Source organism: Phoenix dactylifera, chromosome 12 (assembly GCF_051530095.1).
Source record: "Phoenix dactylifera cultivar Ajwa chromosome 12, Ajwa_hap1_PhDact_Kaust_v1.1, whole genome shotgun sequence".
In the NCBI taxonomy this organism is placed as follows: Eukaryota; Viridiplantae; Streptophyta; class Magnoliopsida; order Arecales; family Arecaceae; genus Phoenix; species Phoenix dactylifera.
In genome coordinates, this window is record NC_143201.1 from 24,228,733 (window position 1) to 24,288,972 (window position 60,240).

Here is a 60,240-nt window from a genome sequence, read left to right on the forward strand (position 1 = left end):
GAAGTCTACTAGCATTAATTCTTACATATGTGGAACAATCACAAAAGTTCAGATACTTCTACTCTAGCTTGTCTTCTAAATAAAGATCAAAGTTCTATGATAGATGGCCTCTTATTATGTTTGACTCTAAATAATGCTGTTCAAATTTTCTTGTGGGCCATATATTTTGCCATACATACTTGCCATATCAACCAAATGTTCACCATCGGCGCACTTCCTTCCTTCTAAAATGTGGGAAGCAAAATATCCAAATACGAGACCAGCAAGCATTCATCCAAATACAAAACTAGCAACGTATATTTTGAACATCGTGGATGATAAATTCGTGCATTGCATGGAACTACTTTTAATGGCCGATGCCCTGTCTCTTTCTCTACGTATGCTTCTCACGGAAACTCTCTTCTTCTTCTTCTATTTGGTCATAAATGCTTATGTTCTTAGCATGACTCTTCTTTCTGGCCAGTCACATACTAATTGCTTTTAGTGCCATTTTGACGCCTTGTTACATCAACTTATGTCAAAATCCCCGTATCCAATCAACAGAATAATTATGCACGCTTTAACTACTTAATCATTAAATTAAAAGCAAATTGTGAATTGGTACGAATAAATTGCCTCGACACAATTTATCCTACATAGAAAGCGGAACAGAGCAATATCTATAAAAGGGCATAGAAACTCTTCTTCGTGGCGCGAAAGGAAATCTCCGTAAATCAAAAACAAATAAATTGATAGAAGAGATTTGTTCTGTCCTCAGGAAGATAGTCCATTTGGAAGAAGCATCTTATTGGCTGCGAAATCCTAACTAGTTATGGACTGCACACATCTTCATTACTAATGCATTAGTTAAAGTTTCTTCTCTCAAAGTGCCCTTTCCCTTTCCCACGTTACCATGAAACTAGCTAGAGAATGGAGGCAGAATGATAGCCTCACCATCATAGTGACTTGGTAGATAATTAATTAAGCAAAGGCTTCCTTCTTCCTCCTTTCCCATCATTCCCTTCACTCCCTTTCTCCCATCACTAGAGCAACCAACGCTCAAAAGTAGGGGGGCTGATGGGTGGATTGTGGCTGTGTGGCCGTGCACTCAAAGCAACGCAAAATAAAATAACATCTCAGAGGATGAGGTGTACACCCTCATCTTCACTCTCATGCCTCCCCTCCATTCCCCTTCAAAATTCAAACATCCCCACCACACCAAAATCCCCACCATAACCTCCGTTTCACTTTTCTCCTGCCTTTCCCTTTCTAACTAGTATTTTTAGAAGCATCTATACTGCCAGTACCAGGAGAAGGAAAGGAAGGGAGAGCTAGGGAGGGAGTCCGAAGATGACCACGGCGAGGTTCGTCAAGTGCGTGACAGTCGGCGATGGAGCTGTGGGGAAGACGTGCATGCTCATCTGCTATACCAGCAACACCTTCCCGACGGTAACGCTGATCGAAAATTTCTTCCTTTTTTTTTTTTTTGTTGAAGGCCAAAGATTTCGGTAGCTTTCACAATTAGTTTGGCAAAGCCCATGGCAGCTAAGCTTCTCCTTGGGATCGCTAGGATTACGTCCCGACCGTGTTCGACAACTTCAGCGCCAACGTGGTGGCGGATGGAAGCACGGTGAACCTCGGGCTCTGGGACACCGCAGGTCAGCCTACTAAAACTTGTTTCTTTCCTCGTGGTGGAGCTCAGCTGCAGCATCCTGGTTTGCAGTGAGAGAGCAGTTTCATGACAAATTTGTGTGTTGGAAACGAAATCTATGTTCGAATCAGCAACATTTGCCTAGATTCAGATCTCCTATTAGATTTGACATCCATTTTGACAAAACCGCACCGGCTAACCATTTGATAGCTTGTACCAACTAGAATACGGTGGTTGGTATGGGCTCACTTGTTCATTTAATTGAAACGCTTGAGTAGATGATGAAGATGGTGACCAAAGGATTCATCTGTATTGATGGGTGAGGTGGAGTGGATGTGTTGTTTTGAAAACTTTATCCTGTTCACCAATAAGTTGAGAAAAAGTACTCGGTGGACACATTGATAGCTAATCTCATTCACAAAGGTGACCTTTCCAGTTTGCTAAATTAATACTCCTGTTGCAGGGCAGGAGGACTACAACAGGCTAAGACCTCTCAGTTACAGAGGGGCCGATGTGTTCCTGTTAGCTTTCTCTCTCATTAGTAGGGCCAGCTATGAGAATATTTACAGAAAGGTTATGCTCTTGCAAAATCCGCATATCTTCTTTTCTCTTTCAGCAATGTTGGATCTCCAGGGATGCGAACTTACATTCATTTCTTGTTTGTTTGTTTGTTTGTTTTTCAGTGGATCCCTGAATTAAGGCATTATGCTCCTAATGTGCCAATTGTGCTTGTGGGAACTAAACTTGGTAAGTAGATTGATGGAGTTGCCCTATATATGCTTCTCTTCAAACTTAAACAGATCAAATTACATATCATTAGGTAAAATATATCTTGTCCATAAAAAAGTCGCATAACAATTCGAATACATTTGCATATGGGAGTGAAGGAAAAAAAAGTATTTGTTGTGGTTTACCCTATCCACAGCATATCATGAAGTAAAAGCTAGCATGTCCTCATTAGAACCTTAATGGTTTGACTATCAAACAGATACATGGCTAAAACACTGATTTTATGGATATTTTTTTTTAAGAACCTCATTTTGGATTATGCAAAGTTATTCTTCTCTTTTCTGAATTCTGTAATCATTTTTCTCCTAAATAGATGTTTATCCACAATATGACTATATTCCAGAAACTAATATTAGTTGTTTATATTATGGTGTAGATTTACGTGATGACAAGCAGTTTCTCATTGATCACCCTGGTGCCGCACCAATTACAACTGCACAGGAAAGTATATCAAATGAGAAGAACAGATATTATCAAGTTCTTTTCTCAAGCTGCATAAATATTTTACAATACATATTTTGTTTTTTGGAACAGGGAGAAGAGCTAAAAAAGATGATAGGCGCAGCTGTTTATATAGAATGTAGTTCCAAGACTCAACAGGTACAATTCAGGTTATAGTTTAAAATAATGTTGCAAACTTCAAAAAACCTAATTTGTAAAGTTGATCTTGAATATTTCTAGTATCTCTACAAGTTTTTCTGAATACATTCATAAGTTTCTTATGGATATAGTTGAGTTTAGACATTATGACATTGCTATAACAAAAGGAAACTAAGACATCGCTATCTCTCCTACATAAATTGTTTGCGCTTTTTTGTATTTAGAATTCTTTATCTTCTTTAGAAGCATACCAAGATTTTCATTTTATATTATGATAAATATATTAGATTGTTAAATATAACACCTAAATGTATTTTGTTCTCTAACTTTATGGTGAATACATTGTAAATTCCTGCATCTTGTTATTGTAGAATGTGAAGGCCGTGTTTGATGCTGCAATTAAGGTGGTTCTATCTCCCCCAAAGCCCAAGAGAAAGAGAAGAAAGCAACGGACTTGCTTTATTTTATAAGTTTGATGAGTTTCTTCAATTGAGCAATGTTGTTCATTTCAAGAGAAGTTGTAACCATATATCAAAGTGTTAGCCTTCTTCTTTTCATTTATTATTACTTCTAATGGATGCACTTTGTTTTGAGATCTTAATGATAACAAAAAAAAATGTTTTGAGATCTTAAAGCATGTTTTTTATAATATATTTTGAAACCCATTTTTTAGTGAATTAACTATTTAACCTTATTTAATCTTTCTCATGAATGATTCACCTATAATCATCCATGAGCAATCAAATCTTTTATTAATATTTATATTTGCTGCGTACAATATAGTAAATGGGGGCTTGTCTCAACAGTCACATCTCTTTGCTTATGAATCAGAAATTTTAGATTTGAATCTTAGGTGGTACATCTCCAGGTATCCAAAGAGAAGGATACAGCTTAGGACTTGTGTTTTAAATGATCACATCTGAATTCCTAGTTAGCCAGAGTTGAACTCCATCCCAATCTAAGAGTTTCAATACCCTAGTGAATTAAGCTCACCCTTTACTTACGTTGTACCTCCAGCAAAAGAAAATGAGTTGGCATGTAGAAGTTCGACTTACATCATGAGTCTTGTCACACGTTTCTAACTATATTCCCTCTCTCCAAGCATGATTCGTGATATTTCTGATCAGGAGCAGTCCAATATATTTAGGGGTCTAAGACGAATTCACTAAAAAATTTTTTTTTTTTCTTTCAATTTCATCTTTAAGATATTTTCTGTAGTGGGCCGGTCTAAGGCAAACTTACTAAGGAAGGTTTTTTTTCCTTTCTGTTTTATCTTTCAGGTTTCCTATTGGCTAACGATTGGGCCGGTCCGGAAGAGGCCGCGTTAAATATATAAATATACCTAAAAAGTGACACGGGCATCGCGTCCATGGCTATCTCGTCACGTAAGCTGGCACGTGTCTCCTGACTAATTCAAACACGAGACAAAAAAAATAAAAAAAATCTTTTATCAGACCAATTCCATGGCCGACTGACGTGGCGACTGATCACAAGTACATCGCGGGCAGAATCTTGGGCCCACTCGGATGCTGGGGAAACCCCCTTCTCCTTTCCATTTTCCATTTATCCAAAATGTTTTAAAACCAAGTCATCCAAAATAATTCTATGGTTTAAACCTCCTTTCGAATACCTTGCGCGCATGTAGGATGGGGGAGACCCCTTCTACCGCCAACTCGGAATTTGCACGCCCCCCAACCCCCCTCGCTCTCTCTCTCTTTTTCCCCTGCTTCTCCGCTTCCTCGAGCTTTGGAATCGTCCACCCTTTCTCTCTTAAAAAATTAAAATTAAAGAGGAGGAGTATTTATAATGCCCGGTGTTCCTACCTTTCCACCATTCTCGATCTCTTCTCATCATTGTCGAGAGCCATCCAAGTAGGGAAGCCTTCTACGCTCTAAGACGCAACGGAGACCAATACGGTCTTCTCTGAGATCTCTGAACAGAGAGAGAGAGCTTGGATCTGGTCGCCGAGAGGAGGAAGGCAGGAGAAGAGGAGGAGAAGGAGAGATGTCGTACAGAGCGGAGGACGACTACGATTATCTGTTCAAGGTGGTGCTGATCGGGGACTCAGGGGTGGGCAAGTCGAATTTGCTCTCGCGGTTCACCAGAAATGAGTTCAGCCTCGAGTCCAAATCCACCATCGGCGTCGAGTTCGCCACCCGCAGCATCCACGTCGACGACAAGGTCGTCAAGGCCCAGATTTGGGACACCGCCGGCCAAGAAAGGTCCGGCTCCATTCCCTTCCTCCCTCTCTCTCTCTCTCTCTCCCTATCTCTCGATGTTTATCTCATAATGTTTCGTTTAGATTTCTTTCGTGCTTAATTATTTCTTGATGCTAAAGATTCAGATCGGATGGGCCTTGCTTCTCGGATCGAATGCTTAAGCATTTGATTTTTTTTTCTTTTCTTTTTTCGTTTTTGTGAAATCTTTCTTAGGGGTTCGGTTGCTGAGATCTTGTCGGCTTATTCCTGTTTCTTTCTGCGCTATTTTAGTTATGCCGTTGATTGTGATAAGTTTGCTTTAATTTTTTCCTCTTTTTGAGACATTAAATTTGAGAACGTTGGCGGCGTTTGTTGTCTTCCCCTGTTTCGGCATCACTTGGTTGGTTAATCTGGGGGGAAAAAAACAAGCAAACAAAATAGAAAAGAAAGAAAGTATTCGATGTGTTTCTCTATGAATGAGATCAAGATATCTTGGAGCGATTATTTGATGGATTTCATGATGCCCGATCCCTTTGTAATGCAATGCCACAATGGTAGCTTGAGTACCCATAAAGTAGTCTAGATTTCTTATTTTTGTCTCTTGCAATATTAGGATTTCAGTTCAGGGTCTTACTAGATATTGCCAAAGCCACCTTCTTCTTTCAATATAGGCTCTATTTAAACCAAATTAAAGTCTCTGTTGAACTAAATTATAACGGAGCTCCTAACCCATTTGACCCCCTAGTTAAATCTTACTTCTACAATCCTTAGCTTGAAACTGACTCCAGCATCAATTTTATCTGAAGTTCTGATTTATATATGGTAGAATCAGTTTTGCATTGTGCAGATGTGAGAATCCAATACAAATGCTTGTGGGTTGAGCTGATTTGACAGGAGGAGTAATATAGGACACAAACAAGTAGGGGGAAAAACTATGGTTGGTATCATTATAAAATCAATTTTATATACATTGATATTGGTAATTGTTAAAACAGTTAGTTCATTTATGTTGTGTGGGAATGTATATAAAAGCATGCTTCATTAATTATCTCCTCTATTTTCATCGTTAGGTGAATGCACTTGGGAACCTCTTAGCATCACTCTTCTGCAGTTTCATCTCAGATTTAGGGTGCTTAATGGTGCCCTTAATATTAATGATCTTATGTATTTGGATCTGTTGCACTAGCCTCGTGACCGTTACCCCTGCAAGATTTTGGCGAAACAGCTTCTAAAATGAATCCAGAATAGATGGATAAAGGATAAGCTTGTTTTTTATGTATGTTTCATATATAGGAGAAATGTAAAGAAAAGTTCCTTTTCTGGATGGAATGAAGCATATGAAAAATCGGCGTCAAAGCCTACTCTATGGAAGCTAGCAAAAAGGTTAGCTGATGGAAACCTAAACTTAAAAAAAGAAATGCTTCAGTAAGGTGCTTCTTACTATTCAAACGAGAGAGAGAGAGAGAGAGAGAGAGAGAGAGAGAGAGAGAAAGAATTTTTACTCAGTCTGGAGCAATAGTTTTGGTATAAATCTAATTGTGTTACCAGATAATAGACATCTTTTTAATCTGAAAGTTCATGACCTTAAATTATGTTCCAAGCAGTGGGGACCGGAACAAGTTTCTGTCATATTTGAGGTTTATTGAAACTACTTGCGTCCATACTCATCAATTTTTGAACTTTGCAACTTTGATTGAAGGTGGAGTCATTCCCTTTATATATAAATTCAGTTAACACTCAAAGCAAGTAGAGCCCGTCTGTGGGAGATAGCTTTATAGTCTATAGTTAGATCTGCATGCATCATATTCGCCAAGATCATATATTGTATCATAGATCCACCTTTTGATTCTAAAGTTGCATGATACTGAAAAATTTTCAGATACTCAGTACATGTAAAAAAAAAAAAAAACATAATTTAGCAACCTGTTTATAGTAAATTACATTGTGTTTACAGGCAATGTCTCAGCTATAAACAAGGAGCCTTGTGCTTCCACTTTCCAGTTATTCTATACATCTTTAAGATTATGACAGAAACGTGTGGGTGCATGTATCTGACTGCCATCTGGTTGTTCTCATGTGTGTGTCAGATATGCACTAAAACTAGTTCCTATTATATGTGAACTGTTAATGCCTTGTGTATTATTGATTTGTAAATCCTCAAGTTAACCTTTTCCTCTTTATGGAAGGCAACCACTATATGGACAAGGGAATGATGTGGAAAATTATTATGAAAAATTGGCCACAATGAGAAAAAAGAGTTTGCTCTCTGATTTTCTTCATTGAACTTATGCTTGCTTTAAGTCTTATATGTTAACTACTAGGAAGAAGCCCACTCCACCTTTCATTGATTGGTATGGACATTATTTGATTAGATATAGAATAGTTCATAATCTAATAATCATTACAGCGGTTCGCTATTATTCTGAATGTAGCTATCATATTGCAAGCCTGGATGATCAAGACATGTAATGGAGGAGGTAGTTCAGGCTTCTTTGCCACCAAGAGGCACTAGTTGATTCTTTTCTATGACCGAACATAAATGTCGTCCAGATGTTGTCCTCAAAGTATCAGCAGCTTTATCAGATCTTGGTTAATCACACCATTTATTTTTATTTTTTTACACCTCATATGAATTCTCTGTAGTATTTGATTTTTCAGTGATGTGCCTCTTACAAAATGTGCTCCAGCTTATTCAATTTGTCTGGATTATAAAAGTTGACAAGTTGTTTTGATTGTTATCCTCTTTTAACTTAGTTGGATGCTAGTTGGGCTTTTTCTAGCTAGCTATATTGTTTGAAATGCTAAGAAGATATTAAATTAGCTTTCAACATGTATGTGAATTGACTTGCTCTGCTTCTCCTGTTTGTTCATGAAGATATCGCGCAATCACGAGTGCATACTATAGGGGAGCTGTTGGTGCACTTCTTGTCTATGATGTCTCTCGTCATGTCACGTTTGAGAATGTGGAAAGGTGGCTGAAGGAGCTCAGAGATCACACAGATACCAACATTGTGATCATGCTCGTAGGAAACAAGGCTGACTTGCGCCACCTAAGAGCTGTCTCCATAGAGGATGCTAAGGCCTTTGCTGAGAGGGAGAATACCTTCTTCATGGAGACATCTGCTCTTGAATCGATGAATGTAGAAAATGCCTTCACTGAAGTTCTCACTCAGATCTATCGTGTGGTCAGCAGGAAGGCTCTTGATATTGGTGAAGATCCTGCAGCTTTGCCGAAGGGTCAGACCATCAACGTAGGCACCAAGGATGATGTGTCAGCTGTGAAGAAAGTTGGTTGTTGCTCAACTTAGCTCCCTGAAGTATGGCAATTGTTCTTTATGACTTCAGCTACTTTGGGATTATGACAAGCTACCTTGGAATGTCCATATGAAGAAGTTTTTGGCATGGTGCTTTTCAAAGTGCTTTCCTCTGGAGAAAGTTGACATTTTCTAGGACATCCTCGAGGAGTTTGAACATCACTTAGGTTTTATAGCTATTTAGTTTAGAAGTTTAAATTTGGGAAAAAGGGCAGTTGTGATCTTCTTCCAATTGACAGAAACCTTTCTTTTCTTTTTTTTTTTCTTTTTTGAGTTTTAATCTATTGCTTTAATTCAGTTACTACAGTGCTCTGCTATATTTTCTTTCTTTTAATGAAATACAATGTACCAAACAAAAATATCATTTTTTTGATAGGTTGGTTCTTTTGTTTTTTTATCTCTAGGATGATTGTTCCAGATTAATTCCTGAAATTATCAAACAATATATATAATCCATGGTACCATTTATGATTTATCATAAAAATTATGGAGAGAGGAATTGAAGTTCAATGAGATTGTGACCGACTTTCTAACATATGGATGTGAATTGATGAGGTCGTGTGTGAAATGTCGACTTTCTAAAAGAAACTTTCAAAGGGAGAGGGGCTATCAACATTATCGAAATCAGGTTCCTTTTCATCATTTTTTTTTAATTTGATCTAGAATTTTGAGACTTGGAGTAAAATCATTGCAGCGCCAGATCTTTGGTGCTGTTTACCTGAGACTTCAAAAAAGAACCCTATCCTCATACAGTGTGGATACGAATACATCTAAAAAAGTCGAAAAATATTAAGTTCTCGAGCACACCGGGTGTTGCTGGAAATTGGACCCGGGGGCCGCCGTGAAGCCGGGGAAGGAGGAGCTCCGCTGCTGCAGGGGGCGGACGGCGGTGCGCCGGCTGGCTACGTCCTCCGCTGCGGGGGGGTGTGCAAGTCCTGCAAAGAAAACCGGTGGCCGGGCTCCCCGGCGCCGGCCCTCCGATGCCTAAGTCAGAGGGGGCAAGTATGTGGAGAAGAGCAGGGGAGAGAGTATGTGGAGAAGACAAAGAGAATCTCGTGTTCAATTGTGTCTGTGCTGTTTTCTTCCTTTTTCCCCCGGTCTAGGAGGGTTCTCTCCAGCTCCGGGTTTTTTCTCTGGTTTTTGGTCCTCTCTCCCTTTTCCCTCCAGGTTTCCTTTTATAGGAGGATTTTTGTTACCTGAGAGGTGACAGGAGGTTTGTCCTGTTTTGTAATAATTGGGCACGATTTGGCCCATTAATGGCGTAATGGGGAACGGGACCGGATCAGACCGGAATCAGGGAGTTGTCACGGTCGATCGGACCTGTTGGAGTGGTTGAACCGCCGGCTGTGGTGGGCCTGGGGTCCGTGGATGGTAAGTGCATTTATTACCGAATGAACCGGCGGTCAGGGAGAGCCATACGTTCTGATGGTTCAGTGATCCGGAGATCGTCTTGGGCCGTGTTCATTAAATGCCTGAGTGCATCGGAGACTTGAGGGAGTCTCATGCATTAATGGCAGGTCGTGCCGAACGCCTGAGGAGATCTGATGCCTTGATGGCTTGGAGATAGTGGCAGGTCGCAAGCCGTAGGAGTTGTCAAGTCCCTTGGACTTTAGGCGGAGGTTGAACATTTGGTTAAGGCATCGGCTCGGCAAGGGTGCCGAGCCGAGCTGACCGCCCAATAGGGCGCCCTGTGGCGGGGCTGCTTTGAGTACTCCTGGTCGGCGCCCTTTAGGCGAGCACCTTCTAGCAGAGCGCCTCGGCGCTGTCTTTGGTCGGCACTTTCTAACCGAGCAGCTTATTTTGGTTGGGCACCTCTTGGCGCGCACTCTGGTCGGCGCCTTCTAGTCAAGCGCCTTCCTGGTCGGCGCTCTCTGGTCTCGGCCTTCTGGCCTCGGCTCTCTGTGCTCGGCCTTCTGTGCTCGGCCTGCTGTGCTCGGCCCGCTGTGCTCGGCCTGCTGTGCTCGGCCTGCTGTGCTCGGCCTATGAGCTCGATCACTTGGACGAGCTCGAGAGCGGAAGAGCTCCATCACTTGGATGAGCTCGAGAGCGGAAGAGCCCGATCACTTAGGATGAGCTCGGGAGCGGAAGAGCTCCATCACTTGGGATGAGCTCGAGCTTGCTGATGGATTTGGGTGCTATAATTACATTTGTGGGGTGGTCCATTTTTCCACCAACACTACCCCCCGACTTCCGAGTCCGAGCTGCTTTTTGGCTCGGGCGAAGGAAGTAGTCCGAGCTGTGAGCGTTCTTACACCAAGGCGACTGAAGACGCTTTTTCTGCTCGGAGTCCGTTCTTTGGGGACGTCGGCAGAGAAGAGTCCAAGAATAAAATAATGTAAAGACATTAAATGAATGGGTACCTTGTACCGTGTGCGTCCTTGCGCCGAGGCGACTGAAGACGCTTTTTCTGCTCGGAGTCCGTTCTTTGGGGACATCGGCAGAGAAATCCAAAAATGGGTAATGTAAAAACATTAAATAAATGGGTACCTTGTACCGTATGCGTCCTTGCGCCGAGGCGACTGAAGACGCTTCTCTGCTCGGACTCCGTTCTTCGAGGACGTCGGCAGAGAAATCCAATAATAGGTAATGTGAAGACATTAAATAAATAGGTACCTTGTACCGTGTGCGTCCTGGCGCCGAGGCGACTGAAGACGCTTCTCTGCTCGGACACCGTTCTTCGAGGACGTCGGCAGAGAAATCCAATAATAGGTAATGTAAAAACATTAAATAAATGGGTACCTTGTACCGTATGCGTCCTCGCGCCGAGGCGACTGAAGACGCTTCTCTGCTCGGACTCCGTTTTTGGAGGGCGTCGACAGAGAAATCCAATAATGGGTAATGTAAAAACATTAAATAAATGGGTACCTTGTACCGTATGCGTCCTTGCGCCGAGGCGACTGAAGACGCTTCTCTGCTCGGACTCCGTTTTTGGAGGGCGTCGACAGAGAAATCCATCGATGAAGGAACGAGCCGAGCTCGTTGGTTGAAGCTGGTAAAGAACGAGCCGAGCTCGTTTGGCCAATAAAGACAACATCCCAACGTATCGGGGCATCCCGATGAACCGGGGCGTCTCGACGTCTCGAGGCATCCCGGCCGAGGTCGGGGTAGGAGCACGAGCCGAGCTCGTCCGGTCAGAGGACCGCTATTCAACAATCGATGGAGCACGAGCCTAGCTCGTCCGGTCAGAGAGGACCGCTACTCAATAATGGAGCACGAGCCAAGCTCGTCCGGTCAGAGAGGACCGCTACTCAATAAATGGAGCACGAGCCGAGCTCGTCCGGTCAGAGAGGACCGCTACTCAATAATCGATGGAGCACGAGCCGAGCTCGTCCGGTCAGAGAGGACCGCTACTCAATAATCGATGGAGCACGAGCCGAGCTCGTTCGGTCAGAGAGGACCGCTACTCAATAATCGATGGAGCACGAGCCGAGCTCGTCCGGTCAGAGAGGACCGCTACTCAATAAATGGAGCACGAGCCGAGCTCGTCCGGTCAGAGAGGACCGCTACTCAATAATCGATGGAGCACGAGCCGAGCTCATCCGGTCAGAGGACCGCTACTCAATAATCGATGGAGCACGAGCCGAGCTCGTCCGGTCAGAGAGGACCGCTACTCAATAAATGGAGCACGAGCCGAGCTCGTCCGGTCAGAGAGGACCGCTACTCAATAATCGATGGAGCACGAGCCGAGCTCGTCCGGTCAGAGAGGACCGCTACTCAATAATCGATGGAGCACGAGCCGAGCTCGTCCGGTCAGAGAGGACCGCTACTCAATAAATGGAGCACGAGCCGAGCTCGTCCGGTCAGAGAGGACCGCTACTCAATAATTGATGGAGCACGAGCCGAGCTCGTCCGGTCAGAGAGGACCGCTACTCAATAATCGATGGAGCACGAGCCGAGCTCGTCCGGTCAGAGAGGACCGCTACTCATGTCTCGACGCCTCGAGCTTCCCGGTAACCGGGGCGTCCCGACGTCTCGGGGCATCCTGACCGTGGCCAGGGTAGGAGAACGAGCCGAGCTCGCTGATGGAGAGCGCACCATAAACTCATGGACATCTTCAGGGAGTCCACGCAGGTACTATCATCCCGAGGTATCAGGGCATCCCAACCGTGGTTAGGGAAGAAGAATAAACCTGATACCATGGGATAATCAAGAAAATTGGTGAGCTCGGAATAAGTCCGCAAACCATCAGTTTATCGTGAAATGAAATTCATAGAGTGAAATTCATAGAATGGAATTTAATGGTTGAATAATGAGGGACCCCTTAGGGTTCTACTGGTGGTACACGCGGAGATTTTCAGAGCTCCAGCTCCGCGGAATGGGAGTCCCATTTAGAGACTCCAATTGATAAGCTCCGGGTCGGCGAATGCGCGTGACTCGGTATGGTCCCTCCCAATTCGGGGCCAGCTTCCCTCGCTCAGTTGGTCGGGAGGTTTCAGCTCTTCTTAGGACAAGGTCCCCTGGTCTGAAAGATTTGACTTTGACCCTGGCGTTGTAGTACTGAGCTGTCTTTTGGCTCGGACGAAGGAAGTAGTCCAGTCGTCGATCATCCTGCAATATAGCCAAATATATATGGAGATGTGCGTGCCAAGCAGGATGTACCTTTCATGCAGTTAGAGTTATAGTGCTTTAGGTCGACTCAGCGGCCTTCTTTGGCTTGTGGTCAACTCAGCAGGGTGCCCCCACTCAGATCAGGGCGTGTTGTCGTAGGAGGCGTCGAATGGCGTGGAAAGGCGTCGAATGGCGTTGAATGTCGTCGAATGTCGTCGAAGTGTCGTCGAATGGCGTCGAATGGCGTCGAATGGCGTCGAGTGGCGTCGAGTGGCGTCGAGTGGCGTCGAATCGGCGTCCCGAGCTTAGCTAGAGCATCATTGGAGACGCATACAGGAGACGGACTTCGTCCGTTGGCGATCGTGCGCCCTATTCGGGGCGACATTGGTCGTTTTTTGGATTCTCCGACCTGAAAATAGATAAAATATTGAAATTATTTGAAGCCAAAGTGGCGTCCTGTACCTTTTGGAGATATTTTGATGGCTTCCGAGCTTCGAAGTCCCTTAGGACTTAGCTTGGCACTAGCTTTCTTTGGCTCGATTTTCTGGGGGAGGTGTTCTGCATTCGGGCTTCTGAGCTCGGGCTTCGGAGCTTGGCAGTCTTCTGAGCTCGGCGGCCTTTGGAGCTCGGCCTTCTGAGCTCGGCGGCCTTCGGAGCTCGGCCTTATGAGCTCGGCGGCCTTCTGAGCTCGGCAGCCTTCTGGACCATGAAAGGATTTAGCTTCATAGTACTTTCTTGGGGTAGAATCTCCTATGAATCTAGCCAGAGGAGCGCTCATCCTTTGGAAGGCATACAAAATAAGGTATCAGCCGAGCTTTCATGATGTAATAAAATCCTTTTTTAAAACCTTGCAATGATGAGGGAAATAGCTACAGCGTCGTCATAAAGAGGGCTCAACACCCTTTTGGTCTTCATCAGAAAAGGAGATGCGACTTTTACAGAGCACGGATGCTTTGAGGAAGCTCTTTTTTCCGAGCTCGGAGCTTCTGGTGCCTCTAGTTGCCCGCCCTCTGATGGTATTGATGATGCCCGTGAGAGGTCAGTTGTCATTCTGCTCCTTATGCGGCACTGGATTTTGTTCCTCGGGCTCTCTCCTGTAGGCATGATCACGGACAAAATAACTCAACCGACCTCGGCGGACAAGTGCCTCGATCTCATCACGAAGCTCGTAGCAATCCTCCGTATCATGGCCGCGATCTCGGTGGAAGCGGCAGTACTTTTTCAAGTGCTTCCGCGACTCTGTCGGACGCATTCTCAATGGAGGTCGGAGGTAGCCCCGACCCTCAATCTCCATGAGGATTTCTGCTCGGGTGGATGTGAGAGGAGTGTACGTCTGAAATTTTTGGAGGGGAGACCCCGGGCGAGCTAGGCTCTTGGGCCAAGGAGGCTCTTTCTCATGCCAGGGGAATCTGCTACTTGGTTGGGAGTGCTCCTGGTGCTTCTTCTGCATCTTGGCAGGTCGTTCGGCTTCCTCCCGCCGAGAGGCCATGGCTTCCTCAGCCTTGGCGTACTTGCGAGCTCGGGCCAACATTTCGGTGAGGTCCGCAGGGGAGTACTTCTCGATAGAGAAGAGGAACCTGTAAGACCGGGCTCCAGTCTTTAGTGCCGACATGGCGATTGACTGGTCCAGCTCCCGGACTTCCCATGTTGCGGCAGTAAACCGATCCAAGTACTCCTTGAAGGACTCTCCCTCCTCTTGTTTGATATCAAGGAGGGAGTCGGATGTCCGCCGCTGGGGCTGGCTGGCGGCAAAGTTGCCAGCAAATTGTCTGCCGAGCTGCTCAAAGGAAGAGACAGTACTCGGCTTCAGCCCGGTGAACCAAAGCCGGGCCGGTCCTCGGAGCGTTGCTGGAAAGGCTTTGCACATCATGGCCTCCGAGGCTCCTTGTAGGGCCATTAAGACCCGGTAACTCTCCAGGTGGTCAAGGGGATCAGCCTTGCCGTTGTAGGGCTCCACTTGGGGCATCTTGAACCGTAGCGGAACCGGTTCATCTTCAATCTCCGGGGAGAAGGGCGACTTCGTAGTAAACTCAAAGTCGTCATCACGCCCCGATTTCCTGCCATGGAGTGCCTGGATTTGGCGCTCCAGCTTCTCGACCTTCTTGTCGAGTTCATCATTCTGGAGGATCGCTGCAGCGGTTCGTTCGAGCGCAGGTTGCCCTGGAACCGACTCAGCTTCTGAAGGCTGTGGCCAGCCTCCATAGCCTCTGGCTGGGTGCTCTCTCCAGAGGGAGGCCTGGACTTGGGAGTCCTGACCTCGAAGGAGAAGTCCGCTTGTAGGAGGCTCCGGTTGAGCTAGAGTTGGAGGAGGCGGTGCCGTTGGGATGCCCCTGGGTTGCAAGCTTTGGACAGCGGTAGCCAAGGCTTGCACTTGTTGCACCAGGGCATCAAACTGCTCCGGCCGAACCTGAGGGGTTGACTCGGCCAGAGGTGGTGAGTTCCGGACGGAATGCTCAGGACTGGGTGGAAGACGTCGAGAGGCGTTGGAAGCCCCTTTGCTTCTTAGCTTCATGGCAGCGAACTCGGGCCCTTCCTCTAGCGCCAACTGTTGCTGGAAATTGGACCCGGGGGCCGCCGTGAAGCCGGGGAAGGAGGAGCTCCGCTGCTGCAGGGGGCGGACGGCGGTGCGCCGGTTGGCTGCGTCCTCCGCTGCGGGGGGTGTGCAAGTCCTGCAAAGAAAACCGGTGGCCGGGCTCCCCGGCGCCGGCCCTCCGATGCCTAAGTCAGAGGGGGCAAGTATGTGGAGAAGAGCAGGGGAGAGAGTATGTGGAGAAGACAAAGAGAATCTCGTGTTCAATTGTGTCTGTGCTGTTTTCTTCTTTTTTCCCCCGGTCTAGGAGGGTTCTCTCCAGCTCCGGATTTTTTTTCTGGTTTTTGGTCCTCTCTCCCTTTTTCCTTCAGGTTTCCTTTTATAGGAGGATTTTTGTTACCTGGGAGGTGACAGGAGGTTTGTCCTGTTTTGTAATAATTGGGCACGATTTGGCCCATTAATGGCGTAATGGGGAACGGGACCGGATCAGACCGGAATCAGGGAGTTGTCACGGTCGATCGGACCTGTTGGAGTGGTTGAACCGCCGGCTGTGGTGGGCCTGGGGTCCGTGGATGGTAAGTGCATTTATTACCGAATGAACCGGCGGTCAGGGAGAGCCATACGTTCTGATGGTTCAGTGATCCGGAGATCGTCTTGGGCCGTGTTCATTAAATGCCTGAGTGCATCGGAGACTTGAGGGAGTCTCATGCATTAATGGCAGGTCGTGCCGAACGCCTGAGGAGATCTGATGCCTTGATGGCTTGGAGATAGTGGCAGGTCGCAAGCCGTAGGAGTTGTCAAGTCCCTTGGACTTTAGGCGGAGGTTGAACATTTGGTTAAGGCATCGGCTCGGCAAGGGTGCCGAGCCGAGCTGACCGCCCAATAGGGCGCCCTGTGGCGGGGCTGCTTTGAGTACTCCTGGTCGGCGCCCTTTAGGCGAGCACCTTCTAGCAGAGCGCCTCGGCGCTGTCTTTGGTCGGCACTTTCTAACCGAGCAGCTTATTTTGGTTGGGCACCTCTTGGCGCGCACTCTGGTCGGCGCCTTCTAGTCGAGCGCCTTCCTGGTCGGCGCTCTCTGGTCTCGGCCTTCTGGCCTCGGCTCTCTGTGCTCGGCCTTCTGTGCTCGGCCTGCTGTGCTCGGCCCGCTGTGCTCGGCCTGCTGTGCTCGGCCTATGAGCTCGATCACTTGGACGAGCTCGAGAGCGGAAGAGCTCCATCACTTGGATGAGCTCGAGAGCGGAAGAGCCCGATCACTTAGGATGAGCTCGGGAGCGGAAGAGCTCCATCACTTGGGATGAGCTCGAGCTTGCTGATGGATTTGGGTGCTATAATTACATTTGTGGGGTGGTCCATTTTTCCACCAACACCGGGAATGCGAGATTTTTGTTTGCAATCATGTACTTGTCATTGAATATTTTTTTCTTTTTCACTGGTAAAGCAGCACGTACATGACCTAGTTATAAGTTATAAGCCCACCTCAAAAGGCCATCGATGCGCATATAGCACCGGACCCGGGCTTCGGCCCCGCAAGCCTAGGAAATCCACTGCAGTACTTTCTGAAGAAATCCCATTGTTGGCTAGTAAGGATAGAGATGAATGAATTAATCTAAGACAATAATTGTAACTGACTTAAGAATTGAGCTGTGTCGGAAGGTGGAAATAACCATGCCACATGAAGCTCCCTGTTTATACTGTCTACAAACACGTCAACATTGTAAGGCTTCGAGTCTGACCGTTGGTCTCCATGCCCTAAAGCGTCCCACCCTTGCATGCCGTGACCGTTGTGTTTTCCATGCGCGCACCATGCAAGGGAAAAGTTCACGTTCATGCCTCACGAGATGCGGAATATTTTCGACTGAATGAGAGAAAGAGGCATCACTAGCTCGAAATAGGCTTCTCACTTTTCGTTTGAGATCGTGCGCCCTTTCTCGCCGCAAGTGTTAAAAGACAAATCTTAAAAACAAACAGAACCAGACAAGAACAAAAGAATCCATCCACCTCGGCACAGATTGTATCGTTTTAAGCAAGATTGATTCATGGTCTGATCATCAGTCCAAACAGAGAAAAGTCCATGCAGCATTCGGACTGGGATCAAAATGGGGGGGGGGGGGGGGGGGGGGGGGGGGAGGAGGAAAAAAAAAACAGAGAATGGAAAGATACCTACAAAATACATGAATCGTCCTAAAGATCAAACGCCAAATCCAACCAACAAACGGAAACCATGAACAAGTACATATACTGCAACCATAAAACAACGAAAGACATTAGGCATCTCAGAAAATACTCATTCGAATTAAACATTGAAAGCATCAATGAGTACCATTTATCCTTACAAAATATATAAAAGGAACCACCACCATCAAGGATATAATGAGGTACTGCAATCATGTTGCTTAGAACTTCCATAACTGAAGAAATCTGGGTGAGAGTTTGGAAAGAAGAGGAGGGGGAGGAATAGAAGGCTTGAATGCTTGACCACCAGAACCCTTGTCAAGGACCAGAGGGTCCAGAACAGTACACTGTGGAGATCCTGGCTATCGTCCAGCCCCAGGAGAACCGCTTGCAAACCAGCACCCGGGTGGTCACCCACAATTGGCCGTGTGGGGGCTGCTGGTCCCATGCATGCCAATAAAACTGAATACCTATCAGAAAGATGTGAAGCAAACATTTTTTATCATCCTCTTTTAAGATAGATTCTAGAATTAGATCACGAGGATGAACAGTACAATGAAACATAAGGCTCAAAAGAAATATTGTTAACCATAAAAAAACTGATTTTATGGTGTGCAATTAGAATCAAACACGCATGCCACTTTGTTTACATACGGTTGCAAAGAGCATGTTCGCCCGAACATTTATGAAGGGTCATTGAGTGCAAGGGGCAGATCAATCCAACATCTCTATTCACAGAGATACATTGAATTTTCTTAAAAAATGTAACCTCAAAAATGAGGGGGAAAAATCATTCTTGGACAAATAGTTCCAATGGTTCCTCCACGAGCTCATACATTCTTTTTAACGGCCACCAAAGCCGGTGCTTTGCAGATTGGGCAAATGTTTTTAACAAACAGCCATTGTTTTATGCAGTCTGCATGATAACTGTGACCGCAATCCAGAGTTCCTATCCTCTCATTCTCCTCGTACTCTACCTGAAAACCAAAAGGTCCTTTTTAATGAGAAAAATGGACATTTACATCACCTAACTGGAGGTCATTAGGAAACAATACCTGGCAAACAATGCAAGTTCCATTCTCAGATGCTGATTGGGACAATGAACCCAGTGACGAGGATGTTGATTGCTGGACATACATACTTGTCCTTAAATTCATCAAGATGAACTCTTCTGACAAACCAGTTTTGACATCTCCAATCTTTTCTTCCAAGTCCAGAAGTTCCTGAGGTGGTCAAAGTAGATGACCTTAGATTACAGATTTTTAGGACTACTAATAGCTAAAATTTTCGGATGTCTTAAAAATGCTAGAATCCCAAAAATCCAGAGGCCAGAAGGGTTAATTTTAATATTTTCCCTCCAGGAACTGTCAATTATGTGGATAATTGTAAGGAATCTGTTATAGATCTTAACAGAACAAGAGCATGCACCCTGAAAGTACATGGGTTTTGAATAATATAACATGAAAGATCAATAGACAACAAAAAGCCCCATCCGATCTTGGATGGTTTTACCCAAAAATACTAAATGATTAAATAAAAGAGCCGTAAAGTCCCTATATTGCCTGATATAACCTTACCTCATATGACATGTCATCTATATCCATTCGCATATCACTATATTGGTCAACGGAATCCTCGAAACTATAGAATTGTGCAATCTCCATGAGCTTAGAAGCATCCTGCATGCAGAGAAGTTATCAACTTCCATATTATGCAGATTAAAAAGGCTAAAGATATTACGGGAAAAAAACATAAATTATGCTACCATGCATGAAAAAGAAAAGCAAATGCTGACAGATAAGTCCTCAACTTACAAAAATGAAATTCATTGTTCAAAGCTTCAATGTCAGCTATTCAATACCAAATAAATTGAATGTACATGCACACACAGAAGAGCAAAAGATAGTAGGTCCCAGAAATATAGACACCACACAAATTATATAACAAAAAGACATCTATTGCATCTACTTATTAACATTTGCTCAGACACTAATTCATCTGTGATTCAAGTATGGACATATAATCTAGGAATTTGATGTTGGAGTCAATTCGAACCTGCACCTGAAACCTCACAACTGATAATTTAGAAAAATACAACTCATGCGCTACTTTAAGTTTATGCTTCTTTCTAGGTATAAATGTCTGACTTTATCACTGGCAACTACCCCCCTCCCCCCTCTCTCTCCCCCAGGGTCCCTCAAAACAATGCTGGAGCCAAGTAACTCGTTCTCTTTGACAATTACAAAAATATTGATAGGGAAAGGAACAAACGACATGGTTCACTGTCTAACTTGCTTGATCGTAATACTGTCCTTTGTGAATTGAAGTAGGCCTGATACAAAAATCGTCAATTTTCCCTTATCCATACTTGATGGGCATCTATTTCCATTTTTTCCAGAAACAGGACTATTTGCTAATGTGTAATATCTTCTAGCGACTTACGCCAAACATCTGGCAAAACACTCCTTCCCATCCCATTTCAACAGGAACAGAACAAGGTAGCGACTATTTATTTTAGCTACTATGGCAGAAGAAGGGAAGTTATACACAAGCAGTCCCCACGAGGTGTGACATAGAATAATGAGAAAATTGCAAATTTTTAAGTAAACAAAATTATAAGTAGATAACATTGTCATGTAAGTTAGGAAGATCCTATATTTTCAGCAAAACTTGGTAAAACTCCAATATAATATGTTTTGAAAAGAACGCAGGGCACAAATCGCCCAGAAAAAGGACCATTCAGATTGATAAAATTAAAATCCAATGTTTTTATCAAAATTTTGAGCATGCTTAAAATCACTAATTTATTTAGAGAACAACATCCACTATATAGGCAACATTTGCAAAATAATTACAGGATCATTTTTTAGCCCCTCGCTTTTCTAAGTTTTATGTCTACTAAGGAAAGGTCCCAAAATATGTAGGTCAGAAATTCATTCATGCTATTTTTAACATGACACACACACACACATGCACAAAGAGAGAGAGAGAGAGAAAGAGAGAGAGAGAGAGATGAAAAGGAAATAATTTACCTCGAACAGTGGATTTCTAAGATCATAGCTAATTTCAGGAACTGTCCCAAAGATTGGAGGAACATATATCAGTTCGGATATGCATGGCATGGGCCCTATAAATCTTGAACATGATACTTGATCATCCCTCAGAGCATACACATTGTCTGCATGCAAGTTGTCGAATGGATACCAGTAAGATGGTGCTGGCAATTGAGTGTGATGACTATAACTTTGGACTTGCATGATTTGCATAGGTGAATAATTTTGATAAGCATTAGGAAAGGATGGATTATGCATATTAAATGCAGCATATCTGTTGGATGAATTGCCCTGGTATTCACGTCCACTTGAATCTGCAACTTCTAGATGCCCTGCATTTAGGCAAGTTGCCGAAAAAAAGCAAAAGATCTTTCAATCAAAAGTCCATCTTTTACAATAATAAAAGCATAGATGAAACTGTAGATAGGAAAACTAGTAAATTGAGAGGATCTCTTTTTCTTCTTTTCCTTCTTTGTATGGGCTCTATGAAGTTGCAGCTGTAACTAGAGAAACTATTTGATGAGGAACCAACAAAGCTCAATTTTATAAAATAATCTTTGACACAAACTGGATCATAGCATTTCCTCTTTTTCAGATAAAAAGATTAGCAACTTCCTATCTGGAAGCTCATCATTAGCTTCCTTAATTTAGTTGAGCAGAAAAAGCTTTCACTAAATCTAGCATGTAAAAATCTTTCCTTAAATATCTATTCTTAATTTCTTACCATCCATATAAGTTGTGGAAGCTCTCCGATCACCAGCATAATTTCCATACTGCTCCACCAAAGCATTACTTGAAGGTTGAAAGGACTGATCCATTTGATTCCCTTGAAGAAAATAGTTATAATGACATGAAAATGGAGGCACAGGCTGAAGGCTGATGACACTAGATCTGTCCTTTACAAGTCCATGAGAATCTTCTGTGGTTGTTAAAATTCCATTAGCTTGGTATCCAGGTGCAGTAAAAGCTGTGACACTTGATCCACCATAATTATATGGGTCCTGCCATTGTGGCAGTTCAGAATTCAGGGAGAGATAAGCAGAGGAAAAATTTGAGTTCTCTACTGGATTATAATAGTCAAAGTTTTCTGCAACAACTTCTGCATTCTTTCTTTTGCCAGGCTCGTTAAGACTATCAATGTAGTTATCTCTACCATCATTCATGACAGTTCCAAAAGCCCCTTGATTAGTGAAGGATAGCACATGATCAACAGACCTCTTATTTATAGGTATAGACAGAAGTCTACTTGAAGATGAAGGCATGCAAGGATTATAGAAGTTTGCTGGAGCAACCTCGCCTACATAATTGCTTGAGACAGGTTGGCAATATTGCATTCCATTATAGTGATTTCCATGGATGCAGTTTCTTCTATAAGGATCTGTGATGCAGTTTATTCTATAAGGATCTGTAAATTGAAGATGAAGATCTGCAGAATTCCCTGAAGCTGGAAGGACTGGAGGTATGCCCTGATTTGTGGAGTTCACAGAGCTACCTAAAAATATGCAGTCATTAGGATGAAGGTGATTAAGGCCTTGTTCTGATCTCATGTCATGCATTTGATGTTTCTGTAGCAGGTGCCACATGCTTGTTATCAAAGTTTTATTACCTCCAGACCACTATAATGATTTAGTTTAACTACTGAGCCTTGTCATCAAAAAGATGTCTGCTCTCAAAAGAAACATTATAAACAGGAGTTAGAAAAAAGAAATATGAAATCATAAAAGAGACATGTAATGCTAGAATTTTGAAGAAAAAACAATATATAAAGAATGGCAACTTTAAATTAACTATTACAAAAAACAAAGACCAAAAACTAACAAAATACCATCATAAAATGAGACCCAACAAATATCATGAATGAAATGGCAAGTACTCTATAAGAGAGATACATAACCTCTTTCAATGCCAATTATGAGTTATAATAACTATCAGTAATGATTAACTCTGCCAGATTGTTAGATCAGTTTTATTTTTTGATTTCTAACTTTTTCACCAAAGAGGGAAAAAAGAAATCACTTTAGCAATTTGACAAGCGGATGAAATTACAGCATGGCGGACAGCACCAATATGAATATGTACTCTCGCACAAGGCCGTCTTAGGGACAGATAGTGAAGCTAAGAAAATTAACCCTGTCATGCGTTTTATCAGAATGGTAGCTAGGAGTTTCATTTTTTCAACAAATTCTTGCCTTTGTTCTTCTTTTTTTTGTTTATTTTGAAATTTGTTGCTTGTTTCATTTAGATATATTCATATTTTGTTCTTTCCTAATATTAGTTGTATTCCTCTTTCACAATTTAAGTCTTGCTATCTCCTTTTTCCCCTTCTAATTCGTCATCTTTTCAACAAGACTAAAGTTGGACAATCAACACTAAAATATCTTTCCTCTTATATACAGTGGCGTCGATCCTCCTCATCTAGCTGGTTCATTACAACATTAATTAATTTTCTTGTGCAACATTACGACATTAAAAAAACCCTCGCGGCTTCAAAATTCACCAAAAAATATAAAAAATTATGAGTTTTATTTCATCAAAATAGAACTTAGAGAGAAAAAAGGGAAAAAGAAAAGAAACAAGACCTTATGTCACGGCCACCGCTACCGCCACCGCAAGAAAGTACGGAATCCCCCTTCCCCCTACTTCTGCGGCCGGAGAACATGACGAGACTATTAATAGACCACCAAAGAAGAGATCACGACCCGGAAAAAGGGGAAACAAAGGAAGGAAAAACATGATATCCAGAGAGGATTGGAGGCGAAAGAGAAAGCGTAAAGGGATGGAGCAGAGAAAACTTACAAACTTGGGATATCGCTGTCGATGGCGTTCGAAGTAGGAGGAATGGATACGATTACGATACCTTCCGTGCAGAGTCCGAGAGGACGAGAGGAAGGGATACGATTACGATACCTTCCGTGCCGACTCCGAGAGGGCGAGGCCGCGGGTGCTATTAGCCGAGGAGGTGGAGACGGAGAACAAGAGAAGAGAGACGGCAGTGATTTGCGATTTGTTTGGTAGGGTAATAAAAATGGAGTTATAAAGACGGCAACGTTGTAATTGCATTCAGAACGCGCGGAGGGGTACATGAGAGTTTTAATAAAAAACGGATCGAGGGTTAGATCGGTTCCACCCGACCGTCCAAGTTTGGCGATGGTTATCGGTTTTGTTTGGTTGCCCCCTTTGAGAAGATTTAGCGGCATTTGGCGTGCGGGGATCGCGGATGGTATGGATAGAGATGATAAGATAATCATATTTAATTACATCACGGCAATCCCATCTTCATCTCTTAAATCACCGCCCAATGTAGTGAAATTTTCATTCTTGAGGTAACAATTCATCTTTAGCTAAAAATTAAGAACAAAAATACTTCTCCATCTAGTAAAAAAATTTGATATATCAATATATGATATTTTATATATTATATTTATAATATATTATTAATTATATTATTATTCAATGATAATTTTAAATTATAGTAAAAATATATTATTGTACTATAATAAAAGTATTTAATAGATTATTGCCTTATTTCTCTAATCAAAAAATTATTAATATTAAAAATAATATATTATAAATATAAATAAAAACATTAATATTATAATAATAATACATATATTTTAATAAAATACATAAGAAATAATTTTGGTATTATATGATGAATGATTATAGATTTTCATAAAATATTAAACAGATTACTTGTGAATATCTAAAAAATTTTAATCAATGAAACAGCATACTAAACGCAATGATCTTAAATCATTAAGAATCAAATTACTCTAAAATAAATATCACCGACGATCTAAGATCATCTCAATGATCCCATGTAGGTCACCAAACGCTATCTTACGTGTGACATAAACCTGTTATTGCTCGAATCTGAGCTGAAGCGCTAAGATCAGTGAACAAAAAAAAAAACCACCAAGGTGAAGTAGTGAGAGTAGTTGAGCTCCCAGCTTTAAAGGTGGGTTGATGAATAAAAGGCTGATCCTACTTGAACTCGCATTGAGATTCACTCGGATTGAGAAAAATGTGCACCATCATACAAAGAGTATTCATGGGAATATTGTCACTCTCATTACAACTGGGACAACCATTAGCATAGGACCGTAATCCGACTCCCTGAAAAAAATAAACGAAAGCAGCTGTTCCTTCCCTCCTCTTTTCCCTTTGAACTTCAAATAACAGAGGGCACCACTTTTTTAAGACACCACCACGAGCTTCCTGCCATTAATAATGCCTATTGTTGAGCTCCAAAATATACATAAATTACGGTACCTGCAAATAAAGGTGCAGTTAGAAAAGCCTAAATTAGAACTGGATTACTTAGAGGTTGCAATTTCTGTACTTGGAAAAGGTAAAATTTTGTGACAGAGGAGGATACTTTTACTTAGCGTGATTGCTCAATTGGCCTTGCCAATGCAAATGAGGATTCCGGAGTTACTGACATCAACAACTCAATCAGAACAACCTCATGCGGACGAGGAATTTTAAGGGTTGGCTCTAAAAGACCTGCCCAGGAAAACCCAGTGCAACATAATGTTCCTTATCCTTTATGCAAAGAGTAAAATGCTAGTTCATGGTTGAGCTTACCAGGGGAAAGCTTTCGTCCCCCATACAATTCCTTTACTAGGGGATTGGTGGCCCAATTATTTACAGCTACACGGCTTGTTGGCTGAAACCCCATTATCTTTCCATCTCCTGACAAGACCACCTGAATAAGCACAGAGAAATGTAATACAGCAAGATGAGAAAAAGCATAGGGAAGCGTAATTGAAGAAGTTGAACAAAATGGAAAATGGGTCGTAGCTGTAATCATTTATCTTAATAACAACAGCCATGACTAGCTGGACTATATTGAGCAATTCTTACTGGAAGGAGCACATTAAGAACAACACAGAGAATAGATTCAGGTAAGATCAGACTAGATTGATACATTAGAGAAAAACCAAATCTAGAATATCTTCATATGTGCAGCGCTGCATACATATCCATCACTATGAAAATGATGAAATAACATGAGAATATACAACTATAAAGTACAAGAAAGTATGAACTATATGTGGAGATTCAACAGTCACAAATTGCTGGCCTGCAAAAACATTTAGGAATGGGATATCAGATATTCTAAACTCATGTTCAAACTTTTGATACCCCCCCCCCCCGAGTCACAAATTGATATCGGAGATTCAACGGTCACAAATTGCTAACCTGCAAGCGATTTGCCGACTTCACTTAAAAGTTGTGAAATAAAAAAAAAGATCAGGCCCCTGTTTCGAGTGAAACAGGAACCCAGCCCCAAAGCCCTCTTCATGGGTCGCCGTCCTCCGTTGGCCCTTCGCCAGCCTCCGCCACCCTCCTTCTCTCTCTCTCTCTCTCTTCCTCTCTCCCGTTCGCCCTCTCCCCCACCTCCTCTACTATGTCGGTACGGAGTCGGCAAGGAACAATACAGGGGCGTACCGACCTATGCCACCAGGCTATAATGAACAAGGGTATTGAGTAAAAATGTCACTACTTTTCATGTAAATAGGATGAAATGACTTGGTTGATGTCATAGCTAATGTAATTTAAGGATTTGAATATTGTCATTGTTGATTCTCCTTTCCCAAGTATGCTGATGCTATTGACTTGTGCAGGGGGAACAAAAGAGAACCTTAGGGCTTGAAAAGTAAGATATCGATGTCAATGAACAAAATAATTGTTTGCATAAAGTTTTCACTAATAATCATACGATGATTCTGATACTTAGAGCTTCAAATCATGAATAAGTCTACCAAACTAGCTGCAATAGTGAGACATGGTTCTACAAAATATCAAACATGCTGAACACATATCAGACGATCTTTTTAATTTTATGCTACACAACCACTAATCCACACTTAAATTCTATACCAGAGATTTATCACAGATGCTAACATTGAGATATTATTGGATTAATTATATAAATCTAAGTTGTTGACGGAACAGACTGCAACAATTACCTGAAAACTAGCAATATCCTGTGCAGTCAACTGAGCATCCGCATTAATTGTCTCATAAGAAGATATACTGGTAGATAATTCTGCATTGGTTTGTACATCACCAGGACAATATGTAGCATCTTCTCTACTACCATAAATGGCATGCGAAATGAGATCGTTATTCCTCAAGCAATGAGGAAGTTTTCCAGTCCATGCGCCAAGATTTGCATCAAACATTATATCCCCAGGCCAACCAAGTGCATCTTTGATCTTCTTGACAACTGATACGCACAAAGCTTCTAGCTATCCACCAAAAATTCAAAATCAGAACAAAGATTTGGCTAATTGAGAATATAAATAAAACAAATGAACATTCAGGAAAAGTAACTACACAAGGTACAAGAAAACATGCATAATTGATGTACTGCTGCAATATGTGTGCTACTTAACACTCATCAGTATAGTCGCTCATGAAACTTCCTGAATTTTACAAAAATGACAAACAATAAAATTTGCTTTAAAAACAAACCAATTTATAACTTTTTTCACAAAATACATAGACACACAAGCACACAAACACGAGATGTTTGATGCATAAACTCATCGATCACATAGCATTACATACCTCAGCAGCTTCAAGCAGCTGCAGATGGCAACAGTCAGTTTCAGACAATGAAACGGAAGTATTTTGCTCCAAAGCTTTTCTAGATTTTTGAAGGTGAGGCCAGCATACTTGAGCAAGAACACTGATCAAAAGAACAATGAATCCACCAGCTAAGGTAACAAATATCATTTTCCATGCAGAACTCTGCAGCAAGTAGGGTCAACAATTATGATATGTGATTGCATATAGTATAAAGTAACTACTTTATCTGTCAGTTGGGTACTGTACTGCACAGGATAAGACCACAGATAGTATCTGATGGTTGTTGGACCTAAGTTATCAATATTATGCTATGTCACATTAAACTTGCATAGCCTAAAGATCAGCTCACATGAACTTCATGATACATAGTTCTTCTCAAATATAGGTTGTCATACCCCAAGTTTTATTAGCCAAATACAGAACATAAAAGAAGCTGAACATATGACCAAAAGAGAAGCATGTGCTTACCTTATTCCTCGAGACATTTGATGATTTTGTAACCAAGTTATATGAAAGTTGTTTGTCCGGTAATGTGTACTGGTCTTCATAATACATGTCAAGAATATTTGCCAGTTCCACCTGCATTTTATTTGATTTTGTAGTCAAAACAATCTTGTGTGACCATTTTCAGAAATACCTCGGGATGTTTTTAACAAAATATTTTTCAGAATGAAATTTTGATCGTAAATTAACTTTCACATCAACAGTTGACCAAATGTTGCATAGCTGATAGTTTGTCTAGTGAAAATAATCTAACAAAGACTCTTAGTACTCAAATTTGAGTTCAAGGAGCCCAAGACCTAATATAGGAAAGAAATTCTGAAAAGGATTTAAAAGAACTTTCACTGCCATTTGAGGTACCATGTAATTGTATTTCCTACCAGCATCTAGCCTTCCAAGTTCATAGCAGGCCCCTCTCTCGTCTAATGATGCCACTGCTAGGAATTCAGCAATATCGTGAAGGATTTATGTCAGGTTCAGAAAATATAGTATAACTTTCTTAAACATTATTAAACCATGCCCTAATTTCTACTGTTGATGTGGTATATATGGGAGAAGGCGTGTTGTTGGTTAAGGTTATTTTATTAAATGATGGCCCTCCTTATGAAAGATGAATGTGAGGATACGAGGATGTGTTTTCACTCTATTCTCAGAAAGAAACCATTTTTATTAGTTAATTTTACTTAGAAATGTAGCCATGATATTGAAGAACAAGAATGATGACAGCCTAGAGACTTGGAGGGAAAGAACAAATTCCACTAAAAATGCATGCTGTGAGCCAGTGACTTTCTTTGGAATGAAAAGAAGGGTCTCTAGACTAAAGAAACACAATGCACGCATGGATATGGAGATGTTTAGAATGCACTATGGTGTTCGAGTAAATTATAAGGGTATGAGAAATCAAATAGTGTCACAAAAGTATGAGATTTGAAATATTCTTAGCATATACAATTTGGCACATTGGCTTTAGAACACTTGTGTATTGATGAGTACAAGAAACAAGGAGAGTAAGGAACCTCCTACTATCTAGAGATCAAGATTACAAGTACCACTTGGAGGAGAATACCAAATAAGTAAAAAATGGAAGTCAGGGGAAAATATATATGCATTTCCAATATTCCCAACATAATCTCAGTAGTTGGTCCAGTGAAAGGTGGCTAGGTCAAGTTCAAGGACAATGAGGGTGATGAGTGTGAGATCGGGTGCGATGACGGCATCATTAATCTATTTGGGTAGTTTCAGAGAGGAAAGAAGAGAAATTTGGAATCAAGGACATGGATTCATGCATTAAACAATGCAGGTCACATGAAAATGCTAGATGATTGATAATTCGATAAGAATAGAAGACTGACATTGGTTGGTCCATGCTGAAATGGTTCCAGATGCTTAGCCCCATCCCCACATTTGCAGCAAGATCCAAAATATTTTGACTCCATAATCAACATAGCGTACAAGGAAAGCACAAGGATTGTTCACCCAAAACTTATAATGATAAAGAAGTCAAATAAATTAAGACTTACAACTTCTTTAAGAATCAATGGGAGCTCTACAATGTCACCTCGTGTTTAACAGTAGTTAATGTTTGTGAAGGATCAGCATCATCAATTTCTTTAAAAATTGATGGAAAGTTTGCCTTCCACAATTTTGGGATGTCTCAACACAAACTTAAGGCCACATCCTCTACTTGAAGAACAAAATTATCAGCAAAGTGGAAGAAAGGGATATTATGCAAGCACGATTGATGACTGCAACAATTGTGTGAAAGATGGCGAGAAGTAAAAAATGAAACACATACAGTCAACATAACCAACACTAGTGCTTGAACTAATGGGGCAGCAAGCATATAGAGATAATGTCGAGGTTTGTGTAACCAAGTTTCCCATCAACTGAAAGTCTGACACTAAAATGCGAGGACCTGCAACAGCAAAAGCTTTCTGAACATGAGTTCTTTCTTTTGGGGGGAAGGGGGGTGCATGGAGCACCTTTATATGGCTTTGAGAGTGGGGGATAGAACTTAGTGGCTTCATACTGTTTATAAGTGCAAGGCATTCAACCAGCTATCATGGATGCGAAAGCTGTTTATTACAGAATTGTAGGAAATATGGTTAGCTAGAGATATGAACTTGGTAAGCATAGTTATATTCAAAATTGCTTGTTCTGTTAGAAGAAATCTAGAAACGAAGAATTATCAGGCACCTATCTTTTGGAATGATATGGGCAGGCTTAAGAAGGATTTTCAAGGGGCAAAAATGCAATCCTAGGTCTAAAACGAATGCAATTTAGTATATTCTTAGCATATGAACCTCCTACTTAGGGTATTGCATCCACTTTGAAATCTTGAACTCACCCACTTCCTAGAAATTCCATCCCCCTCTTCTATTAGGCATATTTTATTGAAATAATACTTTATTAAAATAAACGTGTTGGTCATATATGAATGCTCAATATAATTCTAATTCCCTTTTGAAAGAAATTGGAAGCTTTCAAAATGTAAACAAAAGGACTTTTCAGGTGTTTCTTGGCTTGCTAGTTGGGTATCTTAGGCCAATAATATGTATTCATGATGGTGTTTTAAAGTTCAACGCAAAGTTGTCAAGGCATCGACTTGGGCAAATAGGTGAGTCATCTAGGAGCCGGCCTAGGCAGATAGGCAAGTCCCCTAGAAGCCTAACCAGGTCTAGAGTGCCTAGGCAAGGTCTGCCTGAATAGCCCGCAAAGGAGCGGTCGCCAAATGTTCTGCATGCCTGCTTGCAAGTGGGTGTCTCCTAGGCTGCCCCATTTCACTGGGTTGTCACCTAATCCAACCCATCCAAATCTAAGTCCAATTGACATGAGAATGAGTATGGCCAAACCAAATAAGGGAAAAAAAGAAAATGAGAGGAAATAAAGGGGGTGATTTAATTTAAATTAAAAAAATAGGGCATAGTAGACTTCTCACTCCTCTCATCCAATTCAGTCAATCTCCGCTCTCATCCCCACTTGGCGGTGGCCAGCAGGCTTGTACAATGGCTAATGAGCTTGATGGTTTGTGGTCAACGATGACCACTCCATCTCTCTCCTCTCAGGCTCTCACCTATAAATCTCTCCCTCCACTCTTGCTCTATCCATTTCTCTCTTCTATTTCTCCATCTCACTCCCTTTCTTTTTCCCCTTCTTGTCATTAATGCTATTAAAGGAAGTCTAAAACTCCAGGTCTCCAAAACTTTGGAGACCTTTTTCCTTTCACCATATCTATGAGAGACTTAAGGATAGTCTCGCAAAGATAGAAGAAAAAAGAAAAGGTAATATTAGCAATTAATAGTTGATACTTGATATAGCTGCTATTTTTGACTCAAACCCTTGGTAATGTTAATAACACCACTGGATCATTATAAGTGTTGCAATTGTATCTTTGTTTTTTCTTTTATTTCCCTTCTGATTCATTGGCTGGTTTAAGTTCAGCTAGTTTTCCTCCATTTAAGGATTCTTTCTTAGAGTAAGGTTTGGATAACCCTGTTGAATTGTAGGATTAGGAAGGGAGTTTCCCATATTATACTGCATTGGACCCCACCTGGCCCAGAACAATCAAACCTCCCTCAAACATTTCCGTGGGGATAAAATGTGATCTTTTTTATCCTGCAGTGTTCCGGACTCTACCCCCGATGACCCTCATCTTTTTCCTCTCCCTCCCCCCTCCCTCCGTTCTTCCCTCCCCAGTTTGGTGATCCTATCCCCTAAATCTAGTGGGATTTCAACAGGATTATCCAAACATGTTATAAATATATTTTTTTTGGTTTTGTTGTATCATAAGCTTGCTGCTCAATTTAGAAACTTATTATGAGTAGATATTTAAGTCTATATTAAAATAACATTTTATCAATGAACTATGCTATAAATAGAACTCATGCATTAATTGTTATCAATGTATCTTTGGATATGTGATATGAATAGCTTATTGAGAATAATGCGAGTTTTGATCAATAGTTAAAATATATGAAGGCATAAATGATTTTATAAATTTTTATACAAATTATAGCACCTAGGTAGTCGCCAATTGCCTAGGCTATCACCTAGGCTATAGTAGGGTCCATTGCCCAGGGTCGCCTAGGCTATTTGACAACTATGGATCAACGCACTGTGTTGGACCTTAACCATAATAAGCACAATACATAGTAGACTAATCGTTGATTCTCCAACTCCTTATTGAACACGGATTGAACTTCTTAAGACAATTAAACAATGAGGCATTGTTGACCTCCAACATTTTATTGAAGAGTTGATTGAACTTCTTAAGACAGTTAAATCATGAGGTACATGCACTATAGCTCATAAATTAGAAACACAAATAAAAATAAGATGCAAACAACACATGTATAAGTTCATTTTCTGTCAGATTTTCTATTGATGTTTTGATTTAACTTCTTGAGACAGTTAAACCATGAGGAGTATGGACCATGGCTCATAAATTAGAACCATGAAAAAAAAAATGAAAATGCAAAGCCCATATGTATGTGTTCGTCTTCTATTATTTGGAGCAATATCACTCGGATTTCAACTGAAATGCATAAAGAAGAGTACAACAAAAAAAATGATAGTTCTTAAGCATAATCTAATTCCAAATCACTATTTTGACACCAACTAGGTGTTATGTTTATTAAGAGGATATCCCAGCAATGCAAAATGTCTCCGGTTATTACTTTGTATTATTTATCAAAATATTTCTCCCTTGTGTTTGCTGTTTTGAACAATAATATTAATTTCAGCTTCTGCTCCCATATTAACCAGCTTGGATTCTTTTAAGCAAAATATCTTAAAGAAAATCTGATGGAACAGTTGATGAGACTGACTTATCATTTATCAACAAATAGCGTGTATGAAGCAAATGTAATGGGAATTACAAGAAATAATGAAACATATACAAGTTTGGAGGTTAAGTTTAGGTTAACTTTCACATACAGAGATGACACCAATGTGCGATCATGATGCCCAAGTAGTTCCACATCTTGTTATTGCTATTGCAATTAGTTCCTTCTCCTGACCAAATTCTTAATTACTTGTATTTAATTTAAGCACCAGAACTGAATTCCAATTGGTGATGTGTTGTTTAGGAAATGGTACTTCGTGTTTTAAGGAGGAATCGGATTTTGTTGCCTTTATTTATAGGTAATGCATGAGATCAGAGTGTCACCATCATGTTATCAAACAAATCAAGTGGAGTGCACATGTCAGTTATAAACGGTATAGATCGATTAGCTATAGAATGCTAAAAAATCAAAATCAGGAGATTAAGAGCGCAAGGAAAGAATAAATATATACCATTTGGAAGTGGGTTAAAAGGACTTCCCACCTATTATCAGCTAATTTCTGCCATCCTTCCAGCTTTGTATCCTTAAATGTATGATTAATTTGCAGCCTGTAAGCAGGAATGAACTCACTTGTCCAATCACTGAATCCAGGACCTCCATATTTAACCAAGCTTGAATAACTAGGTGGTGCCCACCAACGATGCTTCATTTTCCTCTCTCTATCTAAAGACTTCCCCTTAACCAGATTAAATTTGTCCACATGTTTCCTTGCATTTCTCAATATCTCACCTTCAGAAATTCTGTATATACAAATGGACGAATCGATTGAGCAGTTCTGTCGGGGCTTCTGAAGCCAACCAAATATACTATTTGACGGCAAATCACCCACTCGTCCATGGTAATTTGCTTCAGTATCCTCTAGAACGCAAGAACAAATGGCCTCAGCAAGAGATGAAAGAAATCTTTCATCTGATGAACTCACAGCAACGTCTGTTGGAACCTGCCATAGAAGATAAGCAAATCAATAGACATTACTAAACCAAAAGGGAACATATAAACCAAAAATTGCACGAGCAAGTTATGACCTCTCTAGGGCTGGCGAGATCTTTCATGTTCCTCTTGGTTCCTGGGCCGAACAATGAGAGTTGGAAACTCCACAATCGTTGCAACACAACTTGTCTAAAGGTCATAGCAAGTATATTATTTGAAACAGTAGGACTGCTGGACAGGATATGTGCAGTGAGACTACTCCTCAACGTCTTAGCCTTTTCTTTCACCTTCTTAGCTGGTAAAAACTATCAAACAAGAGAAGTTTTTAAACAAAATCAAATCTTTCTTTAACAGATAACACAACTATGGGTAAAAATCCACCCAAAATATTACTTTTCAAGAATCTCTCCTAAGGTCATTGTACCAAGAACTTCTGAAAACAAAATTTAAGATCACATCAACAAAAAAGTTTTAAATTTGTATCAACTTTCATTGCAAGGGTTTGATATCAAAATCAGTTGGGTAATCGAACTGACCAGTCTGGTGGAGACCGTACTGTGCTCGTCGGCGCTGCCGGGGTACACTGCCTCAACGACCATGGTGGATTTCCCAGAGGAGAGGTGCTCCTCGGCGGCATCGCCGCCATCGGCCGCGGCGGCGGTAAGGGCCTGGTCATAGCTGACGGCTCCAACAAGGGTTAGACGAGCGAGATCGCCCTCGTACGACCGGACGGCGGGGAGGTGGGTCCTGGCCTCATCGACGGCGTCGTCCGACGATCCCACGAGGGCCTTGAGGAGCTCCTGGTCGGTAGCGGGAAGGGCAGCGGGAGGACGGCTGCGGAGGCGAAAGAAGAGCGGCCGGCGGGTGATGAGGGTTCGAGGAGAAAGAACGGCAGGGTTTCGGGAGAGGGAGGGGGATGGATGGAGGTAGGGAAAGGAGGGGCGGCGGAGAGGAGGAGGAGGAGATTGGAGGGAGGGGAGCAACATGGGCGCGGAATTGGGTGCGAGAAGGGGTTAAGGTTTTATTTAATGGGGTTTGGGTTTCAAAAAACCATGTTCTTTTTCTTTTTCTTTTTCCTTTTTCTTTTTCTTTTTCTTTTCGCTTTCTTCTTTCTTCTCTACGCTAGAGTCGTAGTTTGGACCGACGGATAAATTAATCTCTGCATGCAAACGCTAACAGTAACAGGAAACATGTGGTTTTGAGTAAATGGCCGGTGAATCATTCGGTGGTTTTATTCTCGAGATTGAAATGGACCAGATAGAAGATTGTATAGCCCTGAAACATTTTAAGAAGTAGCCGTATTAGATCCAAACTAGTGCTCCATTAGATTTTAATTGCATCAAATCATGATGAATCGCACTGGAATTTCTCTGCATCATGTAAAGCTGTCTACTGCGACTCTTTCAAAGAAAACTAAGACATAATACCCAACTGTCAATAACAGTCTGTCTCACTGATTTGACACAAGTTTTCCTAGAAGAGGTTCTCGGTTTGATCATGGATGGTAGCAAAAACAATTGACAGGAACCCCATTACCCGTAGAAAAGGTCTCAGGCCCAACTTTCTGTAGACGAAATCCTAATTTAAATCTCAGATAGCTGCAAAACTTTCCATAGAAGACATCCCAAGTTAAAACCAGGTGCCTGGAAAAACAGAATCTATCTGCAGTTGGAGGTGGTGAATTTTAGTGAGAAGAAAATCGATGAGAAACATAATCCATCTGCAGAAGGCTTAAAATAAGACAATTAATTCCATAAATAATTGTATGAAGCATGAAAATGCAATAAAAAAGACTTTCTTTTTCTTAAAGATAAACATGTCCGTATAATAAAGGGAAAAAATATGTGCAATTCCATTAATAGCATTATGGATTCAGTAGCAGCAATACTGATGCTCCAGGTGATCATTTCTTAAGCAAGCATGCCATATATGTTCATAGGATATCAAGCATGGAATATATATCCACACGATATATATATATATATATATATCTAAGTTGATACTGGGCATATAAAACTTTTTGTCATATAGGAAAACCACTCGTATGCAACATACAAAAACATCGATGCACAAAAAAAACAAATTAATGTTTTAAAAGCATACACACAATACACACAATGGAAGGTTTAATTTATGAAAGGTCAGCCAACAGCCCTTTGAGCTGATAGCAGACAAATCTCCTGCATTTAATTGACACGTGTCGCATAAGAAACTATCTGTAGGATGAACCCCATATCTGTAATATGCATACAAAAGATCTTTCCAAACTATTAAATAAAGTCAGAATATATACAACCAAGACATGAGAGATAATACAAGCATATGATGCTATAAAGAACTTAACACCTTCACCCATGCTGCTCTGGTGAGAGAATGCTACCAGATGCTTGTCCTTTGCCCATGCTGGTAAAGCAATTGCAGATGCTCTGATAGAGCCACTGCCAATCATTATTGATCAATTACTGCCACAGAATACCATTATTAAGGATACATATTCCTTTCTCTGTATGATGTCTAAATATTACCCCATTTAAAGTAACCAAGAAATTGGCCATAGGATTTATAGATCTGAAAGTAAACTGGGTATATCAGAAAGTTGGAACCATTTGGTGGCCTTTTAAGTGACAGAATCAGTTAGTATATTCATCCTTGCAAGATGACAACCATTTCATCTGGCTGCTTATATCTCCTGACTTATGCTCCATAATAGTTATTCAAGCTATCAACAGAGTAAGCATATGGTAAGCTTGGTCCATAACCAAGGTTTTCATCTATAGGAGCTTTCTGATCCAAAGCTAAATATGCATTTTGGCCATGTTCCCTTTGATTGACTACATTTGAAGCTGAATAAGCATTTTGGCTATGTTCCCTTTGACTGACTACATTTGAAGCTGAATAAGCATTTTCAGCACCATCCTTATGGTTAGCTTTCACCCTGCCCTTAGGATACCGCTTGTTATCCACAGGATTCTCAGCATTGAGCCTTCCCATCTGCTGCTGCAGATCAACAAGTGAATCGGTTGTTACTTTTCCTTTGGCACTCTTCTTCAGATCTACAAGCTTGAGTTCCAGCCTGTATAAGGCACAAGCATCACAGTTGTTAACCTCGTATTCATACAGATGCCACTCATAATTGCTCAGGGGTTGTGGATCCATGTAGTAGGACCTCTTCAATCCGCCAAATTCCTTTATCACCTGCTTTCTAGATTCATGCCAACCACGACCATTGTAATCAGGCAGTGACCTTTGCTTCCGGTTCCCACTCTCAAATGCCCTTCGAGGCTTATCAAAGAATAGCCATTCTCTACGTGATTCTCCATCGAGAACTAGAAGATCAAAGAGCTCTGCAAAATCATGAAAATTCCTGTCACACTAGATGCATATCAAAATCTGAAGTCCTTATATACATTTAGTTCTAAAATGGTTTCATAAAACAAGCCAATTATGTGAACTAAGAGTACAACGCATGCCTACAGATATGCAACAGATACATACCAGGCGCATTCCAAGGAGACTTAGCAGTTGCTGCCCCTTCACATTCTGGTATACCAACGTTCTTTCCTTGTGTCTTGGCAGTGAGAGCAGCAAAAAGTGGACCATCCTTCAAATCGATCCCACCAGGCCGCAGCACCGGAGTCATACCAGGAGGTCCTTCATTTAATGCTAGAGTAGCATGAAAGCTGCTGCAATAGTCTTGGTACCATTCTGATCCCCGAGCAGGCCTAGGACAGTCCCAGAGTGCACATTTTGGCATTAAGAAAGCAGAAGGTGGAGGGCATATTGCTGGAATGAACTCTGAGATGAGTGGTACAACATCCCCTCCATTCTGCCTGCTAGCATCAAAACCAATACATACATTATGCTGTAACTCCTGATGCAGAGTGAACTGCTGATAGTCAAAATTAGTATTTCCTTCCAGACAATTCAATGCTGCATGTTGCACTCCTGTGGAAAGAGAGCTTTTATATCGCTCAGACCCTAGAAATCCATGTTCTGGTAGTTCCTGAGACACAAAATATTCCTGCATGACAAGCCAGCAAACTTTAGATAATTATCATCACCATTCTGTCCATATTGGCAGTGGAACACTTTAACAAGATTTAAACAATGTTAGTTTGGGAAACATAGAACATAAAACTTGAATTATATTCAGTCCCGCAATGTATAATGATAACCATACCCACAAAAAAAAAAAGAATGACAACATGATTTGATCAATAAGATTCAACAAGAAATAAAAGGAGATTACATAGGTAACATCGTATTTCACAATGTAATGTGTTTTTATATGGCTCAATAAGATAATCACATTCAATTTCTTAACAGCGTTGAAGATAAATTGATTTAAAATAAAGAATGGGGATAACAATAAAGAAAGGGGCAGTTCTGTCCCTTACTTCAGGACAAGACAGGATATAAAGAAGGCTCTGCAAAGAAGCAAGACAGCAAGTCAATAACATTAACAGGGAACTAGCCCAGAAATCACAAGCAGGTTACACCACAAGGTCCACAACTGTTGCCGCCAAACAAAAAAAAGAGGGGGCAAAAAAAATAAAGACTACGTTCAAGATGGTGAAACCCAAGCACTGTCTAGATATATAGCTTATGCGGTCCACATTTCTCCTCCTCCTCCTCCTCCTCTCTCTCTCTCTCTCTCTCTCTCTCTCTCTCTCTCTCTCCATATTTCCACAAAGATATTCAGTCTTGGTACTAAAGACTGTCCTGATACCTTATATTATGGGTCAGGTCAGTATGATAAATGTCCATACCAACATATGGTACACTGTTGGAGTCGGGACAGCAGCTATACCACATGTTAGTATGGGGTGTGCCAAACTCCTGCATTTTATCACTAGTGTACCAGGTCAGTATGTTACGCCCCATGCTAGGATGTCGGGACAGCAGCTACACCGACTTAGAGGTCGGTTCAAAAAACATTGCTTTCCACCATAAGGGATGTCAACGAGTCAGGACAAGGTTCGTCGTACCGGTATCGAACCCCATATCAATGCCACACTATCATAGTGTTGGTACGGTATGATACACAGTATGCCTGGCGTACCGAGTGTTGGAACACGACCGATACCAGTAACGGTATCGGACTGGACCGGTATGGTACGCCCAGTACCATTCGGTACGATAAGGTACAGCATACCATGGGTCGGGGTTGGGTCACACCCCACTATATCCATATGCATCACATGCACTAGACTTGATCTTGAACCTACTTTACAATACTACATCCATACCTATTAGTGGATCCATAATAATTAGGTCCCAGGTAGTTATTAAGTATTCATTGGGCAGTTGTAAGCTCTCAGAGAGAGGGAGGGGCACAACCCTCCCTTTTAAGAATTAAACAAATGAAAGTTAATTCAATATTCTTCGGATTGACCAAACATGGGAAATATTTGTGGAGCAGAATAGTAGACTTCATCCTTTTCAAAAATTTATCAAAATCACTAATAAAGCATAATCAGAATATATCCCACTTCAGCAGCTTCCTTCCTGCCATACTGAAAATAAGATTCTACATTCTCCCTCATTGAACTAACTCTACCAACTCTTTCCTTCAGGCAAAAATCTACAATTTCAGAACTTATCCAATATGGATTTAACCTCTATTGCTCTAACCAAAAAACAAAATAAAATAAAATCACTAGCTCCAAATTCTTTCCAAATCTTCTTTTTGCAATTCAATTTCTCAACAAAAGCCTGCTTCACAGTCCTCTTAATTCATTAAGGAGACTGCCAGGTTGGAAGTCTCTTAAATCAAAAGCCTTTTCCCTTTTAGGGATTAAAACAAGAATGACCAAACTTAAAAAGAAATGCCTTGCTACTTGGTTAAATATGTTCCACATATGTAACTTTCCATTCAACAAATATCAACCATTTCAAAACTGGTGAATCCAGTTTCAACATCTGACTCCTCAACCTTTATATCAATGAACTACCACTATAATCTCCTTCATAGTCTTAGACATGAACCATTTTATGGTGTAAAAATTTTGCTGAAGAGATATAATCTACCAAAGCTACAGAGCTATATTGCACCACATGCGAGAGAAACATAGTGCAGGCCTGCAGGGTTAATAACACCATGCATCAGCAAGCAACAATGTCTTTTCCTTTTCCCTTTGCATTTTTTCCTCTGTAGGGTGCTGAAGTAAAGTTATTCAAGGTAAAGTCCTGTAATGTTTCTAGTATCTGATTGTATCATTGCAGAATAATAAACAAACCCTTCCAATTATGCTCAAAGATGTACCAGATGTGATAGGAAAAACTTTTCTTCTCTATAGACTTTTTTATAGCTTTATTGCTATCAAAGAACATGTTTAGTACATACTCGCACACTATGTATCAACAGTTTACATCCAAGTAGTCCGCAATTATCATTTTATATTTTAAAAAAAAGGACATGCTTATCCACCTTATCAATCCTCGTCATGTTTAGTAGTTTATAACCCTTAGTTTCAGATAAATTTGTAGCAATTCAAGAATGTGTTTCCAAATCACATTATAAGTTCTATAATGTGTTGATTTGAACAAACTTTATGTGTTCAGGGAAAAGGAGCCATGTATCTCTAAATCTTGTGAAAAATAATAAGGTCAAAGTCAAAAGTTTACAAAAAGTTTTGCAAACTACACAAACAAAATATAGTGCAAGTATTAAAAATGACTTACTCTAACAAATTTAGTCTTTAAGGGAAGAATCTCAATTTCTTTTAGAAATTGAAAAACCTTTTTTGGTCATAATAATTTGCATATCTACAGTTAAAATTTCCTTTTTCCACAGATGGCTTGGGGAAAACACCTGCCCCCCCCCCAAAAAAAAAAAAACAAAAACAAAAACAAAAAAAAAGGAGGAAAAAAACATGCAGTTGACAGTTATGAGAAAGAAGACGAAATGAACCCATTCTATCTGTATTGTAGTTATGTTTGTTTCAAACAGCTGATTCCTGAACAAGTTCATCAGAACCATCTCCAATGACTCTGAAAAATGAACTAAATCAGGACAACATTATTTACAAAAGAAAATCACACAAAAAGAATACACTTTCAAGATACTATGACATAATAAATGTTTACCTTCTTTTGATAAAAAATGCTCCATTGATGCATGCAACTACGTATCATTTATCATAGCATAATGGGCATTAAGTGCCTAACAAGAATAAAAATAACAGAACAAAAAAGGAAAAAGAAGAAAAGGGGTATGCAGGTCTCTCATAATATAAAACATGACATGCATTAATATTTTCACACAGGGTGTACGCATATTCCATTGTCATGCAAAACCTTCTCCCATTTCACCTACTTCAGAACACACAGGATGGGGGGAACCTGAGACCAGATACAATGAAGAATGTGTTGTCAAGTGCATTTGATGAAAAAACTTATTTGCAAAACAAGCCTTTCATAAGCCTAAACTTTCCATCAATGCTTTAATCCCATAAAAAAAATGAGAAGTGTTAAGTTTTCTCAAAGTGTCAGATGCGAGAGATTTAATAAAACAACGTAAGAATCAAAACTTCAAATAGTAGTCAGAGATGCTTCATCTCGAAATAATTTTGTATTTAACCAAATACTACATAAAAGAAGGCATAGTTGGAAATTGCACTAGATGTTCCCAGTATTTCCAACTGATCTTATTTTAACACTTGGAATAGTTAAGAGCCGAATTATCTAATTTGCACTCGAGTGTTCTTGAATAAGGCAGTGCAAAATCCGGGTCTACTATTCGAGATTTCAGACTAAAGGCACCTCAAATTCGGTGATCAAGGATAATTGTGTTGACTCAAAGTATCCAATCTCTTCCCAGATCATCGACATCCCTTACCTCCTAGCACTTGCTGCCACAATCTAAGAACTGCTCTTACACCCTAGAAGTTCGGCAATTAAATTCCTTCAAAATTCCTATCTTATAATTAGTAATTATAAAGAAGGTGAGCCTCAGATCCATCATAATAGCCTTAAAAATGTCAAGTTTACTCACCTCCAGAAAGGCAGCAGCTCCTGCACCGTGAAGGCCCCCAGCGTCGGGCTCTAGCAGCTCCAGCGGCTCGGGCTTCGGATTGGCGCCGTGCGGCAGCTCCGCCAACTTGCTCGTCGCATCATCCTCCTCCTCATTAAGCTGCAGCATGCGGCGGATGTACGAGGACAGGTCCGAAGATCCGTGGCTATTTCCCTTAATTAATTTTTCCCGCAACCAAACCCATCACAAAAAAAAACAAAGAAGAAGAAGAAGAGAAAGGGCAATTAAAGAGAGACAGTTATGGCGGTGCTCACAAGAAAGGAGGAAGCGGGGGAGGCCTCGTCGAGCTCGGCCTTCCACTCGCGGAGCATCTGGTGGACCTGCTCCTCGAGGAGGGCCGCGTCGGCGGCGCGGCTCTCCTTGCGGACGGCCTGGAGGTCGGCCAGCATGCCCTGGAGGTCGTCCACCCGGTTCTTGGCCCTGTCCTTGAGGAGCCGGTGGGCCGCCGACCGGCACCCGCCGCCCTTCGACCCCTTCCGCATCCCTCTCCGCGCACTGATCCTCCCCTCCAAAATCGACCACGAATTGAACGGAATTCGGTGGAAGAAGGAAGAGACCGGCTGTTTATATATATATATATATATATTTCTTTTTTCTTCTCTTTTCAAGTATTGAGGAATTTGGAGGAGAGGAGAGTGAGAGGGGGATGTGGTCGCTGCTTTTTCTTCTCCTTTCTTCCTTCTTACTGCTTTCTTTCGTGGACTCTTTATCTTCTGATCTCGATCTCAAGACTGGAAAAAGCTTGTGATTCACCCTACTGCTACTACCACCGCCACTATCTCTTTATGAAGGGAACCTGGAAAAGTTATTACGCGGCAAAAGCAAGGAGGAATGATGCCCGAGCGCATATTACGTATTGGTGGTGCGTACCGAAAGAAGGATTAGGATGCAGCAAGGCCGTCGGCTAGAAGCCAGGCGGACCACCGCACGCCCATTCTAACCCTTTGTAGACCAATTGGGTTGGAACAAAGGCTGGAAAAAGTGGTCAAATATGGCCCGAAATGACCTTAGATATTAAAAGTTAGATTTGCTCATGGACTCGGAATATCGTTAGGTCCAAGATTAAACGAGTTGGTGGCCTTGTCAGCATTGGTAGGCTTTTTTAAGTTACTTAGTCCTGAAGGCTTAATGACTAGAATATGTTCAAAACGCAAAAGTGGATTATCAAACATTCGCTATCCATCCCGTACAGCACTCTTCACGACCCTCCGTCTTTGTCTACCGCTTGTTTGGTAAAGAATAATTCCATCGCCTGGCAGCATAATATATTTATAAAAATCTATAGAGGTATATATTTAATTCCATATCAGTTATTTATGAAGTAAATTTTGAATATTTATGCAGAACTAAAAAAAATACAAATAAATGTCTTTTAATTAGTTTTTTTGGTTGAGATTCTGAATTGTGATATAATAATATTATAACAATTCGACTTATTACCTATGTGGACTAGAAGATACTGCAGCACGGATATATTTGAGCTGGCCACTGGAATTGAATGAATCTGAATCTCTAGTTTGACAAGGATGCTAGAGAGCAAGTGTAAACACGCCGATCGACATCGCATGCAAGGATTGGCCGATGGATTTACGGGAAGCATTAGTTCTGACAATGGGCCTTTCCCACTGCGAGGAATATCACATGGATGCGGTATGCGTTGACGAGGTAAAAGCAATACCAATTTGCATAAATTTGCCTGCACCATTCTTCTAAATATATAAATGTAATAAACGCAATGCTACCAAAAAATATCGTGAAAAATTCTGTTCTCTGATGAAATTTCTACCTATACTGCTTGGGCACGAGCTGATGAGGCTGTACGATACAACTGTTGTTAAGTTGTCCAGTTTCATCATTATCTATAAATAATCCCAGCTGTCCCAACATTAGCTGGATACTGGAAGCCATAGCACTGGACTAACAACAAATCTTTTGCAAAAAATATGGCCTAATTATATGATAATAAACAGGTGAGATTTCTAACAAGGGTGGTTTACTAGAAAAGTACAAAATTATTCAACTGCTACATGCAAAGTGGTTTCAACCAATAATGACAAGAACATATTATGATAGATTACCTTTACAACAGCCTATCCTATAACATTTCTTTATTGATAATTCCAGTGTTGTGAAATGAAGCTTCATGCCACTCTTACATTGTCATAGTGATCAATGGACAAGGGTAAAAGAAAAGCATCAGCCATTGTCAATCGAATCAGCAATAGTTACAAACAAGAATGATGACAAGAACCATAACGACTTGGTGGGCAAAACACCCCCAACTCAGAACAGAAGAATGTATACTCATTAAACCGGCAACAAGACAGCATTCTGCTCAAGCTGCTTAAGTTCATCAAACTTGAACTTGATCAAACTAATCGAGCAGGTCCTGCTCTCTTGTTTTCTTCTAGTGCATGGCCATGCCTGAAGTTGAGAATGCCTGAAAGGCCTCGTCCCTTGGCAAGGTGCTCTATTTCATTGAGCTTCTGCTTGAGTAGCTCTACTTCTCTTGTTAGATCCTCCTCTCTTAGTTTCATTGCCTTCAAGAAGAAAAATATTGTTGCAAGATATCAAATAAAGGCATGCATAATAGAAGATGGGGATTATATGCAAGACTGCTCAGAGTGAATTACAAGAAGCAAGATAATCTGGTATCAGGCTCCTTGCCATCCTTACCCAAATGATAAGGGAGAGTGAGGAAGAACCCACAAAGAAAGATGTGACCCATCTGATACTAGGTGATCTCAGAGAAACGGGCATCGGCTACTGCCATCCCATGGTAGGAAACCACTAAACTGATCTTTGCATGTAGTAAAAGTATAAGATCACTTCCAACAGGCCCAAAAATATTAAAGGGCATCCTTTATAATTTAAGGATCGAGGAACCATTTAAGTTATTGAAGTGAACTATTTTGCTTCGAAAAAAAAAAAAAGACTGTTTTCAAAACCCAGGTTTTTGTTTCAGCACATGTTGCCAGGCTTGTCAGTTTATTACTACAGATGTGCAGTGACATTGATATGCCTGTGCAGGTCATAGCAGTCTTCTCCTTGTACTGAATATAATGGTTTAATCAATGTATTTTCTCAAATCTTTATTTAATTTAAATGAAGTGTGTCAGATACTTCTACTAGATTCCTTCACCACTTCAACCATAAAAGTATGCTGTTAGTCAATTGCAGCTTATATTAATAAAAATGACCGCAATGTGTTGAACTAGCTGCCTACCTTCCCCTTCTTAAACAAATTAAAATTGAAAGCACACGCACACACAAACAGTATTTGCAAAATTCCAAAAGTATCGATAAACTTTAAGACGGCAGAGACAGAACAAAATGTGGAAAAGTAGGCCAGTGGTAATATTAGTTTGTGTCATCTGCTAAAAACTAAAAAAAAAAAACAGCACTCAAGACAAAACAGTGGCAAAAGAAGAATTACCATTAACTATTTGCAAATAGCAACCTCCGGTAACAACTTGCCGAACTTCCACAAGATAAACCACATTTCTTTGCTTGGTTTTAGCTAGCGTGAGTGGACTTATATCTGTTTCCTTGTTCCCAGTTGACAAAACTAAACACCAGAACTGGAGACCGTTCAGTTTGAAAACACCATTTATTTACTATCTCCTAGAGGGATCCTTGATGAAACCATGCTAATTCTCCCAATCGGTTTGATAGAAATACCTGACTCAACTTTGTAGTTACCATTTTGCTGTTATATCTTCTTGGATATAATACTGGATACCTTCAATTACTCATTGGACAAAACTGAAAAACATGCCCTAGTAGGCACTTGCCTGGTAGACTATACAATATTCAACACCACACTCATCAGGCATAATGTTCCTTTATGTTTAGCCTATCAGTTATAGACTGCCTGTCACATTAATTCATTTGGGCATGTAGTAGAATTGATATAAACTTGCAATGCTATCTTCATCGTGGACATAGTCTATTCTTGAATATCGTAAGAAGACAGTCTTGAAGTTGTTGATTGATATCAACCACTGTACAGTTGCGCTCTTTAAGTGACGTATCATTGTATTGGATTCATCCAACCGACAAACTTTCGGTAAATTCAATCATGTAGGAACAAGAAAATTATAATCTCCACGATGGGGAAAGGGTTGGGGGGACTGGCTACAAATTAAAACAAAAAAGACAACAACATCAAAGCAACAAATGTAGAGATTGTGATCCACTGTATCTTTCAGCTGACCAGATCTGAGACCTTCAGCCTTCTATATTCCGCCAGAGTCTTGGGATTCAGATTTAATCACCAAAAGAACATGCCACTTTCTTACCAAACTGATGGATCTACACAGATACAATATCAGTTTAACCTGATAAAATAATACAAAGTTTATGGTGAACAATCTGAAAGATCCTCCCGGCCTTCAACCAGATTATGTCCAATCAATTTTTCAGATGAAAGAGAATTGAAAAGGAAGAAGAACCCAAAGGAAAGAATAAGAAAAATTAAGAATATAATGGTTTTTAGACAGAACTTCTACTGATCTATTGAATGTGCTGGATAAATTTAGTGATAATGTGTTTTAGATCTACATGTGCTTGGGACTGTTTAGCTTCAAAACCCTGCTAACAGAAAAGTTTTCATCATTTGAGTCCTATGCATGATATTATCAGGCACTGGGTTAGTTTGAGGTCAGTTTTTGAGTTTTCTGCTAAAAGAGAAAAAACAACTCCTATATAGACTATTATCAAAGATATAGTCACATTACATGTGGTGAAAATAGAAGTCTTAGGTGGCATATTATCATGGAAACTGAAGAAAAGAAATAAATACTTCAATAATCTAGCATTGAGCGAAAGTCTCAATATATTACCTCAATCGCTTGCTTCCGAATTTCCTCTTTTCTAGCTTCCGACCTTGCACTTCTTTGCACCTCAAAGATTAAGGCACCTACAGCAACCTATTAAAACAAAAAGGCAAATAACTAGCGAAAAAGTTACCATAATAAGCATGTCGCACTCCGAATCCAAACTAGAACAGGGTTGTTGAAACTTTGTCTAAAGTAGATGCAAGATACGTTGCTAAGCAAATTTAAGGGTGTTCATGTACATACACCCAAATGAACTTTCTCACATGAGCTAACAGAGCAAAATAATGCATATCAGGACTTATATAATGTATAATCATCAATAACTAAACCAGGTTGACTTGACTGCCATTGCCCATGTACACATGCACGTATTTACCCACTCACGACCGCATGAAAAAACAGACATCAGTGCATAAGCATTACATCATTCACAAGCACATCAACACTAGAACTAATTGATCGACATTTGAAAGAACAGCCAGTTTAGTGAGAACACAAAAGACAAAGAGTTCCCCAATAAGGTCTGCGCAGCAGCTTGAACAGCTTTCACCTCGTTCAAAGGCCGGATCTCAACATTGGTTGAATGACCATAAATACGTCTTTGTATGTTCGTGGTGATGTGATGGTTGGCCTGTTACAGAAATATTATGTTAAAATATTTCATAGCTATCAATTCAAGATACTGCTAACCACATAGCATTCAGAACAGCAAATAAACTTTGCAACATTCATTGGCTACAGAAGCAATAGATGGATCTACCTTGTTAGTTATTGCAAAAACAAAGACAGAATAGAGATTAACGGAGGAATAACATCATGAACCATCACAACTTGAAAACTAAATTTTTAGAGTTACAATTTCAATGACAATATATAGATGCTTTGGATGCAAGTCCTCCCGAAAACTGTCGGAGTGGTTCATCACTCCCTTATTACACACAGACAGGAAGTATCTCATGATTTTTTTACACAACAGCAGTAACAAAGCATGTTCGGTTGTGGGAAGAACGACTATTTCCATGTTATCTAAGATCCTTGATCATTACCCAGAGTGTCCTGTAGATCGAACAGCTACTGTAGAGCATTTTAGGCCATCAGAAGCAATAGAGAAAAAAGAAAAGAAAAAAAAATCAAGCAGCAATGAAGAGAATTAGTAAAATAAAACTAGGGTTCAGAAAGAAAGCAAGGCTGGAAATTACAAGACGAGTTCAGTTAAAACAGGAGAGGAATGGGAGTGGCTGCAACAAGATCAAGGAGTATATAGCTTCTGAGATATTTCAATCCCAAAAAATTAGAATTTCATTTTCTCCATACAAAATTCTACGGTTGGGATGAGAAACCGAGTTGCTCAAAATCCAGCAGAACCGGAGCACAAGGACTGAATGTGAAAAAGGGAGAGATAGAGAGAAACCGAGACGTGGACACCTGAGCAATGTTGATGATGAACCGGTGGAACTTGGGGTGGATGCCGGCCTCTTTCTTGAGTCGACTGGCGATGGGTTTGCAGAGGGTCTTCAGGGCCAGAGTTCCCAGCTTTACCGCCGGCAGGATCATCGTCCACTCCTTCCAATCGCTTTTCGATCTCTCCTCCTCCTTTCGATCTTCTTCTTTTTCTTCTCTATAGGCGGGGAGGAGAGTAGGTGGAGAGGGAGGAGGTGAACGCGCGAGAGAGGATCACTTACGATCGAGGGAGCATGACGGCCAGGAACCAAGAACAGAAGGTAAAGACGGCGGAGGGCCGCGCGGGTTCGGTTGGCTCCGGGCAAGACGCAAGCACCACCACCCCACAATGCGTGTGTAAATCACTACGCCGTCGACTCGCCTGGTTTTTGCCTCGGGATACGGAGAGATATCAATCCAAAAAAATAAAAAGGTTTTTCGATTTATAGACTCACCGATTCTATAATTTAAAAAATTATAAAAAAAACCATATACAACAGTATTTTTTTATTATTTTTAAAATATATTTTTTATGAATACATACTATAAATTGGATATATATATTAAAAAAAATAGTTATGCAGCAAATCAATACATATCTCTAAATAATCGCAGCAACAAAAACACCAATTTGTTTCTTAAGAAATTTTAAACATAAAAAGTCGTGATTTATTTTTTTTTCTGGTACAAGAACTTGGAGCATGCTCTTGTTCTCTTCTAGGAAACTGTTCTAGAAATTTCCAACATTATGCAAGTTACATGTTTAACTTTTCACTTAACAATTCTTAAAATTCAATAATTGTTGCACGGGACTTGAAAAGATTTTTATCATCAATAGTTACATGTTTATTCTTTGCCCACCTTACTTGCATCATGTTACAATTAGACCCTACCCATAGGAACATTAGAAAACCAAATATTAAAAATTCAAAAATCATTTGCCTTGGGTGGCATAATAATGCTTTAGGTAAACCAATTGGGCTAATGGATTTAAAGATGCATTTGGTTCATAATCAAAATCCACGTTATAGTGAATTATTAAAATATAAATCAAAATAACCACATGTCCTAATATATCTAGTTTATGATTAAAATTTAGATCAAAATAAAATTTAAATACCAAGGAAGAATAAAGATTTAATTATGAAGAATTCAAGCAATTCTCATTTTTCTAAAATAAAAATAAGAATAAAACTCATTCCATCTAAATAATTGGAATAGAAGTTAATCATCCCTATTTCAAAATCCAACACCCAACAAAACATGTCTTACAATGCTTAAAATTATTTACATCCAAATCACACCAACTAAATAATCCCTAACCAAACATAAACAAAGACCAGCACAAATAAACGGCAGAGTTTCCTTCATTTTGGCCACGATCATCCATAGAAACATCCAAAAACCCTAGACCATCAAATCCTAACATCGAGGAAAAAAACACAAAAAAAAGCAGAAACCCAATCCTTCAGATATACAAACGACACCATTAGCCATCCCGTTCAATAAGATATCCCTTTGCCTGCTTGCCCCGACACGATACACTACAACATTAGCCCCAGGAAACCGTCTCAAACCATTCAGGCACGCTCGCCTCGGATGCGGCGTGCAAGCTGGATATCTTTGGGCATAATGGTTACGCGCTTGGCGTGGATGGCGCAGAGGTTGGTGTCCTCGAAGAGCCCCACCAGGTAGGCCTCCGCAGCCTCCTGCAGCGCCGCCACCGCGGAGCTTTGGAAGCGGAGGTCGGTCTTGAAGTCCTGGGCGATCTCCCGAACGAGCCGCTGGAAGGGGAGCTTCCGGATGAGAAGCTCCGTGCTCTTCTGGTACTTGCGGATCTCCCGCAGCGCCACCGTTCCGGGGCGAAACCGGTGGGGCTTCTTCACACCGCCCGTCGCCGGCGCCGACTTCCTCGCCGCCTTCGTCGCAAGCTGCTTCCGGGGAGCCTTCCCGCCGGTCGACTTCCTCGCCGTCTGTTTCGTCCGCGCCATCGCTCGCAAATGGATCGCTGAAGAAAGTTAGGGTCTGAGGGCAAACAAAAACGAAAGGGCGCGACCGGATCAGCGATGGGAGGGGAAGGGATCTGGACGAGGTATTTATATGGGGCGCGGAGGCGGGAAGATGCGAAAATGAAAGCGATTCAAGGCGGGCCGAAGGAAATGAGGTTGAATCGTGGCCGTAGGTACGGAGGGAAGATCTATGGCTGAGGATCGTTGAGAGGTATTCGCTCGGATAGCGGATTGCCAGGGTGGCGTCTACGGGATCGAGAAAGTTGCCGTTCTGGATTTAATGGCAGGATAGCCGTCATAGGAAATCGAACGGCTGACGTGTGACGAGAGGTACGGCCACGGATTTTAAGAAAAAATGGACACGCTTCGGACTTCTTTTAGTTTTAAGCTTTATTTAAGACAAATTGTATAAGTTCGTTATGTTTCACAACCCGAAATCGTGTTCCATTTCTCTTTCGAGTGGAAAAAAAAAAGGGGCAGAAAACCAGTTGAAGAATGTGTTCTAATGGATTTGATTCCACAAATTTTTTTTTACTAAAATATTTTTAAAAATCATTTTTTGAGAATATAATGTATAAAAAAATGATTTTGACATGTTTTTGGTATATTTTAAAATGATCTATATTTGATTAAATATTTATTTTCTTAAAAAAGTTATGGAAAATACATATAATACTCTTAATAAAGAAAAAGATTTTATCTATAAATTTTGATGGTTTAATGATAGTTTTTAAAAAAAAATCAAAAAATAGCTTTTTCATTCCTTTTTTTATTTTTTTTATAAACCATGCGGGTCATATTCCCATGAAAATGCTATTTTTCTATAACTGTTTCTTGAAAACTCCAAACAGGCAAACAAAAAAAAAATTCTCTTGACAACATTTTTTTTCTTTTTTTTCTACAAACCAAACAAGTCCTTAATGAAAAAACAAAAAATGAGGTCTCTTACTCAATGTGCAAAATGGTTAGGTTGACTCAACGTCAAGTTGAGCAATAAATTCCATTCAAGAATCCAAGTCCAAAATATCTGGTTGCTAAAGCGAAAGGAAAGCTTGAATTTTTTTGTAAGATTTAAGTGAGGTGTGTTGTTTGTAGATACAGACGGATTTGGTTTGCATTAGGTTGAAAAGATATCAAACTTGGATTACGGAGAGGTTTGGATGTATGCCAAAGTCATCGACCCTGCCCCACAAATCTATCATGAATCAAGTTGACTTTTTTTTTCAGAAAAAAAAAAAAAAAAAAAAAAAAAAAAAAAAAAAAACAGATACAACTCAATTCAAAACAGGCGTTGGGTCAGGTTGCATCCTAGTGAACCTAACCCTAGCGACACCCGCTTCTTCTACTTTTTCTTGCTGCTGAATTGGCCCATGACTGTGACGTCATGCATCGTTGTTCACCTCTAGGTGGTGGTGATATCCTTAAAATGGAGCACTCATGGGCCTAATTAGTGATCTGGATGGGGTTGGCAAGCAAGGCCTTTTGAAATTCTTCCCACTGTAGGCCCAAATTTAATCTATTTGTTGGCACGAACAAAGAAAGAGAAGCATGAGCCTACAAGTCGAGAAAAGCATGCGAAACCTACGATCTGAACATTTTCTGGTAGAAGAGGGGTCCAGTAGTGGGGCTGCTATGCGGGTGGGCTGGTCCCTTTCCCTCTCCTCCTATTTTTTATCAAAAAAAAAAAAGAGAAAAATGAACAAAGGAAGAGAAAAAAAAAAATCCAAAGTTTGAGATGACTCGCAACATGAACAAAGGAAGAGAGAAAAAAATTCCAAAGCTCTCGTAGTCTCATCTCTGTATCTCTTGCTTGCTTGCTTCGGAGGCACACAAATACTATGTTCATCTTCCGAAGCTCTCTTTCTTCCAAAGGTTCGGAGCCAGTTTCATGTTTCTGGCGTCAATGCCTCAAACTGCACGCTCTGCTCGAATGAATAAATATATTCCAAATTGCACGGCACCTAAAACGAGAGATAAATAAATCAATAAAGGCACGTAATTAATCTCCTATTCGGGCGACCGACCAGCCAGCCAACTAAAAATTTATCTCGCTCGCACCACCCGACTGACTAAAATTTTTACAACATTAATGAATATTATTATTTTTTAATCATTGCTGTTTGCATATGCATGAACATACTGGACAAATAAATTCATTGTCAAGCGACCACATATACGTCTATAATTTATGAGTGCTTTCTTATTCTGTATGTATGTATCCACGCGTGCATATATGGACATACATAATATTATGGGCATCAAGAATTTGTACCACTTCAAATTATCTTTGTCAAATACTTATATTTACAATGTGGCTTGTTGCTTAGGCATGTCATATCCATTTGTACTTAGCTAATTTGGGAATTCAACACAAGGCATGATGGGTATGTTAGGAGTTGGACTAGGCAAGCATGCAGTAGGTACAGAGAATGCCATATGTAGATTGGCTCAGGAGCTGAGCGATTTTTAAGCATTACATATATTTCGGAAGGCGAACAATGTAGCGGACTGGGTTGTCTCATTTGTGATCCGGCACTTTGGAGAGTTTATCTAAACATCTGTAGGAGACATACCTCCTATCTTATACTCTTTACTTCCTTTTGATATGGCTAGATGTACTATATGGAATACAGTTTTCGCCCAAAAAAAAAAAGGAAAAAAAGAAGAGGGACAGGTAGCCAAGCACGTAAGCAATATCCATTGTTTTATTAGAGAAGAAAAAAAATCTAGTTTTATGGCACTAAAATTACTAAAGTTCAGCTTAAACAGAAAACATCCTCGAAAGAGATGGAATGCAACAACAGAGCTAAAATGAGGGTGCTCTTTGCCTCCCAAACCACTCCCACTTTTTCCAAAACAAAAGCAGCATCCCAGAATACTGCCTTTTAGGGTTCCTGAAAAATATAGGCGGACCTCTAGTTAGTTACTTTTGAATGCACATTTGCCCTCTGAGCACATCCATCAACTCACATGAAGCAGTGATACCACCTTTTTCTTCCCTGCAAAATTTGCAAATAAAATAATCTCTCCATACCTGCCCTTCCTTTTTCCCTCAACAACTTAGCTTTCGACTCAGATCCATCCGTTGATTGATGAGGGGCAGAGGGGATGCACCCAAACACCTAAGAAATCCCTAGTCTCTCCTCCACCTCCCGAATCATCTTTTACAGAGCTGCAGCGTCTTTCAGAGAACAAATTGTACGGGTCCGATGCTGTGAAACCACTTACAACGTTCTCTAGGTTGCTCAGCTGGTTTGGATTGAGGAGTCCATCGTATTTGCTAGCATCTTCAATCTGAGTATCTTGGCACTTCGATGGCTCAAAGCTCCCAATAAATGGAATGGTGGAAGTCACGCCAATTTGAGCAGCTTTCTGCAACAACGCTGTTGCAGACATATTCGACGCCTGTGCAGGACAATGGTGATGTTGAGCGCTAAACAAGGAAGGAATGCTAGCGAGGAGAGATTGCGAGCTGTCGACCTCCTTCATGGTGGTTGCTGGAATTGAGGTGCTTGTTAGCTCAACAGCACTGCTCGAAGGCAAGAGTTTGCTGCCATACAGCCAACTTAATTCAGAGTTGAGATGCTGCGAATTTGAACATGAGGTGAAGAGATCACCATACAAGGTTCCGGCACCCATTGATCCGATTTGATTGATATCAGAGAGACTGGTGGGGCTGCTTAAAGGCTCACTGCTCTGAATTCCGTGGTCCATCCACAAGGGAAGCTTTGGTCTAGCCTTATCATCAGCTTTGCAGTTGGACATATCAGTCTTAATATTAGACGAGAAGTTCTGCAGCATATCAGATCTCATCAAGCCATCAGGGAGAAGGTAACTGGCATTGACGATGGGCATCGTGTGGTTGATGCCGGATACTACAGAAACTCTTGCGGTCTCTTCAGCTAAGGCATCACAGAAGGCCCTGTGTGTTATAAAACTGTCTCTCCTGTTTGTTTGTGAAAGAAAAAGCCCATATCATTAGTTGGAACTAGTGTATCATGCAAAAAAATTGATGAAGGTGACGTTGCTAGCAATAACGGCGGTAGTTGGAACTGATGAGTAAAGTGAAAACAAGCTAATTAGTTTCCTCTTCCAATAGGCTAACTTGTTATGGTACTAGTTCAAATATGATTGATATTTCCTTATGAGCCTTGATACATCTTTCTTATGAGTTTGAGAGGATGTTAGTGTACTGGTCATACACTTTTCTTATTAATTAACCATATTGTTAGGCTATATGTTAATGTACATATTGTTATGACAGTGAATTAATACAATATTCAGAGATTTCATCTTCTTCCTTTATTTTAACGTAATTAATCCATGGCACAGGCTTATGACCAACCAAAACACCAGGATCTAACCTGGAGAAAAGGATACCACAGTCGCAGCGGTACTCCCTCGTGCCGCAGGTCTTGGAGTGCGCCTTCCAGTCAGACTGCACTGCGTATCGCTTGGAGCACTTCTCGCACTTCCACTTCTTCTCGCCATGCTTCCTGCAGAAGTGCTTCTTTATGCCGGTCAGATCTCCAAGCGCTCTCGCGGGATTGTGGTGGATGCAGCTCTTCTCAGGGCACACGTAGACTCTTTTCCTCGGCTCTTTTGTGCTTTTTTGCCTTAGCTTCCACGGGAGGTTGTGCCCCCTGCGGTGGAGCTGGAGGTTCTGGTCTCTTTGGAAGCCTTTACCGCAAATCTCGCACAAGAACCGGTTGGTGGCTAAGAGGGCCTTTGGAGACAAGGCAATGACCTCTGCTTCAGGATCTGCTCATAAGAACACACACACACAATTAAACCATGTAAGATATTATTAAGAGCTCGAGAAAGGACAACGCGCGCGGAAGTAGAAAAAGTGGAGGAGAAGAAGATAAAGAAGATGAGAGAGAGAAGGGATTAGAGTTTAATTCTAATATGTTGTTTCTCCTTGCCTGGAGTTCCTGGTAGGTTTCTCTTCTTCTTTACCGCTGGAGGAGTATTGGGATCACGACATGGATTTAGTGGGAAGACATTTGAAATTGCTTCTCCAGCCATTTTTTTTGGTTCCTCTTTCCTAACAAGAGAGCTCACTGGCTTTTCCTTTGGTATGGCTAAGAAAACTAAGGCTAGTGTTAATGGCTCGAGGATAGAATTATAGCTCTCTCTCTCTCTCTCTCCCTCTCTCTCTCTCTCTCTCTCTCTATGGACTTTTGAAATCATAGAATAATATTTGTTTTCAGGAGAGGCGGTGTAAAAGGCGAAAGTTGACGAGGAGATGTGCATGATGACACATATGATGAGGTGGGGGCAAAGCTGTGCTCCAATGCCCTTCCCATTTCGAATGATTATTCCATAATTCGCTGTTTGCCTTTTCCCTTGCTTTTGATCAACTCAATACAGCAGTAAAGCAGCACTCAGTGGATGTTATTTGCTATACTATGAAAGGTCAAACGGGTGTGGGCATTAACTGCCTTTTTTTTTTTTCTCCCAAAAGAGCCTTGGCCAATGACCATCAAAAGTGAAGCTCGAAATGAGAAACTCCAAGTGGATTGTTTCGCGTCATCTCTTTATCTTCATTGCACAGTGACATGTCAAATGGGATCTGATGGTTAAAGAGATAGGCCGAAATTTTTGGGTGCATATTGACACATCAACCAAAAAGATACAATAGGTGTTACGCCATTAAAATGAATGGTCGGTTGTTCCTTAAAGTTAGCAGGAGTGCTACGTATATATATACCCAAAGGGCAAAGATGTCAATGAGGTTGCAGAAGCCTCTTGTGACACTTTCAGCACTAGGTTCAATTTAATCCATCAGTAAACATATAGAACCATCTCTAAGCTTGTTTAGTGTGGTGTTAACATTTCATGGTCCGGTTTATACTTAGATCTACAATTTTTCTGCCTTCAATTCATTTCATGGCTCTAAAATCCTGATCATCATACAGAAAACTACAAGAATGCATACCATCAGCATCTGCAGGCTTCACCAGCTCGGCAATAATTTGTGGTCCAAACACCTGATACATTAGTATTTTTCACAGCTTTCTTGAAGCTTTTTCCATGCGGAGTATCCCATATATGTTTCATTAAGTGGCATAGATTCTTCTCAAAAAAAAAAAGTGGCATAAATTTCCATAGATTTGAACTTCTGCTTGAGAGGCCCAAGGCATGGATTCAGAGACAAATTACACGGTCTCAGATAAAATAACTGCTTATCTACTTAGTTTAATAATAGCAAGAGGGTGGTGGTTCTCGTACTCTTGTTCCTGGCTACGCGCATGCACGTGCTACCGCCATGGAGGCTATCGAACTCCAAGGCTAGGCGACGCCAAACAAGACGGAAAAAAGATCTGCTACTCGATCAGCTACCTTATTTTGTTCACTCTTCCTCTTTTGCAGCATTAATCCGTATCAGAGGCAGAAGGACGCATAATATTTTTTTGCATGCCACATGCGTGCTTGTTCAAATGTGCAGATATATATCAGCGGACAGCTATCTTGGATACCCTAGTCCTAGTGTGGGGAAACAGAAGTGTGGTATAAGGACAAGGGAATCGGTTTTTGTCATTCTCAACAAGGATATGATCAGAATGATCCCAATCTTATGATGCCATCATACGTGATCTTGCTCATGCATTGAACTAGTGATGCAGGAAAACTGAGTACTTGCACTTCACATCTTATTAGTGTTTACCTCTCATTCCCCTTGATGGAAGCAGTTGGGTGAGCTTTAAACTTCAAAGAACATCAAACTAACCAAGGTAGAGAACTAAGTAGTAATAATAGTATAGAGAGAAGAAAGGAAAGGGACCGAAGGGAAGCAGCAAAGTAGACAGTGAATTTTTGGAAGTGTGGGAAGTCATCGGTTTGTGGACCAACTTTATATAGTTCAAAGCGTGGCTACGATCTTACAGTATTTTAATGTGATAGTATTGCCTTAGACCATTATTTAGAACTAAGTTTTTGGAGTTTAGTATATGAACTATTCTAGCTCCTAGGATATTCTCCCCTTGCCCTAGGCTCAGCTCCAAATTTCCACACCTTTCTCGACACCAGATTCCTTTCCAAGGTCCCAGAATTACTGTTCATAGGAACGTGGTCCCATGGTCCGAGATCTCCCAGTTTTAATAGTGAGAGGATTAAAAGGTTTGAGTGGGGTGGGAAAAAGAGAAACCTTGTCATCAAGGGTATGTTTGTTTCTTTGGCTTAATTGTTTTGGATGTGGAGGAAACCCCAGAGGAAGGACTCAAGCATATTTCCCTAGTCCAAGAGCTGAACGAGTCGAGCTCAAATTCAAAACCCCGACGTTGATAAAGAAGCCAGAAGACGCTCCATTCCTTTTTATGGTTCTTTGAAGTTGGGATGAGGCAAATAAATGGCAAGACCCACCAATTAAAGTTCAAGGAAAAGCGAAAGAGCCTGCTGAAATGGTCCTACCTTCATTTGGTTAAGGGATCAGACTTCAATGACCAACATTTGTGTTGAAACACTAGGATTCAGGATAACAAATAGCTACCAGATCATGTGTGATGTCAGTTTCATATATGTTCTCATTTTGAGAATGCAGCTACCAGAAACATTAGACTACTACGAAGCCTAATCATATGGTATTTTGTATTATTTGCATTCCATTTTAATGGAACAAAGAAATTTCACAAACCCACTCTTGAAACGTCGTGAGGAGCTAATATGTGACCCTTAACGATCCTGCTCATGAGAAATTTGCCGTGCCAGTACAGTTCTATTCAATAAATGCCCCTTTTTATGCTTAACAAACTCTATTTAATTTTCACTTTCAAAAAAAAAAACATTTGTTATAGGTGTTAAGTGTATACCCAATTATTAGGTCCTTTTATTTCTTTCTTGATACTCATAAACATGCGCATATCAAGTCTTCTATCTAACTAGCACATGGCAACTAGTCTAGTTATTCTGATATTTAGAATGAAAATCTAATAAAATTGAAGTGGCTTGTTCTCTGATATGTAACTAAAACTCTGCATAACAAAGTACTTAGTCCATTCATCATCATTAAGCGTAAGCTCAGAATTAACTGACTTTCAACATGGGAACCATATAAGGTTTTAGAAGAAAACTTTGACTGCAAGGTCACGCCAAGATCTAAACTTTGACTTCAATTGTTTTAAATTTGTTTAAGTGTTCGGTCACCTTATTGTAAATCTTACTTCTTATTCTTTTTCATAAAGTTTGAATTTTTTTTCTTTTTTCCTCATAAATTATCTAATTCGCGAATTATGTTACTCTCTTGATCTAATTATTGATCATCGAGCCCTCCCTTAGCTCAAAAGTAATTGTTAAATTTTTAGATAAAGAAAAGTCTAGTCTTTGTAGTTCTATCTCTATTCCTCATAACTGGTTGTAGTTAGATTTGAGTATCAAAAATAGTAAGAACTATTTTAACCATTAGATTAACTACTAAAGGGTGAACAAGTTATCCAAGCCTTTTTTTTTTTGGTACAAAAAAAGGAGGGGGGGGGACCTCATCCGCGTAGCAGCCCCTCCTTCACTAGGGAATGTTTGATGCAGGCCGCAAGTTTTCGTGTACCCTCCCCAACCCGTGGGTTCTCTCCACTAAGTTCCTCATCCATGTGTGAGTATGTCACCCCGGTACCACCTCAGTACCAACGGACCAGTAGCAAGAATAAGGCGGTTTAGCAAAGAGAAACCAAGAAAAGAGAAAAGTATGCAGCAAGAAAGCTTCTCTATCATTTACAGAAAACAATTTTACTGACTATATATGTTTCAAAACATAGACTTTAGGTTAGTTGGGTCTTAGTATGTGACTATGTTGATAAGCTTTGAACAAGTGGTTAATTTTAGAGACCTCCTGGATTTTATATCAATCATTTGTTGGTTAATGTTCAAGATCAGGGAATGCTGCTTGGTGGAACTATAACTAGGACGAAACTACAGTATGAAGCTAGTTCAGTTGGAACCATAGAGAAGAATTGAGGATGATAGGATTTAGGAATAAAGAAAACCAAAAGTGGAGTGTAATTATTCTATTAGGTTTAGAAAGATGATGCTTTGAAACAAGTTTGAGTATATCAGTACCTGTTGTAGTCTCAAATTCAGGGCATAAATGGATAGAGAGATAGTCGGGGATTTATCCTGAATCTGGATAAAATATGCTAAAAGTTGTGGATCTATGGCTTTGGATCAGCAATTAGAAAGTATTATCTAGACTACCTATCATACAGTTAAGAGTGTTGGAACAAGCACGATTTGTGCACACAGAATATGCTTGACAAAGATAAGAACACTAAAATAGATGTATGTTAGAAACAATAAGGGTGGAATTGGACTTGCTACATAGTACTAGCAATAACACAAATTAAGATTGGTGAAGCACCTAAGATGGTGTGTGCTTATATGTAGCGCAAGTATAAGATGATTCTATTAAGGGCTTGTTTGGGTAATCCACTACCATTCATGCTAGATTTTGTTTGGATTAGTGGATTCGACAGGACTGCAGCTAGGGGTTGTTGGTAGATCCATGAATCCAGTAAGAAATTCAGTCTGATTCTACTAGATTACCCAAACATAACCCAAGAAGGATCAATTTTAAGCTTGTGGTGGCTAGGTTTTAAACTTCTCTAACATATAGGTCGTGGGGCTCCACTCATTCCATATGCTAATGTGGCACTGGCTCAGCAATTAACCCCTCATGAATAGCGTCAATCCCTTAAATTGCACTAGTCTTCCTGCCAACCCTACCAACATTAGCCTTTTGCATTTAGAAATGAATTGACAGCTTTCCACTCTTTTGCCTAAATAATAAATTGAAGGCTGATAGGAAATCCTGAAAGTATCGGCCCCATTGTATTTAGACCTAAATTGCTAGGTTTCCACACGTTTACCCAAATAACGGTTTGAAGGCAAACAAATTGATGATTCTTCCTTAGATATTTTTTGGGATAATTGAAACTTTATGGTCTAGTATGGCAACAATATAGAGAATTTAGGATATTTTTCTATCCTCCATAGATACAATTAATTTAGGATAAGATTAGATGAGTACTACTATTTTTCTATTATTTTTTGTATCTCCATACATAGTACCACATTTCAACTTACAATGTGGTGGTTATTTTTTGGTTAAAAAGGCAAGCATGGTCTTACTTTTGTTGCAATGTTTTGCTAATAAATTATGTTTTTGGTTAACATAAGCTGGGATCAAATGGCTTGAATGTCCTGGAATCTATTAAA

At 40.7% G+C, this 60,240-nt stretch overlaps 8 protein-coding genes across 14 annotated transcripts; 2 read left to right on the forward strand and 6 right to left on the reverse strand.

Annotated features, from left to right (window-relative positions):
* Positions 1-1,133: 1,133 nt before the first annotated feature.
* LOC103697794 (rac-like GTP-binding protein RAC2) lies at positions 1,134-3,576 on the forward strand. Of its 2 annotated transcripts, XM_088709237.2 has the most exons (7): positions 1,207-1,428; positions 1,550-1,637; positions 2,094-2,203; positions 2,314-2,377; positions 2,796-2,864; positions 2,958-3,019; positions 3,391-3,576. In XM_088709237.2, exons 1-7 carry the CDS (start codon positions 1,330-1,332, stop codon positions 3,487-3,489), a joined length of 591 nt encoding a protein of 196 aa, XP_088565363.1. In that variant the 5' UTR covers positions 1,207-1,329; the 3' UTR covers positions 3,490-3,576. The 2 variants fall into 2 exon arrangements, with proteins under 2 accessions (XP_008777981.1, XP_088565363.1); XM_008779759.5 differs by having other exon boundaries at positions 1,134-1,428; positions 2,796-3,019.
* A 1,017-nt stretch (positions 3,577-4,593) lies between these two features.
* On the forward strand, positions 4,594-8,930 carry LOC103697713 (ras-related protein RABA1f-like). Its single transcript, XM_008779663.6, has 2 exons — positions 4,594-5,241; positions 8,093-8,930. Exons 1-2 carry the CDS (start codon positions 5,024-5,026, stop codon positions 8,523-8,525), a joined length of 651 nt encoding a protein of 216 aa, XP_008777885.3. The 5' UTR covers positions 4,594-5,023; the 3' UTR covers positions 8,526-8,930.
* Positions 8,931-17,880: 8,950 nt separating this feature from the next.
* LOC103697413 (putative E3 ubiquitin-protein ligase ZFP1) lies at positions 17,881-23,896 on the reverse strand. 4 transcript variants are annotated; one of them, XM_088709234.2, is made up of 8 exons: positions 23,631-23,896; positions 23,414-23,500; positions 21,559-22,326; positions 20,814-21,166; positions 19,359-19,460; positions 18,837-19,004; positions 18,618-18,758; positions 17,881-18,251 (listed from the first exon to the last, which is right to left on the reverse strand). In XM_088709234.2, exons 3-8 carry the CDS (start codon positions 22,166-22,168, stop codon positions 18,192-18,194), a joined length of 1,434 nt encoding a protein of 477 aa, XP_088565360.2. In that variant the 5' UTR covers positions 22,169-22,326; positions 23,414-23,500; positions 23,631-23,896; the 3' UTR covers positions 17,881-18,191. The 4 variants fall into 4 exon arrangements, with proteins under 4 accessions (XP_088565360.2, XP_088565359.2, XP_008777789.4 ...); XM_008779567.6 differs by lacking the exons at positions 17,881-18,251; positions 23,631-23,896 and adding an exon at positions 22,441-22,497 and having other exon boundaries at positions 18,361-18,758; positions 23,414-23,476; XM_088709233.2 differs by lacking the exons at positions 23,414-23,500; positions 23,631-23,896 and having other exon boundaries at positions 21,559-22,417.
* A 901-nt stretch (positions 23,897-24,797) lies between these two features.
* On the reverse strand, positions 24,798-34,858 carry LOC103701713 (deneddylase). 2 transcript variants are annotated; one of them, XM_008783880.6, is made up of 9 exons: positions 34,246-34,858; positions 33,805-34,014; positions 33,231-33,719; positions 27,903-28,013; positions 27,414-27,596; positions 26,810-27,091; positions 25,422-25,542; positions 25,213-25,340; positions 24,798-25,106 (listed from the first exon to the last, which is right to left on the reverse strand). In XM_008783880.6, the coding sequence occupies exons 1-8, from the start codon at positions 34,693-34,695 to the stop codon at positions 25,219-25,221; spliced, it is 1,968 nt and encodes a 655-aa protein (XP_008782102.4). In that variant the 5' UTR covers positions 34,696-34,858; the 3' UTR covers positions 24,798-25,106; positions 25,213-25,218. The 2 variants fall into 2 exon arrangements, with proteins under 2 accessions (XP_008782102.4, XP_088565355.2); XM_088709229.2 differs by lacking the exon at positions 25,213-25,340 and having other exon boundaries at positions 34,246-34,800.
* Positions 34,859-35,839: 981 nt separating this feature from the next.
* LOC103701703 (transcription factor VOZ1-like) lies at positions 35,840-42,661 on the reverse strand. Its single transcript, XM_039130198.3, has 4 exons — positions 41,999-42,661; positions 41,706-41,897; positions 37,205-37,730; positions 35,840-37,053 (listed from the first exon to the last, which is right to left on the reverse strand). Exons 1-4 carry the CDS (start codon positions 42,224-42,226, stop codon positions 36,404-36,406), a joined length of 1,596 nt encoding a protein of 531 aa, XP_038986126.3. The 5' UTR covers positions 42,227-42,661; the 3' UTR covers positions 35,840-36,403.
* Positions 42,662-43,837: 1,176 nt separating this feature from the next.
* Positions 43,838-48,397, reverse strand: LOC103701692 (OPA3-like protein). Of its 2 annotated transcripts, XM_088709239.2 has the most exons (4): positions 48,011-48,274; positions 47,136-47,216; positions 46,589-46,675; positions 43,967-44,284 (listed from the first exon to the last, which is right to left on the reverse strand). In XM_088709239.2, exons 1-4 carry the CDS (start codon positions 48,137-48,139, stop codon positions 44,114-44,116), a joined length of 468 nt encoding a protein of 155 aa, XP_088565365.2. In that variant the 5' UTR covers positions 48,140-48,274; the 3' UTR covers positions 43,967-44,113. The 2 variants fall into 2 exon arrangements, with proteins under 2 accessions (XP_038986127.3, XP_088565365.2); XM_039130199.3 differs by lacking the exon at positions 47,136-47,216 and having other exon boundaries at positions 43,838-44,284; positions 48,011-48,397.
* Positions 48,398-49,374: 977 nt separating this feature from the next.
* LOC103697326 (histone H3.2) lies at positions 49,375-50,102 on the reverse strand. Its single transcript, XM_008779199.6, has one exon. It carries the CDS (start codon positions 50,014-50,016, stop codon positions 49,606-49,608), a length of 411 nt encoding a protein of 136 aa, XP_008777421.1. The 5' UTR covers positions 50,017-50,102; the 3' UTR covers positions 49,375-49,605.
* Positions 50,103-52,721: 2,619 nt separating this feature from the next.
* LOC103701685 (zinc finger protein MAGPIE-like) lies at positions 52,722-55,400 on the reverse strand. The gene is made up of 3 exons (XM_088709238.2): positions 54,960-55,400; positions 54,399-54,795; positions 52,722-53,980 (listed from the first exon to the last, which is right to left on the reverse strand). The coding sequence occupies exons 1-3, from the start codon at positions 55,288-55,290 to the stop codon at positions 53,107-53,109; spliced, it is 1,602 nt and encodes a 533-aa protein (XP_088565364.2). The 5' UTR covers positions 55,291-55,400; the 3' UTR covers positions 52,722-53,106.
* Positions 55,401-60,240: the final 4,840 nt, after the last annotated feature.

Bases quoted from the DNA above. Each gene is read 5' to 3' on its own strand.
- LOC103697713 (XM_008779663.6), top strand. From the start codon at position 5,024: ATGTCGTACAGAGCGGAGGACGACTACGATTATCTGTTCAAGGTGGTG. The intron at 5,242-8,092 runs GTCCGGCTCCAT...TTGTTCATGAAG, and splicing joins GACACCGCCGGCCAAGAAAG to ATATCGCGCAATCACGAGTG.
- LOC103697794 (XM_008779759.5), top strand. From the start codon at position 1,330: ATGACCACGGCGAGGTTCGTCAAGTGCGTGACAGTCGGCGATGGAGCT. The intron at 1,429-1,549 runs GTAACGCTGATC...TGGGATCGCTAG, and splicing joins CCAGCAACACCTTCCCGACG to GATTACGTCCCGACCGTGTT. The intron at 3,020-3,390 runs GTACAATTCAGG...TTGTTATTGTAG, and splicing joins GTAGTTCCAAGACTCAACAG to AATGTGAAGGCCGTGTTTGA.
- LOC103701692 (XM_088709239.2), bottom strand. From the start codon at position 48,139: ATGATCCTGCCGGCGGTAAAGCTGGGAACTCTGGCCCTGAAGACCCTC. The intron at 46,676-47,135 runs GTGAAAGCTGTT...TTGTTTTAATAG, and splicing joins AGATCCGGCCTTTGAACGAG to GTTGCTGTAGGTGCCTTAAT. The intron at 44,285-46,588 runs GTAATATATTGA...TTCTTCTTGAAG, and splicing joins TTCGGAAGCAAGCGATTGAG to GCAATGAAACTAAGAGAGGA.
- LOC103701685 (XM_088709238.2), bottom strand. From the start codon at position 55,290: ATGCACATCTCCTCGTCAACTTTCGCCTTTTACACCGCCTCTCCTGAA. The intron at 54,796-54,959 runs GCAAGGAGAAAC...TCTTATGAGCAG, and splicing joins AAACCTACCAGGAACTCCAG to ATCCTGAAGCAGAGGTCATT. The intron at 53,981-54,398 runs GTTAGATCCTGG...ACAAACAAACAG, and splicing joins TGTGGTATCCTTTTCTCCAG to GAGAGACAGTTTTATAACAC.
- LOC103701703 (XM_039130198.3), bottom strand. From the start codon at position 42,226: ATGCGGAAGGGGTCGAAGGGCGGCGGGTGCCGGTCGGCGGCCCACCGG. The intron at 37,731-41,705 runs GTGAGTAAACTT...CTTGTCATGCAG, and splicing joins GAGCTGCTGCCTTTCTGGAG to GAATATTTTGTGTCTCAGGA. The intron at 37,054-37,204 runs GTATGTATCTGT...ATGATTTTGCAG, and splicing joins GTCTCCTTGGAATGCGCCTG to AGCTCTTTGATCTTCTAGTT.
- LOC103697326 (XM_008779199.6), bottom strand. From the start codon at position 50,016: ATGGCGCGGACGAAACAGACGGCGAGGAAGTCGACCGGCGGGAAGGCT.
- LOC103697413 (XM_088709233.2), bottom strand. From the start codon at position 22,417: ATGTGGCACCTGCTACAGAAACATCAAATGCATGACATGAGATCAGAA. The intron at 19,461-20,813 runs GTAAATTATTTC...CTCTGCATGCAG, and splicing joins TTAGAAATCCACTGTTCGAG to GATGCTTCTAAGCTCATGGA. The intron at 18,252-18,617 runs GTATGAGCTCGT...TCTTTCTGATAG, and splicing joins TGGTGGCCGTTAAAAAGAAT to GTATTCAGTTTTATTGGCAT.
- LOC103701713 (XM_008783880.6), bottom strand. From the start codon at position 34,695: ATGTTGCTCCCCTCCCTCCAATCTCCTCCTCCTCCTCTCCGCCGCCCC. The intron at 27,597-27,902 runs GTAAGCACATGC...TACTTGCTGCAG, and splicing joins CAAATGTCTCGAGGAATAAG to AGTTCTGCATGGAAAATGAT. The intron at 27,092-27,413 runs GTATGTAATGCT...TTTGGTGGATAG, and splicing joins AGCTGCTTGAAGCTGCTGAG to CTAGAAGCTTTGTGCGTATC.